This window comes from Schistocerca cancellata, chromosome 4, assembly GCF_023864275.1.
Source record: "Schistocerca cancellata isolate TAMUIC-IGC-003103 chromosome 4, iqSchCanc2.1, whole genome shotgun sequence".
Taxonomy (NCBI): domain Eukaryota; kingdom Metazoa; phylum Arthropoda; class Insecta; order Orthoptera; family Acrididae; genus Schistocerca; species Schistocerca cancellata.
Window position 1 is genome coordinate 332,077,898 of NC_064629.1, and position 72,089 is coordinate 332,149,986.

Below are 72,089 nucleotides of genomic sequence, written 5' to 3' on the forward strand. Positions count from 1 at the left end.
AATATTTTCAAAATGAATTATATTTTATTCGCAAACATACGAGCTTACAGTTAAAAATTCCGCATCCGCAACTGAGTGCCGGCCGCTGAAGCCGAGCGGTTGTAGGAGCTCCAGTCCGGAACCGAGCTGCTTCTACTGTCGCAGGTTTGAATCTTGCCTCGGGCATGGATGTGTGTGATGTACTTATGTTAGTAAAGTTTAAGTAGTTCTAAGTCTAGGAAACTGATCATCTCAGATGTCAAGTCCCATAGTGCTTAGAGCCATTTGAGCTGAGTAGTCATGCGGAGGACACGGCACGGGTTCGGCTCTCGGTTCTGCCAGAGATTTCTCCTTGGTCGGAAGACTAGAATTAGGTGCATTCAGCCTCGTGATGCCAACTGAGGAGATAAGTGACCAAGTAATAGCGGCTCTCTGTCACTAAACCTGACTACGACCAGAAGATCGGTGTGCTGACCCCACGCCCTCCATACCGCGTCGAGAGACACCATTGGCAGCTGATGACACGGCGGTTAGTCGGAACCGAAGTGCCCACCAGGGCCTGTGGGTGGAGTTTACTTTTTTTTAAAGCGAAAAGTTCTTCTGCGAAACAGGAGGAATAACTCAGAAGGATTTGCTTTAGCGTACATCCCAAATCCACTTCGCTTTTTGTCAGCCATTTAATACCATTGAACACATGGTTGAAGAATTTGGTAGCAGCAACAGTCAAACTATTCTGCAGTAAAGTAAGTTATTTTAAGGAACATACACCAACAGTTTCTGTTCAATTTTAGTAATTATGAATGTCATTATTCTCACTTAACTCTAATCGATTACAGTACTGCCAGTTAAAACTGCTGCCCCTCCTGAAGAGGGGCAGCAGCCTTTTCAGTAGTTGCAAGGGCAACAGTCTGGATGATTGACTGATCTGGCCTTGTAACAATAACCTAAACGGCCTTGCTGTGCTGGTACTGCGAACGGCTGAAAGCAAGGGGAAATTACGGCCGTAATTTTTCCCGAGGGCATGCAGCTTTACTGTATGATTAAATGATGATGGCGTCCTCTTGGGTAAAATATTCCCGAGGTAAAATAGTCCCCATTCGGATCTCCGGGCGGGGACTACTCAAGAGGATGTCGTTATCAGGAGCAAGAAAACTGGCGTTCTACGGATCGGAGCGTGGAATGTCAGATCCCTTAATCGAGCAGGTAGGTTAGAAAATTTAAAAAGGGAAATGGATAGGTTAAAGTTAGATATAGTGGGAATTAGTGAAGTTCGGTGGCAGGAGGAACAAGACTTCTGGTCAGGTGACTACAGGGTTGTAAACACAAAGTCAAATAGGGGTAATGCAGGAGTAGGTTTAATAATGAATAGGAAAATAGGAATGCGTGTAAGCTACTACAAACAGCATAGTGAACGCATTATTGTGGCCAAGATAGATACAAAGCCCACACCTACTACAGTAGTACAAGTTTATATGCCAACTAGCCCTGCAGATGACGAAGAAATTGAAGAAATGTATGATGAAATAAAAGAAATTATTCAGATAGTGAAGGGATATGAAAATTTAATAGTCATGGGTGACTGGAATTCGAGTGTAGGAAAAGGGAGAGAAGGAAACGTAGTAGGTGAATATGGATTGGGGCTAAGAAATGAAAGAGGAAGCCGCCTGATAGAATTTTGCACAGAGCACAACTTAGTCATAGCTAACACTTGGTTTAAGAATCATGATAGAAGGTTGTATACATGGAAGAACCCTGGAGATACTAAAAGGTATCAGATAGATTATATAATGGTGAGACCGAGATTCGGGAACCAGGTTTTAAATTGTAAGACATTTCCAGGGGCAGATGTGGACTCTGACCACAATCTGTTGGTTATGAGCTGTAGATTAAAACTGAAGAAACTGCAAAAAGGTGGGAATTTAAGGAGATGGGACCTGGATAAACTGAAAGAACCAGAGGTTGTACAGAGTTTCAGGGAGAGCATAAGGGAACAATTGACAGGAATGGGGGAAAGAAATACAGTAGAAGAAGAATGGGTAGCTTTGAGGGATGAAGTAGTGAAGGCAGCAGAGGATCAAGTAGGTAAGAAGACGAGGGCTAGTAGAAATCCTTGGGTAACAGAAGAAATATTGAATTTAATTGATGAAAGGAGAAAATATAAAGATGCAGTAAATGAAGCAGGCAAAAAGAAATGAGATCGACAGGAAGTGCAAAATGGCTAAGCAGGGATGGCTAGAGGACAAATGTAAGGATGTAGAGGCTTATCTCACTAGGGGTAAGATCGATACTGCCTACAGGAAAATTAAAGAGACCTTTGGAGATAAGAGAACCACTTGTATGAACATCAAGAGCTCAGATGGAAACCGAGTTCTAAGCAAAGAAGGGAAAGCAGACAGGTGGAAGGAGTATATAGAGGGTCTATACAAGGGCGATGCACTTGAGGACAATATTATGGAAATGGAAGAGGATGTAGATGAAGATGAAATGGGAGATACGATACTGCGTGAAGAGTTTGACAGAGTACTGAAAGACCTGAGTCGAAACAAGGCCCCGGAGTAGACAACATTCCATTGGAACTACTGACGGCCTTGGGAGAACCAGTCCTGACAAAACTCTACCATCTGGTGAGCAAGATGTATGAAACAGGCGAAATACCCTCAGACTTCAAGAAGAATATAATAATTCCTATCCCAAAGAAAGCAGGTGTTGACAGATGTGAAAATTACCGAACAATCAGTTTAATAAGCCACAGCTGCAAAGTACTAACACGAATTCTTTACAGACGAATGGAAAAACTAGTAGAAGCCGACCTCGGGGAAGATCAGTTTGGATTCCGTGGAAATACTGGAACACGTGAGGCAATACTGACCTTACGACTTATCTTAGAAGAAAGATTAAGGAAAGGCAAACATACGTTTCTAGCATTTGTAGACTTAGAGAAAGCTTTTGACAATCTACATCTACATCTACATTTATACTCCGCAAGCCACCCAACGGTGTGTGGCGGAGGGCACTTTACGTGCCACTGTCATTATCTCCCTTTCCTGTTCCAGTCGCGTATGGTTCGCGGGAAGAACGACTGTCTGAAAGCCTCTGTGCGCGCTCTAATCTCTCTAATTTTACATTCGTGATCTCCTCGGGAGGTATAAGTAGGGGGAAGCAATATATTCGATACCTCATCCAGAAACGCACCCTCTCGAAACCTGGCGAGCAAGCTACACCGCGATGCAGAGCGCCTCTCTTGCAGAGTCTGCCACTTGAGTTTGTTAAACATCTCCGTAACGCTATCACGGTTACCAAATAACCCTGTGACGAAACGTGCCGCTCTTCTTTGGATCTTCTCTATCTCCTCCGTCAACCCGATCTGGTACGGATCCCACACTGATGAGCAATACTCAAGTATAGGTCGAACGAGTGTTTTGTAAGCCACCTCCTTTGTTGATGGACTACATTTTCTAAGGACTCTCCCAATGAATCTCAACCTGGTACCCGCCTTACCAACAATTAATTTTATATGATCATTCCACTTCAAATCGTTCCGCACGCATACTCCCAGATATTTTACAGAAGTAACTGCTACCAGTGTTTGTTCCGCTATCATATAATCATACAATAAAGGATCCTTCTTTCTATGTATTCGCAATACATTACATTTGTCTATGTTAAGGGTCAGTTGCCACTCCCTGCACCAAGTGCCTATCCGCTGCAGATCTTCCTGCATTTCGCTACAATTTTCTAATGCTGCAACTTCTCTGTATACTACAGCATCATCCGCGAAAAGCCGCATGGAACTTCCGACACTATCTACTAGGTCATTTATATATATTGTGAAAAGCAATGGTCCCATAACACTCCCCTGTGGCACGCCAGAGGTTACTTTAACGTCTGTAGATGTCTCTCCATTGAGAACAACATGCTGTGTTCTGTTTGCTAATAACTCTTCAATCCAGTCACACAGCTGGTCTGATATTCCGTAGGCTCTTACTTTGTTTATCAGGCGACAGTGCGGAACTGTATCGAACGCCTTCCGGAAGTCAAGGAAAATGGCATCTACCTGGGAGCCTGTATCTAATATTTTCTGGGTCTCATGAACAAATAAAGCGAGTTGGGTTTCACACGATCGCTGTTTCCGGAATCCATGTTGATTCCTTCATAGTAGATTCTGAGTTTCCAAAAACGACATGATACTCGAGCAAAAGACATGTTCTAAAATTCTACAACAGATCGACGTCAGAGAGATAGGTCTATAGTTTTGCGCATCTGCTCGACGACCCTTCTTGAAGACTGGGACTACCTGTGCTCTTTTCCAATCATTTGGAACCTTCTGTTCCTCTAGAGACTTGCGGTACTCTGTGTAGAATCGAATTGGTATCCCGTCAGGTCTAGTGGACTTTCCTCTGTTGAGTGATTCCAGTTGCTTTTCTATTCCTTGGACACTTATTTCAATGTCAGCCATTTTTTCGTTGGTGCGAGGATTTAGAGAAGGAACTGCAGTGCGGTCTTCCTCTGTGAAACAGCTTTGGAAAAAGGTGTTTAGTATTTCAGCTTTACGCTTGTCATCCTCTGTTTCAATGCCATCATCATCCCGGAGTGTCTGAACATGATGTTTCGATCCACTTACTGATTTAACGTAAGACCAGAACTTCCTAGGATTTTCTGTCAAGTCGGTACCTAGTATTTTACTTTCGAATTCACTGAACGCTTCACGCATAGCCCTCCTTACGCTAACTTTGACATCGTTTAGCTTCTGTTTGTCTGAGAGGTTTTGGCTGCGTTTAAACTTGGAGTGAAGCTCTCTTTGCTTTCGCAGTAGTTTCCTAACTTTGTTGTTGTACCACGGTGGGTTTTTCCCGTCCCTCACAGTTTTGCTCGGCACGTACCTGTCTAAAACGCATTTTACGATTGCCTTGAACTTTTTCCATAAACACTCAACATTGTCAGTGTCGGAACAGAAATTTTCGTTTTGATCTGTTAGGTAGTCTGAAATCTGCCTTCTATTACTCTTGCTAAACAGATAAACCTTCCTCCCTTTTTTTATATTCCTATTAACTTCCATATTCAGGGATGCTGCAACGGCCTTATGATCACTGATTCCCTGTTCTGCACTTACAGAGTCGAAAAGTTCGGGTCTGTTTGTTATCAGTAGGTCCAAGATGTTATCTCCACGAGTCGGTTCTCTGTTTAATTGCTCGAGGTAATTTTCGGATAGTGCACTCAGTATAATGTCACTCGATGCTCTGTCCCTACCACCCGTCCTAAACATCTGAGTGTCCCAGTCTATATCTGGTAAATTGAAATCTCCACCTAAGACCATAACATGCTGAGAAAATTTATGTGAAATGTATTCCAAATTTTCTCTCAGTTGTTCTGCCACTAATGCTGCTGAGTCGGGGGGTCGGTAAAAGGAGCCAATTATTAACCTAGCTCGGTTGTTGAGTGTAACCTCCACCCATAATAATTCACAGGAACTATCCACTTCTACTTCACTACAGGATAAACTACTACTAACAGCGACGAACACTCCACCACCGGTTGCATGCAATCTATCCTTTCTAAACACCGTCTGTGCCTTTGTAAAAATTTCGGCAGAATTTATCTCTGGCTTCAGCCAGCTTTCTGTACCTATAACGATTTCAGCTTCGGTGCTTTCTATCAGCGCTTGAAGTTCCGGTACTTTACCAACGCAGCTTCGACAGTTTACAATTACAATACCGATTGCTGCTTGGTCCCCGCATGTCCTGACTTTGCCCCGCACCCGTTGAGGCTGTTGCCCTTTCTGCACTTGCCCGAGGCCATCTAACCTAAAAAACCGCCCAGCCCACGCCACACAACCCCTGCTACCCGTGTAGCCGCTTGTTGCGTGTAGTGGACTCCTGACCTATCCAGCGGAACCCGAAACCCCACCACCCTATGGCGCAAGTCGAGGAATCTGCAGCCCAATGGCTGTTGACTGGAATATTCTCTTTCAAATTCTAAAGGTGGCAGGGGTAAAATACAGGGAGCGAAAGGCTATTTACAATTTGTACAGAAACCAGGTGGCAGTTACAAGAGTAGAGGGACATGAAAGGGAAGCAGTGGTTGGGAAGGGAGTAAGACAGGGTTGTAGCCTCTCCCCAGTGTTATTCAATCTGTATATTGAGCAAGCAGTAAAGGAAACAAAAGAAAAATTCGGAGTAGGTATTAAAATCCATGGAGAAGAAATAAAAACTTTGAGGTTCGCCGATGGCATTGTAATTCTGTCAGAGACAGCAAAGGACTTGGAAGAGCAGTTGAACGGAATGGATGATGTCTTGAAGGGAGGATATAAGATGGACATCAACAAAAGCAAAACGCGGATAATGGAATGTAGTCGAATTAAGTTGGGTGATGCTGAGGGTATTAGATTAGGAAATGAGACACCTAAAGTAGTAAAGGAGTTTTGCTATTTGGGGAGCAAAATAACTGATGATGGTCGAAGTAGAGAGGATATAAAATGTAGACTGGCAATGGCAAGGAAATCGTTTCTGAAGAAGAGTAATTTGTTAACATCGAGTATAGATTTAAGTGTCAGGAAGTCATTTCTGAAAGTATTTGTATGGAGTGTAGCCATGTATGGAAGTGAAACATGGACGGTAAATAGTTTGGACAAGAAGAGAATAGAAGCTTTTGAAATGTGGTGCTACAGAAAAATGCTGAAGATTAGATGGGTAGATCACATAACTAATGAGGAAGTATTGAATAGGATTGGGGAGAAGAGAAGTTTGTGGCACAACTTGACCAGAAGAAGGGATCGGTTGGTAGGACATGTTCTGAGGCATCAAGGGATCACCAATTTAGTATTGGAGGGCAGCTTGGAGGGTAAAAATCATAGGGGGAGACCAAGAGATGATTACACTAAGAAGATTCAGAAGGATGTAGGTTGCAGTAGGTACTGGGAGATGAAGAAGTTTGCAGAGGATAGAGTAGCATGGAGAGCTGCATCAAACCAGTCTCAGGACTGAAGACCACAACAACAACAACAAATCACATTGGCACAAAGCGTGTATTTGTTTTGATATGCAAACGATTAACATTTCAGATGAACTGCGCAAAGCTGGTAGGAGTAACGCCATCTACATTCTGTATATGAGGAAAGATTATGCAGATGTCTAATTCAGAAAACGCACTTGAATACGGATTATTAGTTAGAACATCGTGTCATGCATCGTATAAGAAGAAGAAAGGACTGCCAGCAATTATAGGAATCCTATAGCTCCCAGGTCGTGGCCTATCGATACTGTGGTTCATCGATCTGTGGTATTATAGCTCACATTGCTCGGCATTATGAAAACTCTCTCGAACATGGAATCCATGAGTTCAGGATTGTAGTGGAGCAAAGTTCGTCATACCCCACTCTCCATTGTTGTCAGATGTATCCCAGATGGCAGAGATGGTTTCGTCAATGATTGCAGCCTGTAGACTTGCCAACAGTGCATGACGTCGTCCAAGATGGCAGCTGTGACGTCAGCTGATGACACGAGTACCGTTATAAAAGATGGCGTCTTTTGATGGGAAAGTGACATGTGCCCCTGCCACTCCTCGTGTCAGGAAGTCAAATTACATCAGGACAATACAACACACCATGGATACCTCCACTAACCTAAGAAAATAACAGAAAAAAGTGCACTTGGGCTACCTCTACTAACCTGAGTCACCCAACCGCCACCTCTTCCTAGAACTGGCGAGAAGATTACTTGGCCTGTGCTGGACATAGGTCTTTATTTTCAGTTTTTATTTAAACAATTATAGGTGTTACCACCCTCAAGTGTGCTCGCCACTGGGTCTAGAGTCCAACAGACCTAGTACACAGTACTGCCAGCAGGGAGTGCTGTCACCCCTCCTGTGATTTAATTCAAGATGGCGGTCTGGGATAAGGGAAATGGCAGGAAATGGAATCAGCCTGTGCTGGGTAGGATAGATGTCTTTATTTTGCAGGCTGTCTTTATTTAAACAATTCGAGGCAGTATCACCATCCAGTGTGCACACCACGAGGTCCGGAGACCAATTGACATAGTACACAGTGCTGCCACCAGAGGGCACTGTCATCCTTTGTGACATAATCCAAAATGGCGGTCTGGAGTGGGGAAAATGGTAGGAAATTGCACTGATAATTAAATCTGGAAAAGTGGCCTTCAGATCGTCAAATATGGAAAGACTCTTACTGAATTACACTGCTCTCCCACTGAGGACAGGAGCTAGAATATTAGAGCGTGAAACCGATCTCCAACCCAGCCAGATATCACCACATACCGTCTCGATCTAGTAAACATATAATTCGTATCCTGCGCCATAGAAAATCGCTCCTTTTACATCATTCATATAGAAATCGGCCGCTAGACACTCATACATTTACTCTGTACACATACAGGATAAGCATATGCGCCATAGGTATACTCCTCACTGTACTACAGATTTCCTGTGAGGTCGGGTGGTCATCCACTTCCAACACATGACCAGAGCGCCCTCAGCGGACTAAAGTCTCCGAGGACTAAAGTCTTCGAGGTCGTCTCCCCTCGGCACAAGAGTGTTACTGCTTCTGGCCCTTAGATGCTAGCTTGCTTGCTTTTCTACACCCATCTCCAGACTCTGGGATTCCTAGAACATATGTAATTTCGCATGATATGACAGAATATCGTACTATTTTTGCTATGCTTCTCGATATCAAGCGTATATCAGTGTCTCTAATGCAACATAATTCCGAAATCCTCAACATGGGCGCGTCTTGAGAAATCTTGTGCACCTGGATGGGCGAGGACTTGGCAAGCTCCATGCATTCACGAGATATGGAATGTAGAGATCTACATCTGCTGAGCTGCATAATAAATCAATAATGATGCTGTGAGGGGGTCTTTCAGTCCCTAATTTTATCCTAAAACTGCGAGAATGCTCTGTGACTACCATCCGCATAGAGACACATTGTAAATAAAGCACTTTGCTTGAGGTGCTAGAAATATGTAGAGCAGTGCCTGGTATACTTTGATGATGTATGTGTTTGACAATTACCAATCAATGGACAGTCATCTATTTACATTCGCAGTTATACTCGCTAAGTAGAGAAGGGGTGGTTTAGTTATGATACTGAAATTGGGAAACATGCTGTGACATCATTGGTCAGTGTTGAAATTACTGTAAAATTACTATAATTGTTTGCAGTATCAATCGTGATGCTTATTATTTCAGTACATCGATGATGTATTTTCCATCCTATCCATCCACTGATAGACTGTTGGTTACCACATAATCACTGACTGAAATCGCTTGTTTGAGTTGGAGGTACACTTTTGGTGCAGGGGGAACAACTCCTGGAGATGGCTAACACTGAAACAATAATCGCATAAGTGACTGCAATATGAGGAATCAGTCGAAAGGGAACACAGAGCCATCAGCTATCCCGTCACTGTGACAGATGAGTCTCAATGTAGGGGTCGTCAATCACCTTCGGATAGCAGTTGGGAAACTCTCCACAACGCCACCAAACTCTTCCAGTTTCCTTATGTTTTAACTGTCTTTTATTTAAAATTACCCAGTTTATGTGGTGTGTTACGGTAGCAGTAGTAACAACATGACTTATACCATGCGACGTCTAGTTTTCTGTGAGAAGCAATTAATCAAAACGTGATAATGTCAGTTTATAACCTGACGCAGACCTCAAAGATGTGGCGGCAAAACAAGATGTATGGCAGTGTACAAAGCGTGTTACGGCAAAAAAAGTGTTTCAAACAACGACACAGGGTCACAGGGTGCGTCTCTTGCGACTCACAGTATCGTCTGTAGGATGCAGTCATCCTTCTACAGTACAGGTGGTGCATCTTTACACTGTTCTGTGCAATGGATCAATAGCTGTATATTTAGTAGGATCATATCATGTGCTTGATACCAGCATGCAGACGTTCTTTATTTTATATATATGGGAGGAGAGAGATGCGGTGAAAATCTTATCAAGTTCTCTATCAGATGAAGTTAGTGGAGCTTTTATAGTTCGTAAATTTTCTCTGCTGGATGATACAGAATAACGATGACAGCATGTTGGGGTGACAGACGTGAACATGGCCAGAGGGTTTTGGATCTGGGGTACTTGTATGTAGTTTGTGTGCGCATAACAGTGCAGTAGCAAAATCCTCGTCCTTCTCCCAGTTCCTGTTTCCATAGAATGGTTAAAACACAGCCCTGTCGCAGTAACTCTGCTTAGCCTGTTTCTACAGGGTAGCAGAGTGTGGTTGATATAGCTTTCTCTGACTTCTACTCAGTTCCAACTTACATTGTAACGATCACATGCGAAAAGCTGCAAGGATGGTTGCGCAAAGTCTGAGGGGCAGTTGCAAGATGCATACGGACTACCTAAAACCACATTGGAATTTTACTGTAGGAGAGAGGTCCGAGAAAGATGACTCGTTTCGAGATATGAGAGTACCAGAAATATGATATACTAGCGGCTGTAATCTCTATAGGATCCAAAGCAGTTATGTGGTTGAATGGAAAGACTTGATTCAAAATCCCAGACAGCAATTCTACCAAAAACGTAGCACTAGAGATCTAAAAAGCTAATGTATATTTCTTACGACCTCAATCAGCACACCATCTACTACTGTTTGTGATCCTTGTCAATCAACTATCGCCTATATCCCAATCGATATATCACCGAACCTCTGACATGGCATCAAGGCAGAATGCATTACACATACTGGAGATATATCTAGCGGTGGCAGCTTTAGGGAGTTGCAAATATCGGTTTCATATCACACTCCTCAGCCGAATCGCTTTCAAAATTCAGTAATTCTATTACGAGGTTACACCATCAGCGACATGTAACTGCACTGTTGATCTGATACTATACACTCCAGAGATCACCGTCTATATTCAGTGTCACAGTATTTGTCTGGAAGAAACCACTTCGTTCAGAGGTAGTGCCATATGTAGATTTATAAAGCCAGTATAGCTTTTAACATGAATACTTGTATACACCTGTGGAACCAAGACCGCTTGTGATGGTAACATGTTTGTGTTTCTTAACATCTGGCGGTTTGTAAGACGATTATGCCTCTCTTTTTAAGACACAGTGGTACCACTCACAAGAAAACTTAAGAGACATGTCCACCCATCGTTGATCATCAGTCGGTATTTTTTCGTGTTGCCAAAAAAAAAAAAAATGGTTCAAATGGCTCCGAGCACTGTGGGACTTAACATCTGAGGTCATCAGTCCCCTAGAACTTAGAACTACTTAAACGTAACTAACCTAAGTACATCACACATGTCCATGCTCGAGGCAGGATTCAAACCTACGTCCGTAGCGGTCGCGCGGTTCCAGACTGAAGCGCCTAGAACTGCTCGGCCACCCCGGCCGGCTCGTATTGCCAGCAAATCAGTTATTGACAAAGTATTATACTTATTAGTAGGGGATGTGTGATAGGTTCGCCTTGATCATCAGGCTTATAAAGTATCTGTTTGTGTTCTGACATGTGCACAGGAAATGACTATGTCAAGTCTTAAGGAATGAATGGATTTGAAATGGAATACTGTGATAACAAAGGGAAGAGTACGTCAAGTCATAAGAATGGTACACATATATCTATTTTCGGAGCCACAGCCATCAGCAGGGTGTATTTCCAATACTTCACTCATTGTCAAATGTCGTTCAACTGAGACCACATTCATAAAATTTAATTGTAAGTATAGCTATAAAATATATATGTGACTGATTTCTTAGGACGAAGATTCTACCTATGCATGCTTGGCATGCAGCGCCGGTGGCTTGTGGCTGGAATGATTCACATTTCCCATTAACGGTATGAGATGTCCGAATTGAAATGCCTGTTGAGGTGCAGGAATGTAGCTGACTTAACTGTGTCATCCTCTAGATGGCCGAATAGTGAACTAATACTTAGTATGTGTTGGACAGCTGTCGTGATCGTGTGGAAATTTGAGAAGATTCAATATGGACTTGTGTTTGCGCTGGACCAGTATTCCCTTCCATGTAAATTATACAGTTGACGGCTTCTGCATATTTATCACCTTTATTTTCTTGAGGGAAGATCGATTGTGGTGTACGCATCTAGCAGGTAAAAGACTGGTGGAAGACACGTTTACTCGTTCTCTAGACATGAGAAACATCTTAGTTGATTTTTTAAATTATAGGGATGATTTGGAAATCTGTTGCATCACTGACATCAGTATTCGCGAGAGGAAGTATCAGTATCCCCTGTTTTCCTTTTTTCGTGTTTTTCACATAAAGGTCTTCGCAGATGGGATAAGTTTCTAGTTACTCAGTGGTTTACAGCACGCTCCACTTCACAAAAGTTTGGGGTTACTAGAGAGATAATTTACAGTCTGTATGTTCAGAATTATGTTGAGCAAGCGATAGTGCTATGTGCTAGATATCGAGCAGTATCGCGAAAATGGTATGATATTATGTCAAACCCTGCGAAAGTACATATGTTCTTGTAATCCCAGAGTCTGGAGATGGGTGTGGAAAGGCAAGCAAGCAAACAGTCGGGGCCAGAAGCAGTAACGTTTTTGCGCCGAGGGGAGACGACCCCGAATTTGTAGAACAGTTCAGAGAGTCGCTTCGGTCCACTGAGGGCGCTCTGGTCACGTATCAGGAGTGTATGACTTACAATGATGAAATTGTAAGTGATCAACTGTCATATAAAAGCCTTTCACACTATATTCGTAACACATAACTGATGCAAATCTATCTGCATCCTATAAAGGCTATGATATCATACATAGTCAACCACAAGGAAGTAAACCAGCAGAAGACATCACTGATTTCGATTTCTAGCCACACACTGCCCCCTCCTTCCTCCCAAATGCCACACCAGCAGCTACAGTAAAAAACAATGGACAAAGAGATCTAGGTTAATCTAGTTTAAGACTGTTTATTTTTAAGTAGCATGTCTCTATATGTATGTATTTCTGTATACACGCCTGAAGATGAACAGAACATGTTCGAAACGCGTTGTGTCCGCAGCTAGTGGTCGTGCGGTAGCGTTCTCGCTTCCCACGCCCGGGTTCCCGGGTTCGATTCCCGGCGGGGTCAGGGATTTTCTCTGCCTCGTGATGACTGGGTGTTGTGTGCTGTCCTTAGGTTAGTTAGGTTTAAGTAGTTCTAAGTTCTAGGGGACTGATGACCATAGCTGTTAAGTCCCATAGTGCTCAGAGCCATTTGAACCCATTTGAAGCGCGTTGCAGTATGTTAGATTAAGCATAAAATAAATAGTAAATGGAAGTAGAAACTTGAAGTAAGTAATGGTATGGTTTGCTTCTGGGTAGGCAACACTGTCATCTCTGATACGCCGGTCATCTCGACAGAAGGCGGTAAATGTATGACATCAAATCCGGTTGCCTTCCCTGTCTCCGATATCTCTGTGATGTTATCCTCCAACAAGTTAACTAAACGTCGACTGTGGTCGTTGCTGTGTGCTATGCTGACTTATCTCGATACAGAGAATCTTCGACTGTTAATCTCACCATCATGCTCTCCACCCACAAAAACATATCCAGCAGGGTTAAAGCCACTATTGCTGGTATAGGTTACAGCTTTGTGTTCAACATTTGGTGCCCTGTACACTCTCATATCAATTACACACTTTCTCATGTACTCTTCCTTCAATGCTGTACAAGCAGTAGCAAACCTTATTTAGTGCACTTCCTGTTTTTGCAATTTTAGTGCCCAGTGTACTTGCTAGAAGGGTCACGAGAGAACATATTCATTGTGAAGCTGTAGTTAAAATTCCTACCTGCTTTTCTTTTGTTTTAAAAAAAAGAAGACTAGCGTTTAACATCCCGTCGACAACAAGGTAATTAGAGTCGGAGCGGAAGCTCGGATTGCGGTAGTGTGGGGAAGGAAGTCGTGTACTTTCGAACGGGACCATCCCGCCATTTGCCTTAAGTGGTTTATGGAAATCAAGGTAAACTTAAATCTAGATGGTTGGACGGGAATCTGAACCGTCGTCCTCCAGAATGTGGGGTCCTTAAACAGTTGTCTACAAAGAACATAGTTGGTGAGGCCGACATATTATTACTGAATATGAGTTACTCAGAATAAAATTCTGTACGACATTACTAAAAGTAAGTAAGGATATTAACTAATTTATTTCTCTCGTAGTCTTGCGATGACGTGAAGTGCCAAACGGCTTAAAGAATTTCTAAAACGCATTTTTCCTCATTTAAATTATATACACAAGTTCTACAATCAAAATTTATGAATCTCTGACTTAATAACCGTTCAAAAAAAATCTGTGTTTACCTGTGGCGTGTGGTGTTCAGGAAGATACACGGGACGTTTATGAACATAGCTGTAGCTGTGACGCTGGCAGTACCCACGACAACATATTAAATTCCCTTTTAATTTATTTTATTGGCTGACGGTGATGTTGTTATACATCTTAACAGGTCACGGCATCAAGGGCAATAGTCACGTTATATTGTTATTACTTTTATTGTTCTTGTTTATATTTTACTGGTTAATTTTAAAGATTCTTGTACGATTATTCAGAAAACGAAGGGTTCACTTTCGAAAAGCATAAGTTCTAATTTTTTTTCACTGTAAGTAAGTTGTTGACGCGATAATTTAGTAATAATTTTTACAACCACGATCTCGTATCCGTTATGGATAAGATCAGAGTAGCTAACTCTTGCCTGTGCTGTAAATATGTTAGCGTTGTAATAACTTCAGATGTGCAGAACTGAATATGTTGACGCTTTCTCTTTACATTTAGAGGGGTCACCGCAGGAAACCGTCAATAATTATTTGAAACACATGCTTTTCATTCTTCTCTAATGCTGTATGCGTATTGGGACTGTTCGTCATGCAAAAATAGCTTGTTCGTCTTTGCTTTATGAAATGGATGGTCATTCACATACATGAAAAAAAACAGTAAACCTGATCGTTACGAGGAAAACAAAACAGACTGACAATTCCAGCTCTCTCGCTAATAGAGATGATTCTTATGTAGATATTCCACATTTTTATTTATTATTTAACGTAGGGAAATAAGGTCCATAACACCTTCTTTTGCGTTTCGTCTAGCTTTCTTCGTCCTTTGCCATTACATTTGTAATGATGTACCAGTTACAAGAAGTCCTACATTTCTTCTGGAATGGAACACTCAGATGTAGTTGTGACCGAAATACTAAGACGGAAGGCTACACACTCCATGATACGATCATGCTGACAACATATTATGTCGTACCTCATCGATTCCATCATGATTTGCCGTTGCCCACGAAGAATAGTTCACCAACCCAAATAGCCCAAAGAGACACGTTCGGTATGATATAGCCTCTCATGCCACACATTCCGATACATTTTTCTCACTGTTGGCCACATTCAATGGGCAGGTATAATCGATAGTGGCTTAATGGATCATTGGTGACTGGTTTTGCTGTACGGAGTACATGTGGATCACACTGATGTTCGACATGCATTTGTGAAAGTATGTTGTTACATCATATTGACGCGCCACTGTGTTTAACATTCCCTGCCCCAGATATAACATTAGTCAGTAGACAGTGAAACGTCTTCTTTGTGCGTCGTAATTTACATGTCAATGTGAACATTACCGTATGTTGCACCGACGCCAATAAGCGTTTCCTAATTGAAATTTTGGCCCATGGGTTTTTACTTCGCCGCCTCATCCTCTGGATTGCAGATTATAGTCACTTACTTGTCAATTTTCTTCAAGATGCCTGTCTCTAGCGGAATCTGAAGTAAGAGGATTAGTACTGTATGGTGAGGTAATACCTATACCAAAAAGTATTATAATTTAGGATCCCAGAGAAACTAGTCAATCTGACTTACAGAAAAACTAAATCCGGAATATTGGTGGATATTATCAGTCTTACTCTAGAATTATAACAAACATCATTATCTCTACTGAACCTCGCTTATGAGCTGAGTGAAACTATGATACGCTACAAAGGACTGTCACCAACCTTTGGTAAAGGTTCACTTGTGTTTGGTCCACGATAGCGCCGTCAGTTGCTTCATCAGCTTATGTATTTAATGCACCTACTATCGGACGATTGTTGTTTACATACAGCTTTTGCGCACCGTCTACCACATCGACAATTATACCTTAGTGTTAAACTCAATCAAATAATCATAATATGATTCGCACTTGAATTACAGACCTTCCTCTTGCAGCCACATCTTGGGCCTTATATGCACCTAACGCTGAAATGCGCCCTCCGCCCCCTGACACCATTAAAAGCAACAGATATGACACATGCCACATGCACGGGCTCTGTTCTATAATGTTTTCGGCAGTTATCTGCTTGTGATCTCTACAGAAAGCAAAATAATTTAAGAAAAAGGGTAGGCCATTTAATATAAGAGGGACTGTGTGTGGAATTTGGCAATAGGTCGAGGTGAGTCACATGCCTGCCGTCCAAAGTCTCATGATTCCACTCGATGAGAACTTTTTTGTCTGATTACGACAACAGTCTGCGTTACAAGACCGTTGTACAGTTAGGGAATGCCTGGTTGCACAGCTTATGCATGAGTCATGAATGTTTAACCGTACACCAGGTATTTCGACTGGCGTCACCATAACTTACTGCACAGATATGGTTGATTCAAGAAAGTTTCTTTCTTCTTTAACTACATAAGAGACGTTAATATTAGCAAGTTAACAAGTATAACTATTTAAGATGCTTGGAATCCTATGATCAAGATGAAGACCTGAGAAATAAGTTAGATAATTTATAACTGATTATATCGTTGTAAACATAACGCTTAACAACATAACAAGGCAGAACACGCAAATTAAATTTTATAAAGGGAGAGCAGTGTCTATGATACTCTATTCTTGTGAGGATTGGGATCTGAAGAGAGAAGAGAAGAAAGTAACTGAAAAAGCGGAATTGAAAATTTGAGTAGAATGACTGGATGTACCCATGGAGACGAAATAACAAACGAATACCGTACGTCACCCACGAATTTCAGCTGTTTGGAGTAACTTAATAAATAGAAAAACAAAATCGCAACTAGTACGAAAACATCTTACGAACGGAAAACAGAAGGCTCGTGAAAAAGGTTTTGTTCTACTAATCGGCTAGTAAGAGAGGCTGCAATACAACTGATATTTTCTTAATATATGCAGTTGAATTTTCAGTACTACAGTTGTTGTCAACTATGATATAAGCAGAGCTCGTGCAACAGAAACAGCAGACTTAAAAACATTACGCAAGCCTATAGGGAACCGTTATCATAGCTCGTGTGTCACAATTAGATATCTCTGCCGAGAAGTGTCACACTTTAACGTCAAGACATTACTGAAAAGGTCTACAATTTTTCGTGATTGCTAATCGAATCGTTTGTGCGTAGGATTATCCTTAAGGAGCAATCAAATTAAAACTAGACAGATGGGAAAAGATAAGTAAACGGTTCATTATTACACTACTGGCCATTAAAATTGTTACACCAAGAAGAAATGCAGATGATAAACGGGTATACATTGGACAAATATATTATACTAGAACTGACATATGATTACATTTCCACGCAGTTTGGTTGCATAGATCCTGAGAAATCAGTACTCAGAACAACCATCTCTGGCCATAATAACGGCCTTGATACTCCTGGGAATTGAGTCAAACAGAGATACGAGGCCGTTGGGATCCAGCAAGCCGTTCCGTATTACCCTCCTGAACCCACCGATTCCATATTCTGCTAACAGCCATTGGATCTCGACCAACGCGAGCAGCAATGTCACGATACGATAAACCGAAATAGTGATAGGCTAAAATCCGACCTTTATCAAAGTCGGAAACGTGATGGTACGCATTTCTCCTCCTTTCACGAGGCATCACAACAACGTTTCACCAGGCAACGCTGACCAACTGCTGTTTGTGGCCGGCCGCGGTGGCCGAGCGGTTCCAGGCGCTTAAGTCCGTAACCGCGCGACTGCTACGGTCGCAGGTTCGAATCCTGCCTTGGGCATGGATGTGTTTGATGTCCCTAGGTTAGTTAGGTTTAAGTAGTTCTAAGTTCTAGGGGACTGATGACCTCCGCTGTTAAGTTCCATAGTGCTCAGAGCCATTTGAACCATTTTGAGCTGTTTGTGTATGATAAATCGGTTGGAAAGTTTCCTCATATCAGCACGTTGTAGGTGTCGCCTCCTGCGCCAACCTTGTGTCAATGCTCTGAAAAGCTAATCATTTGCATATCACAACATCTTCTTCCTGTCGGTTAAATTCGCGTGTGTAGCACGTCCTCTTCGTGGTGTAGCAGTTTTAATGGCCAGTAGTGTACAAAAGTAATCACTACAAATAAATGTTCATAAATCTGTCCCACTGTGTGTCAAGATACTAACTGGCTTCATAGAAAAATGTTTGCTACTGCCTAAGGAACTATGATTGTACTTATGCGTGTATGTCTTCGTCCGAAGCAAATCAACGACCACATACGTCTTTCTTCATTTCTCCAAAAATATGGATATCGCATAGGGTGTGATCGGGGCTCTGTGTAGAATGTGTAAGGGCTTCCCAGCGAAACTTCACCAGCGTAGTCGAAACAAACTTGGCAACATGTGGGCCTTAGACAGAAATACTTAAACGCATTTCCAGACAAAAGAGGCTATACACTATTGAAACGCCTGCCGAATTCCTGTAACATCCTGTAATACCAACACCGGAGGTACGACAGTTAAAACTCTCGTAGACCAACACGCATAACAGAAATAAAACGTCAACGCTGGGGACAACGCAATATATCTAAGCAATGAAGTGAAAATCCTTTCGATTGAAATACCATTTCCCAGAAACAGAACTGACAACATTAACGAATCAGAACTTCTTCACTTACACATTTGTGTCACTACAGTTACTTGTCGTTCATAATGACAAACACATTAGAGTTAGAAAACCGAATAATTGTAATATATGTACTTCAACAATAATGATTACCAGTGATAGTACAATGTTTCAAATTGCTGTTCCGTGCGATGTAGTGCAAAATACTCGTAGAAGTTTTAAAATTTCTATTAATGCATTTAACATGTTTGCAGCAGTTCCCAGATTCAAAAAGGTTAATCAGATAAATGGCACGATTCGATGTAATAGATAAACTACTTTGCAACTACAGAGCTTTAATTTAATCGGTTGAGTTCATATACCTCCGTTAGTTATTCAGGATATACTAACCAGCCGGGTTAACTATGATTATCTACTCAGTGTCCTGGAAACAGTGGAGGTGGCGTATTACCAAAAAACTACAGTGCTGAGTTTTGCAGATGTCCGTACGACTGTGTTTGTTCCTCCGGTCATTTGCTTTAATTTTTGGATTCATTTTGGCATAAGCAAAGCGAATATTCGCTTCAGTACATTTTTTGCGTGTTACGGGTGATCTCGTTGTACATTTAGTTATTTACACACCTGAAATTCCACTACAGTTTTGATGGATAGGACCCTTCTCTTACTTATGTCCCCACTAAACGAAAGAGATTTACATTTTTCAACAGACAAAAGCGATTCTGACAGCTTGCACTTACTACTTAAAAAATAACAGTTATTTTTCATATTTGCAACAACAACAACTTGTTGATTCTCTGTAAGATGTTTCAACTTGCATTTTGAATCACATCCTGGTGAATTTGTAAGCCTAAGTTCTCTTTGCTGTGGCGTCACTATTTAGTCATTTTTACGATTTCCAACAACACAGTTGTGTTGATTACCGTACGATTTACGACTTCAGTTAAACTTGTTCGTGTTTTGCATTTTACGATGTAAAATGGTTGAAATAAGCCGCCACAACAACAAGTTTACAACACGAACGCACAAGAAATAAACTCAAGAAATCTACTTGTATCGACAGAAAGACCTATTGTAATAAATCCCTTCGCATACTACAGTCGACGTGTTCTCCAAAGATATTACACAAACGAGTTGCTATGGAAATAGCGGCGCCAAACTTGAATAACGAGACACTGCAGACAAGGTTTTGTGCTTGACAGTAGTGTGACAGCTTGGTATCCAAGAGCCTCATTGCTGTAGAAGGGCTTTTAATCAAGCAAATGGTGAGGTACTATATACAGAGTATGTATTATTACAATCAGAAAGAATTACAGAATTTCATTAAATAAGAAAGATCAATTTTTGGGCCCTCATGACGTGCAGGCACCTTAAAACTTTTTAAGCAGGACAAATATTATTAACATTTTCCATCTTTATTTTTCATGTCGGCTTATTTGTTTCTCAACATGATGAATACATTTCTTCGAATTAGAGAGCAGTTTGTTAATACCTGCGCTGTACAATGCCTAACTTCGTTGACGAGGCAATAACGTCACCTTTGCTTGCGCCGCCTCATCACTATCAAGGTTAAGTCCTGAAATGTTCACTTTTTGGTTTGGAAAGATATAAAAATCGAATGGGACCAAGTCGGGACGGTATGGAGGGCGATCAATGGCAGTGAACCCAAGGCTTCGGATTGCTCCAAGTGTAGCAGCGCTCGTGTGTCTCCTGGCATTGTCATACTGAAGGACTGAGTGTTCCATGTGTGGACGAACTCTTCGAATCTGTGAATTTAGTTTTCTCAGGGTGTCGCAGTTCCTTGCACATTTTATGGTGGTGTCTTACCTGAGAGCTGTGTCAGTGTTATAAGATGACTTTCTCAGATGAGTTCTTCAAGCCGATTTCGCTGAGTCTGGTCGGTTGCTGTACAGTGTTGTCTTCTTCGAGCTCTGTCACACACGTTGAGGTAAACACCACTGTTTCCTTCATTACGAGCACGAACAACCCAACGTCGTGCATTACTGATGTCGATACATCCTAGCCGTATACAGCATTCATTCTTGTATAGTTTTCAATTAGAGGCGCGTTTCCTGCGGTTAGAAACTCGATTACAGTACGTTATTTCTCACGCACCATCATAGTTGCGTTAAATATCGCCATGCTATACGCTACAATTCGGGCTACGGTTGCAACTTCCATCATCGATGCGGGAAAGCCGATCGAGTAATATGCATCACTTATAATACCTCTACCAATATTGAGAACAGAATAAAATATTCGAAGCCATTACTTTTCAGCATGCCATCATACACTGTGGAACAAGACACAAATTTGAGGTTCTCCTGACGCAATGATTTATAGTGTGCATCAGCATTTGTGAGTAACATGACGTGCTGCCGTCTTCTCATAGGACAAGAAATGGAATAGAAAGTACATCGAAACACAATGAAGGCTAAACAAGGGTTCCTATAGAGACCAATGAATGACTGATCTAGATGACGCAACAAAATGAGAGATGCTATCCATGAGTCCGCGATAACAATACAGAGGCAGTGGCTGTATGACAAAACTCAAGCCATTACAATGGGTGGAGGCACAATTAAGTATGCTTGCGGTACAAGCAGTAGCGACCAACATGGCTGCTGTAAAACTTCATGTCACGAATTACGATGACCTAAAATGGTTCAAATGTCTCTGAGCACTATGGGACTTAACTGCTGAGTTCATCAGTCCCCTAGAACTTAGAACTACTTAAACCTAACTAACCTAAGGACATCACACACATCCATGCCCGAGGCAGGATTCGAACCTGCGACCGTAGCAGGATTCGAACCTGCGACCGTAGCGGTCGCGCGGTTCCAGACTGTAGCACCTAGAACCGCTCGGCCACACTGGCCGGCCACTGACCTACCCAGATGGTTTTTGTACAACGCTGCTCTCAGGCTGCGCTTGTGTATCAAACTGGTGGTAACTGTCTTCAAAGTGAAGGCATCATGGGTCAGCAACCAAATGGAAAGGAGAGTGGGCTTTCGTACTATTTGTAAACCCTGATGATGCTCATTACTTTGCATCGGCAGTTAACAAAAAGATTCCCATAGACATCGAGACAGGAGATGAAGGCAGAACCGTTGCTGCAGCCTTGGCCCGATGGGTGGCACTGTCTCTCAGCACTCAACATGGAATAACGGTTTCGACCCAAGTTCTCTAAACGAAAGAGGAATTAGTGTACCTCCATGTCGGCGTGGCTTAACTTAAATTCAAATGTAACATTTCGCAACTTTACAGATTTTAGTCATCTATGAGCACAAGTTAATTAAACTGTGAACGGAGAAATTACTTCGCTTCTTCCAGGTGATACTTTGCCACGCAGACGACACATCGGCGGTGTCGAACGGCCGCGGAAAATTAATCTAATTACATTAAGTGATTGGTTTAATTTATTACTTTTGAAGTAATGGTCTGTTTGATCTGGGACTACTATCAATGAACCTTGCTGGCAACTCGGATTTGTGACGGAAATTAAGAAATTAACTATATTCGGCTGTCTTCCTTTGCGACAGGGACTGGCTGGGAGTCATTGAGGCCATGCCGTGCAGGTTACATGCCCACAAAATCTCTCCGCAGTACAACTGCTCCCTCCAAGGTGTTCCGATTTGGGGAACAGCGAATAACGTAGAGGTGGTCTTCCTACCCATCATACACAAGCATTATAAAATAAACACAGAAATTTAAACACGCATGATAGGAAAACAACAAAAACAAGAAATGGTTCAAATGGCTCTGAGCACTATGGGACTTAACTTCTAAGGTCATCAGTCCCCTAGAACTTAGAACTACTTAAACCTAACTAACCTAAGGACATCACACACATCCATGCCCGAGGCAGGATTCGAACCTGCGACCGTAGCGGTCGCGCGGTTCCAGACTGTAGCGCTTAGAACCGCTCGGCCACCCCGGCCGGCCAAAAAAACCAGAAATATTTACACAATAAAACAAGGATTTTTTCCTTGAGGATTACCGCTGAACATAAACACACTTTACAAAACGTCGTGTGAGGATCAGAGGAACGTAACTCCATTTTAGCTACTTTACAAGAGGTTAAAAAAAACGATATTTTAAGAAGTACATTTCGTTTTTCAGTGACTAATACAAACTTTATTGAAAAATTTCTACACTACACATAAATACATTTAAAAATCTGTCAGATGATAATATATTTATAAAAATGGTTCTTACTAGACTACCACTATTAATTTTTAATATGGTGCTAAGGAGATACGTCTTTATGATCCTAAGTGAATAAATCTACATAAAGGTTTTACACTTTGGAGATACGCATTTGGTTTGCCAAAATATAACTTACAAAGGTAATTTACTCATTAAAAACAGATAGGGTACAGTAAAAGTAAAAAAAAAAAAAAATATGAACGGAATTTGTACCTAGATCACCAATGAATGTTCACTTTCTAGCTAACTTCATCACAACTGTTGCCACCACAATATGAATCTCCAGCTATTTCTTCTTGAAGACTCTTGCAAAATGCGTGGTACTGTTCCCTGATAATGCCACTGCGGCATTGATCCAGGAGGTCTTTTACCTTCTCTTACTAAAATTTCAGTGCTCCATGGTATTTCGGTTCCAACTGGAAGATTGTATCAGAATTTCGGGATTTTAAGGAAACTGGCCAACTTCTGAATTGTTGATTATGGAAATGCTTGAAAAATATGTGATTAACATTACTTTTGCGATACTGAAGTTGCGACACTTTGAGCCATTGTACTTGATTTCCTTCACTGTCAATTTTAGTATTCTCAAACTTTTCCTTCTGCATAGCACCAAAATCCAAAAAGTCCTTCCGGTCCGTTTCAATGACTTCATACAGTCTTTGTTTGTAGCAGTTTGAACAACAGTATACCACCCCGAAGGGTCATAAATATTAAAATTTTTTGCAGCTCTCTCTATACGGGCATGGACTAAATTACACTCCATTAAAGAGTGGCCAGGCTCAAAGAAGCACTGCTGTGTCGCCGGGATGTTCAATGTTTGGACTGCATGAAGGAACATGGTACTCGTGTTGACATTTCGGTTCTGTCCACAAGTGTCGGAGAACAAAACAACTTGACGGCCATCTGCAATCTACTGGATTTCTTGAAATACACATGATGCTACTTCAGTTGAGCCGCGTTTAGCCACATCTTCATGCCACATGTAATTTCTAGCTTTCCTGGTAACAGTTTTGTATACTGTGAGGTTGTATACCGCCAGTCTTCTTTTGTAAAAAATGGCTTTAGCTACCAGCTCCTAGGTCAAACTCCAGTAAATGACATTCTCCTGCTTTGGCCTGCTCCTTCAATTCATTTTTAGTATCCTAGCAGCCTCCTTTCTCTTTAGGTGTTCTGAGTGCTGGTCTTTCTCTGCCTCTTGATTTTCTTCAGAGAGATTTTGAAAGCGATATCAGTGGTCACATACATCTTTTCTTGGAACATGAAAGCCTAAGTTAAACTCTGTATTGAATATTTCTCTGTAAAGCCAATATTTTTCAGCAGTAACCTGTTCCTCTTCGCAACGTTTCTTATATAGTTCGTGCATTATTTGTATATTCAAATCTCCTAGTAAGAACTGTCGCACAGTGCTCTGTCGGCAGTAACGCGATGGAATGGTAGGAAATGATTTTATATGGTTCCTTATTCTCTCCCTTGCCTCGTCGGATCTCCTTATACCTGGACGATGATGACCCCTCTTGTCAGCAGACGGAATCATGTTGTTGCTGTCCCTTTTCTTCTGTATATATCGCACAAATGTTTCTGATATATTAAAAATGCTAAGGAAAAACCCTAGACACTCTTGAACTTCACTGCCATTTTTCAGAACGTACTTCTTTGCGACATTTCTTCGAGACTGCGCACCTGCAGAACGTGACCTTGCTTTAGGTACCACCTTAATAAGTGGAGCTAAATACTGTCGCCGCTTTTCAAAATCTTTCATCATCCAGAATCCTTGGAACATCTGTCTCCCTTCAGTCTCACTGATGTTCTCGCTTCACTTTCTCGGGCATTTGGAACAATACTTGTACTTAAATGTTTTGGCTGGTACTTCTTTATTAGCAGTTGATTTGTACGCCTTTCCTGACTGCCTATTCATTTTTCTTATGTTCTTTTTCCGCTTGTCAGTGCTATTACTTCTTTTTCTTGTTTTATTTTCTTTACCAACTTCATTTCCTCTGTCAGATTGCCCATGTTCTTGATCATTACACTCAACGGTCACTGGATTAACTTCTTCCTTTTGGATGTGCATTAATATCACAAAACCTTTGCCCACACAAATTGAAGAATCAGGACTCAATAGCTGATTTGTCGGTGAACGTGGATTTCCGTATTGTATCTCCTTTGTCACATTGCCTGGAAAGGAGAAAATTATATTACCGACGTTAGTGCCTTATCTAGCATAATATACCACATTAATAAACTATGAATCTAACAGTCCCATTGTATTTTAAAAGTTATAACGTGCGATAATTACGACAAAATGTACCACTTCACCCAAAGACAATAAATGTGGCCCTAGCTCTATTGAAATGTACATGTGTTATTATTTTAGTAACATCGCAGTTAGGAGAAGAAATAAATCAGAATGTAATTAAGGACCACTAAGAAAATGCGTACACACAACCATATTCAAACGATAGCCCCAGTATATTTATTTTGTTTGTCAAATAATTTGTGACTAAGAAATTAGTATTTGAAATTTTAAGTAAGACCCACGGCTTATCATTTTGCTCAACGCGGTTTTCTAAAGATAGTTGCAGTTTATGTTGAACTGCAGCTCTCCTTTTCTTTGGCCTCGGAGATGGTGATGGTGGTGGTGATGATGAAGAATTCATGCTGTTTTCAGGTATGCAATCATCTGATGAACCCGAATAAGCACTTTGAAATCATTGCAATCTTCTTCAGTTAACTCTTGCAGTCGTTTCACTTCGGAACAGTTTTGTATTGCAGACGAGGTTTCACCATTCTTTTCTTCTGCTTCTGTAATTTCTAGAATATGGTATACAAACAGTGAATGGGAATGAAGTCAATCAAACTAACGATCTGTATCTCCGTGGATGATTATCTCATAGATAAAATTAATAGCAATTCATCTTACCTTCATCGGATTTAGAATTACTTTCACTGCAGTAATTTTGCATCACTAGGTCAACCATTCTCCTTCCTCGTGAAGTCATATTTTGTCCAACAGAGAGCGCACACTAACAGCAACACTAACAGCAACCTCTTCACAATGAATACCACATTAAACTAAACAAAATTTGACGTGACCATGACAGCAACGTGACTGCGTTGACAATGCCTACAAAGGGCACTCATTGTTTAGCGTTTCTCCGCTTATTGATTCTTGCAAGGGAAATACAACGGCTTGAAACCTCGTACCTAAAGTGCTTCGAGAACTGATGAACAGACGAATGATTCATCAGGGAGGCGTGATGCAAAGCTTCTACTTGGCGTCACAAGCTTCATTATTATCAGCTAGACAACATATAATACTCTTTCAGCACACAGGAAAATAGTGCACAAATGCAGCAAAATTGTATTATAGAAAACGAGCAGATAATGGTATCTGCTGAATAAAAACGTATTTCCAAATTTACTTCATAAAGTAAGCAGTGAGAATAAAGTAAGTGCCCACACGTTTTGGTGATCCGGAAATAGAGATGAACTGACTCGAGACAGAAGAACGTAAGAGCCAATACGTTTATCTGTCTCTAAATTAAGCTCACAAATTGGAGATACGCAGCAGCTTATTCTCGCAGCGAGAGGAGATAGAGATACGCCGTTTTGACACGACAAGGACCTGATTACCGTGAGGACATTCGTTAAAAAACCGAAAATCGCATTTTTGGAGATACGTTCCTCTGAATCTCACACGAAAATATCCTAACTTAATTAGTAATGTGGAATCATATCCCACTGATGGTTCCTGCCAGACAATTTTTATTTACAAATGAGTTCTGTTCAAATGAGGATAAAAGTTCTTTAGACACGTTTTACTGGTTTTATTAGAGTACTAAGATTCGTAATTTTTAATTTGGTAAGGACAATTTGTTTCAAGAGGGACTCTTGCCAATTGAATAATAGAACTAATAAACTGGAACCATCATCAATGAGCTTTGCAGGCAGCTTGAATCTGTGACCGAAATTACGAAATTAACTTCATTCGGCTGTGTTTCTTTGCGACAAAGTCTATCTGGGAGGCATTTTCATGTCGTTTACCGTCTAGTAAAGTCGCGAGAAGATCAAAACAAATTAAAAAACGATTTAGAAAATATATCTTTATGGTGTGAAAATTAGCAATTGACCCTAAAAATGAAAAGTCATCCACATGAGTGTTAAAATCAATCCGTTAAACTTCGGTTACACGATAAATCAGTCAAATCCAAAGACAGTAAATTCAGCTGAATACCTTGGAGTTACAATTACGAACATTGGAAAGAAAATACAGAAAACGTTGTGAGGAAACCAAACCAAAGACTGCGTTTTATTTGCGGAACACTTATAGAGTGTAATAGATCTACTAAAGAGACTGCGTACACTACGCTTGTCCATTGTCTTTTGAGTACTGCTGCGTGGTCTGGGATCCTTACCTGGTAAGATTAACGGAGTACATTGAGATAGTTCAAAGAAGAGCAGCACGTTCTGTATTATCGTGAAATACGGGACAGACTGTCACTGACGGGATACAGGATTTGGAGTGGACATAATTAAAACGAAGACGTTTTCCGTTGCGGCGGAATGTTCTCACGAGATTTCAGTCACCATCTTTCTCCTCCGAATACGAAAATATTTTGTTGATCCGAACCTACATAGGGAGGAATGATTATCATCATAAAATAAATGAAATCATAGCTCTCAAGGAAAGATCTAGGTGTTCGTTTTTTCCGCGCGCTTTTCGAGATCGGAATAATAGAGAAGTATTGTGAAGGTGGTTCGATAAACCATGTGTAGACACTTAAGTGTGATTTGCAGAGTATCCATGACGATGTAGATGTAGAAAGCTACACATGTTCCACCGTACTTGCACAATGCACTGAGAAAGTAATTCTCCTGGAGATTTTTTGTGCTTCAAAATCCCTGTCTATGCCACGATGGCCATACTTGCGTAGTCACTTCACAGTAGGGTTTCATTTTTACTTTCTCTATCAGAGACTGTAAGTCACGGCATACGCCGAGGTATTGTAACAGCTTGGCCATGGTGGGTGACCAGCTGTGTAGTCCCGAAAGAGGGACGAGGGGGGGGGGGGGGGAGAGATGAGGATGGGTTTGCGTTTGGGAAGCAGGTGAACCTGGCCTTTAACTGAAGCTGGACACTTGAAGTAACCTCTGTAATCTGGTAGGCCCGCGACCTTGTGGCTGGGGTTTATTGTAACAAGCGCCTTGGTAGCTCAGCGGATCGATCATTCCTTTCTTGTGATACTGACAAGCATCCGCTCACACCCAACTGTTGTCACTTTGAACTGTTCAGTCCCAGTCGAAAGCCCAAGTCACCACAGATGACTCCCTAGTTAGCACTCTCTGAAGGAGATATTGGCAACAAACAAACTGTGATGGTTACGTTGCGAGGTGACCTCCCTATTGCTGCTTCTTTTACATATACCTAAATAAAATAGTTTAGAAAAGATAATGCATACGGTAAAAAGATTTGATTTCACTAAGACATTATGTTTCCTTAAGGTCACCTCACGTACCACAGTGGAGCCACCTCAGTTCCAACTTGCCAAGCCCTCTTGGAGTTACGTCATGATTTATATTTCATTAACGTAAATAATAAGTCTGTCTTTCGATTGTTCCTTGATGATAATGTTGAAATAAAGTACTATACATTTGTATATGCTTTTCTTTTGTGTTTCTCAACCTCCTTTGAATTTCACTTTATATGATTCGTTTCCCTTCAGCTTATACTGCTGTCCTTGAGCTAGTGTTGCTTGGCAAATATTTTTTAATCATAAGGGTGCCTTTTCCTCTTCTTATAATTCTCTCCTTTCCTGCATTTTCTGAGAGATGCTAGATAAACCAGATGTCGAAACTGACATTACAGTTGTGTTGCCTCCAGTGTTTAAGTATTAAGTCTAGATGGTTACCTTTTCTCTTTATTGACATTACTTTCGAAATCCATTTGGATAGTATGATCGCCGGCCGCGGTGGTCTAGCGGTTCAGGCGCTCAGTCCGGAACCGTGCGAGTACTACGGTCGCAGGTTCGAATCCTGCCTCTGGCATGGATGTGTAATGTCCTTAGGTTAGTTAGGTTTAAGTAGTTCTTAGTTCTAGGGGACTGATGACCACAGATGTTAAGTCCGATAGTGCTAAGAGCCATTTGAACCATTTGATAGTATGATCCTCCGTGGTGCCCTTTGGTTATAACTTATTCAAAACTTTTATCTCTTCCCATTTTATCTTACGCCTTTTCAGTCTGCTTTCTTCCATAAATCCTGGATATTCGAAACATCATCATTCTTGCTGGGACGATTCACCATCCTTCTTGTGTGACGGCCTGTATACATGATTAAAAACTTAACATTTTAAATTCTTGGAGTCGCCTCGCTTTTCTCCATCTCTTCTCATTAGTATGGCAGTGTTATTCCTCAATGAATCTTATTTAGCTCTAAATAATTGGGGCCACTGAGGGCTAGAAGTTGTGTATGTGTAATCGTGTGTGTGTGTGTGTGTGTGTGTGTGTGTATGTGTGTGTGTGTGTGTGTGTGTGTGTGTGTGTGTGTGTGCGTGTGCGTGTGTGTGTGTGTCCGTTGGTTGTGTTATGAAATGTAAGTAACCTACTCTGCTGGGAGGACTGCAGTGTTGTAGGCTGATTCTCAAAGCCGATCTGCGTTTGGTAAGGATTTCTGTGTGTGTGTGTGTGTGTGTGTGCGTACGTTGTGTGTATATGTGTGTGTGTGAGTATGTGTGTGCGGTGTGCGGTGGAAGAGGCAAAGGGAAGGGGTGGGGAGGAGCACTCTGTTGTGAGCCGATTATGGCACGTAAAGCACGGCAGTCACCGGCCAGGCGCCTTCTCCTTCAAGGGGAACAGCCATCCTGCTGTTGCCACCCTCGTGTCTCAACCAACCCACATCGGGACATGCGCCCAATACTTCCGATTTCCTTCACCCACTTCTGAACCATATTTCTCTTCCTCGGCTTCGGAAGATTGCGCTTTCAGATACCTCACTATCTCTTCCTCTCGGTTCTTATTTTGAAACTACCAGCAAACGGACAGACTTAAATCGCATTAAAAATCTTAATAAAGGAAAGAAAATCCCCCTTGCATACTCAAACAAACACATTGTTATCTCTATAACATACCACTGAACTAGTAGCATAATGACACTAGTAAACAACAGTAAAATATCCAGCTCCAAATCTAAAGGTTTCTGTGTTTTAGCGGACGAACAGCTTAATGTTGGCAATATTCTGCACAAGCGTCCGCGTCGATAATAACGTATGAGTGGTGACCCAGAACCTTTACTACTCAGTAAGGGCTGTCGTAGAACAAGTAAAACTTAGCTATTTTCTCCTTGATTAGGTCAGACCGGTGAGGGTTCCTGTCCAGGACCTGACCTCTTTCCTTCATGACTGGTCTCTTGATTATACGATTGTTGCCATGATTTTCTCTGTGCTTAGTTTCGTCTAATCCTTGTTAGGCAACTGATAATTTTGATTTCAAATTCTGCACAGGGGCCGGCCGCTGTGGCTGTGCGGTTCTAGGTGCTAGTCCGGAACTGCGGGACTCCTACGGTCGCATGTTCGAATCCTGCCTCGGGCATGGATGTGTGTGATGTCCTTAGGCTAGTTAGGTTTAAGTAGTTCTAAGTTCTAGGGGACTAATGACCTAAGATGTTAAGTCCCATAGTGCTCAGAGCCATTTGAACCTTCTTTTATTTTCTGCACAGGGAAGGGGGTAAACACGTCACTGCCGTTACAGGCGTGATTTCTGGCCTATGCAGCACGAGTCTGGCTGCGAAATAGCGTGTGGATACGTGTATTAAACTGTTGATTGTATTCTCGAGCTGCAAAATACGCTCACCCACTTTATATGCTTCCTTGAGCATTAAATTCACTCCAGCCCCCCTACCTCCCAGAACAACAATCGATTGGCTTTCCCACTGCAGGCCGAGTTGTTCTAGGCGCTTCAGTCTGGAACCGCGCGATCGTCACGGTCACAGGTTCGAATCCTGCCTTGGGCATGGATGTGTGTGGTATCCTTAGGTTAGTTAGGTTTAAGTAGTTCTAATTTCGAGGGGACTGATGACCTCAGATGTTAAGTCCCATAGTGCTCAGAGCCATCTGAACCATTTTTCTCACAGCTTGGTAAATACTCGTCCTTTCGATAGTGACTCTTTGCTGCTGTATCTCAGTATTCTAAGTGTTGGAGGGAGGTGAACTGTAGGACGTTGTCAGTTTTCCTGAGTAACCTCCATAATGGAAGCTGTCGCCACCAGTGGCACATTTTCTCTATCGTTCTGAGATGCTGCCAGCCACTCATGTTCTGCTTCTCTCTTGCTGCTCAGAGCATTGGTAGAGTGCATATACATCACATTCCTACCTTATTTATTATTCTGTCAGGGCATTGTTGCTTTGATCGAGAGTGATGGGTCGTCTCTCTGGTCTATTCGTATTCTGTTTGCTAGTATTATAGATCTGAATGTATATCAGTATTTCGGAAGCCATATGATGGTGTGTGTCGGGGGGGGGGGGGGGTACTTTTACTACCACTAACGTATGCGCAATTCCCTGTTCCACTCCGGAATGGCATGTGTGAAGAATGATTGTGTGTAACCCTCTGTATTAGGTCATATTTCTGAAATTGCCTCGTCGTGTCGTCGTCATTTTGCGAGAAGTAATACGCTGCCCGACTCTTTCCCGTAAGTACTATATCGAAATTTCAACAGTGAACCTCTATATGAGCAACGCCTCTGTTGTAGCGTCTGCCACTTGAGTTTGTTGAACATTTTTCTATAGCTCTCCCGCTGACTAAATAATGCTGTGCTGTCCTCCGTTGGATCATCTCTATCTTCTCTATCAGTCCTACCTGGTAAGGATCCCAGATTGACAAACAATACTCATGAATCGGAAGGACAAGCGTCTTGTAAGCCACTCCTCTCGAGGATGAGTAACATTTCCTTCAGATTCTTCCTATGAGTCTCTGTCTGGTGTCAGCGTTTCCTACTATTTGTTTCATGTGGTCATTCCATTTAAGATCATTCTGGATAGGAACTCCTAGATATTCATACACATTTCAGACTTGCAGCCGGTCGTCGTTTATTTCATCCCACCAAATTTCGACTGGGCACATGCCAGCACTCTTCAGGTGAGCCATCGTAGACTGACAAAGACTTGTTCCGTTCCGCAATATATAGCAGGCTGCCAGTGTTCAGCACGTGCGTCTGAATCAAGTCGAATGACGGACCAAACTTACCGGCGGCAGCACCCTCGCTGGTAGAATCGCGGAATTCAGCTGTCCTCTGCATTACTGCTCGCCTCGGCCGCTGGCGCACTCTGTCGTGGTTCCACCAGCGATGGCGCTGCCGCCTTGGAGTGTGGTCTAGAGCACTGCAGCTGCGTGGCAAATGGCACGGAAAGCGTTCAACTGCATCACTAGCTATGCACGAGCAAGCGGAAACACGAGGCAGGCAGTTCACTCGCTATCACGCGGCGATCACCCACTGATTGGCCAACAACAGCCCCACGGCCTTGTCATGTGGGTAAGGAAACTGACTATACCTGTGCACCTTCCTAACAATGTAACGTCACTAAATAACCCTGGCAAGCGTTCAAATGCATTGAGCATTAGAATTTTTTATTGTCTGTCGATTTTCCATGTTTTCGTTTCAGAAGATAATTGCTATGTACCTAAGATTCACCAAGTGTTACGACAGTGTAAAAAAAAAAAAATAAGGTGATGATCGTATATTGGATGTCATTGAAGGTCATGGCTTCAGCTTTCGAATTGTATAATTTCGTGATATAATAGCTGATGAATTAACGCTCACTTTCAGTCAGCTGCTAAAATCGCAATGACATTTAGACATATTTTGATGTAGATCCCCCTCAAACTGCCTGTATCTGCTCTGAAGTGTGGGAAGTCAAGGGCACACCATCACGCCTTACAAAGTACTGCAGAGCTGACACCATTCTACAAGCTGAGCACAGCTTAATCTGATTTACAGCGTAACAAATGAAACGTAAAAGTGCTTATTATATGCGGACGGCCTCAGTAGTTTGGGCTATAACGCATTAGGCAGTCGCTGTATATAAGCGTCCAAATTCGTCAGCCATCTGACGGTCAGTCGTCACCTATCGGACGAACGTGGAATGTATAATACCATTTTTCCTCATAACAATCGTACTTTATTATAGTTACAAAAATAATATTTCCACCGTTTTACTTGCTTTACGCGCTGCAGGTTATAACTTCATTTACATAGGTCTTGGAGCATATCGAAAATGTAGTGACGCATCTATTTTTATGGAATCAATTTTGCACGAAAATCTCGTTAGTAACAATTCAAAAGTATCGGAGAAAAGCCTCATAGCAAACAAGGGAGTACCGAAGCCGTGCGTCATCGTCGGAGACTAAGCATCTATATCTGAAAATTTAATGCGTCCTTATATTGGAATGAGTTTAACAAACAATAAAAGAACCTTAAAAAATCAGCTGTCTCAGACTAGGCGGTTTTTAGAGTATACTCTGGAAAATAAATGGAGAAAGGTCAACGGATGGTGGAGATAAATTTGCAACTGCTGCAATAAATGCTGTGTTTTAAACAATAATGTGCCAGTAAGACGTGGCTACAAATTTCAAGACCCCTTTCCCCCGTGCTGGAAATTCTCGTAAGTACTACTAGCTGTCAAAAGTCATCATAAAATTTGTTTCAGGATGCAAGAAAGATCTGAGTGCTTCAACAAGTGCACGGACACTGAAGACAGCCACATAAGATCTCCACTGGAGCGTGGAGCCAGCTGGTTGTCGCCCATTACACGAGCAACAACGCACGATATTTCTTTATCGGCTTGTCGCACTGCCTAGTGTGCAACAGCCTTACTTCACTAGCGAATCGGCCACTTTCATTTGTTTCTGCACCTGCCACTATGCCACTACGTCTCCCACACCCACCGCTAACACGGCACAAGAACTATACCTAATCAGCCAACGATGAGGATGCAGCCGACAAAAACTCTCTTTCTTCAAAACCTTTGTCATATTGCTAACACTATCGCAAATGCGTATCTCCTTAGCATAATTACACAATTCGTTGTTGTTGTGCTACAAAATTAGTGGACCAAGCAAAAGCTCAGTGATTCCTACTGATTAACATCAGCATATTTTTAATCTAAAGTCTCGTAAAACACATCGGTTCTTAATTGTCCTGAGGCCAAAATCCGCATTAAAATCATAAATCAAAATCAAATCGCATTATTAATTTCCATGTGATTGGCGCTAAACATGTCCAATATGCTATCCACGGTTTTTTGCAACAAGCTGAAATCGAGAAACAGCATGTTCCACAACTGATCGAAGTGTTTCCTGGATCACGTTCACAATATGTTGCGCAATGCGTGCCTTCAATGCAGTTAACTTTGCAGTCGGAACACTGAACACAACATCTTTCAGATAGCTCCACAGCCAGAAGTCAAATGGATTAAGATCAGGTGATCGGGACGACCAGGCTGTAGGAAAACGGCGACTGATAATTGGTTCAAATGGCTCTGAGAACTATGGGACTTAACTTCTGAGGTCATCAATCCCCTAGAACTTATAACTACTTAAACCTAACTAACGTAAGGAGATCACACACATCCATAACTGAGGCAGGATTCGAACCTGCCATGGTAGCGGTCGCGCGGTTCCAGACTGTAGCGCTTAGAACCGCTCAGCCACCAAGGCCGACGACTGATAATTCTAGCATTTCCGAAATGGCGCTTCAGCAGCTGCTTAACTGGATTTGCAATGTGCGGAGGTGCGCCATCTTGCATAAAAATGATCCAATCCATACATCCACGCTGTTGGAGAGCTGGAATGACGTGGTTGCACAAAAGACACTCATAGCGCTTACCAGTAATGGTACAGTTAACAGGACCGGAAGCACCTGTCTCTTCGAAAACATATGGCCCTATGATAAATGTTGTCGTAAACACGTACCATACAGTGACCTTTTCAGGATGAAGTGGTACTGGTCGATTTGTGTGTGGATTTTCCGTTGCCCATATTCGACTATTCTGTGTATTGACATATCCCGTCAGATGGAAGTGGGCTTGCCGGCCACAGTGGCCAAGGGGCTCTAGGCGCTTCAGTCCGGAACCGCGCGACTGCTACAGTCGCAGGTTCGAATCCTGCCTCGGGCATGGATGTGTGTGATGTCCTTAGGTTCGTTAGGTTTAAGTAGTTCTAAGTTCTAGGGGACTGATGACCTCAGATGTTAATTCCCATAGAGCTCAGAGCCATTTGAACCATTTTTTGAAGTGGGCTTCGTCTGTCCACAAAATCTTCCATGGCCAATCATTGTCCACTTCCATGCGAGCAAGAAATTCTAAAGCAAAGGCTGTCAGCTCAACAGGAAGCAACTCGTTTACAAGGGTAATTTTGAATGAAATAGCAAAGAAGGATGTTTCGTAGGATTTTACGCACCGTGCTCACGGATATGTCCAACGTTCGGGTAATACTCCGTGCACTACACGTTTGCAGACCAGAACTCCTCTTCTCCTGCATTGCTGTGGTCACTGCTCCCACTGACGTCGAATCAATTCTTTTCCTCCCTCTACCATGTTGCGCAATAAAAGAACCCGTCTTTTCGAATTCCCGAATCATTTTCTCCAAACCCACGGCAGCCATCTGACCAATTCCTTTTTTCAAACCCTTCAGTTTACGGAACTTCTGCAGAGCGACGTGTGCACTGTCATCATTCTTGTAATACAGCTCTACAAGTTGAGCGCATTGATACAGTCATGGTGAACGTCGCAGACACGAGACGAGGAAAAGCCGTGTACCGGCGTGTTTATACCAAATTCAGTGAGTCGTGTGCATGACAGGTGTTTTCATTTACGTATTCTGACACTTACAGCGCCGTCTATTGATCTATTTCCACACTATTTCTTTCCTTATGCCACACTTTTTCTCCTTTCTCCGATAATATTCCGTTGCAATTTCACGTCATTATGACCAGTGGTGTTATTTCTATAGCATTCCTTTAATAAATGACGAAGAATTGGATCTGTAAATGCATTTGGATTTCAAATGTACCTATTTTCTTAAGACATTTCATTATCAGTTGAGTAATATGTGTTTTTATTAATGGAAGTGAATAATGTTTCGAATAATATCTGTTATTCTCGGATAACGAATGGCAATTTATATCTGTATTCGTTACTCACCATTCGCATAAATTTCACCCAAGTCTGGTGCTAAGCAAAGCGCACTGCGCGTAACCTGATTTTGAAGCGTGCACGGAACACTCGCAGCGCGGTTTATATTGCGAAACGGATCTAAGTCTTTATCAGTCGTCGATGGGTCACCAGAAGTTGACTGGCAGGTGCCCAGTCGAAATATCGTGGAACGAATTAAATGACAACCGGCTGCCTGCCCGACATTTGTCTGAACATAAAATTTGCCGTGAAAATTTTAAAATTCACATACTCCTAGGTATTTTATGGTTGTTACTGTTTGCGGTAATTGTCATCAATAGCGTAGTTCTACAGTAGTGGATATCTTTTCCTATGTATTTGCCGTATGTTACATTTATTGATGTTCAGGTCAGCTGCCAAAATCTGTATCATTCATTCTGCAAATCGAAACTGTCTTCCGGCGTTGCTGCTTTCTTACAGACAACCTCATCATCTGCGAAGTGTCTTAAAGAGCTTCCGACGCTATCTACGATGTCATTTGTAAACATTTTAAACAATAAAGGTCCACACATCCTTAGGGTACTCCGGACGTGTTGAGTTCCATGTATAAGGAAGTCATGAATCCAGTAGCAAGTCTCGTCCGAAACTCGGTAAGCTCGTATTTTGTCACTAAAAGGCAGCGCGGGGTGGTGTCAAATGCATTCCTGAAATAGAGGAACACAGTATAAAACTGAGCGCTATTGTCTACAGTGCTATGAATCTCATGGAGTAACAAAGAGAGCTGAATTTCGCAAGATCTCTGTTTACGGAATCCATGTGGATTATTCATTTTCGCTCTCCAAACTCTATTTTGTAGTTAGTTATTTCCACGACTTATACCCTCATTATGTGCACGACGACGATTCTTCTCCTAGTGGAAACCGTCCAAGGTGGACAAAATCTCCGGAGACGAATCTGTGCTTACGATAGACACGATCAACAGTTGTCTCGATACTTTTATTTGTATCAGGTGATAGATTCACTGGATCATCTTGCCGGGGTCTAGAAATGGCTCCGGGTGTCACACTGCTGACACTTGACATATAAACAACTCCCCAAGACTTCCGCCTATGGAACCGTACACAAAGCACGTCATTAGGGAGAGATTGACCAGTGGCGTACGTGGGGTTTGAGCCTCCGAGGCAGTTTAAAATAGAGGGCCTCTCATAAGCTGTTAGAAATCCAAGTTTTAAAACTAATTATTTTCTAAACCTACAATTATAATGATAAAATGAAATTCCTTCTCTAAATTCGTAAATGTTTACTTCGAAATAGTGGGCAGTTTTTGGATACCAGTAGGAGTACAACAAAAAATGAAACATAAAATATTAAATACGAGGGTTGGAAGTTTAATAGTGACAAATATTTATTTACAACTTACACAAAGCAGACACAAGGTTCAAAGTTATCCTGTCCTTGAGAGTAGTCACCATCATTGTATATAACCCCTTGCCAGCAATGTGGAAGTCGTAGGACACATTTAGAAGCGCCAGATGTATTGATACATCGAGTGGAGCGGTCTAATGTCTGACGAATCTCTGTAACAGTTGCGAAACGAATGCCATAAAGTGGTTCCTTCATCTCAGGAATGAAGCCCCATCGATAGAGCAAATCAGTCGCAGGATGTTGCCACACGAGACCGGGCATTGTCCTACAAAATGATGGTCGGATCCTGCAGAAAGTGTCACTGCATCTTTCTCTAGCTGTTCAGTCTTGGAACACAGCCTGCAATCCACCACAGTCCCAGGACTTAAGCCCTTGTGATTTCAACTTGATTCCTAAGATGAAGGAAGCATTTCTTGGCATTCGTTTCAGAACTGTTACAGAGATCCGGGAAACAGACAACTCCTCTCAAACTATCAACACAACTGGCGCTGATAAAGCTATCCTACGAGGTCCACATCACTGACAAATGGTTATACACAATTTTGGTGACTACTCTGAAGTACAGTAAAACTTTGAAACATTTATCTATTTTATATAAGTTGTAAATAAACATTTGCCACTATTAAAGTTCCAACCCTCGTATTAGAGATCCAGTATATAATTAGCATTTTTCTAAAAGACTGTTGATTCTATGCTTGCAAATTATTCAATTAAGTGGTTAAAATTTACATTTATTTTTCTTTCAGTTGATGAAATTGCAGGTTACTTAAACTTTTATAGCTGATTGATAGGTCTCTGTTAGCTTTAATTCAGAAAATCGTCTTTCACCAGTAGCATCTGACACAGAGATGTTAAAAAAAAATACCTTATGCCACGACAATGGCAATTAAACTCTCTTGCTATCTCCACTTAATTATCCAGTTTAATAATTCTAAAGTTGTATATAAAATAGCGTAACTGTTCACTTATTGTAGGAGAAAAAGTTGTGCGTAGAGGGTAGTATACCTAAGAACACACTATATTTTTTGTCAGTATATCAGTCTAATAACTGATTTTAGAATCACGTGAAGGAATGATGTGCACTACAGGCAACCATAAACTGTTTTTGCCATTTACAGCAGTTTTTGTGGTTGTGAGACATGAGGCTGCGTTTTGCACAGCATTTGTAAATTTTTACATTCTACACGTCTAAGTGCAGTATAATATATTGAAGCTATTTATAATATATTGATTATTCTTCATGCACATAATTTTACGATGTGTGAAATGCTATATATTTTTAGAAACACTAATGTATGTGGACAGTTAAGCCATACTTCGTTAGTCGTGCACCACCTTGTACCATGAAACAGAATAAAGTCTTCTACGATGGAATATGCGATACTTGCAAATTAACTGAGTTTCTTAATGTGGGAACAATTTTTTCTGTTTTGAAAATAGAGATTTGTGTCGGTTTCCAATAGCTTCTATTTCAAAGTATTTTTAACTTGTATCTCGTTTTTGATTATACTTCTGCTTAATTAGGTTTCACTTATTTACTATAGGTGTGTTCTAGAGTAATATTGTAATTGATTGGCTATTAAATTCAGTATTGACACGATTTTTCTATTGTACCAATTTTAAATTGTAATTGACTGTTTTTCCTAAGCATATTTCCATTTCTATCTTGGAACACACTTTCACATTTGGAAAGAACGTTAATTTATGTGATTTCATAAGAGGCAGTAGAAAATAAAAATGTGAATGCTAGAATTGAAAAATGGAATAAGAAAGTTTATTAACAATCAGTTACAAGTCTGGCTAGCGGAGAAATTCTGAAGAGGTGCAACACTCTCGCCTGCAGATATCGGTTATTAAACCTACATTCGAGGTCTTTGGCAATTTGATGTACAACAGAATTTTACTGAATGCCTGGCTTGGCACTGATCCGATTGTTTTATATTATTTGCATTGACGCGTTTCGTTGTGAGCTGTCAGTACGGCGGAACCGCTATCGTGCTGCATGAATAAATGCCATAAGAATTCAGGGCAAATATACCCCTCGTAAAATAATTAGAGACGATATAATCTCCAATGCTTTATATTGTTTATGGCTTCTAGTAACAGTTTGTGAATCGTTTCGGCCAACCTCCTTAGAAATTCGCGGCTCAGAATTTGACTAATGGTAGAAACGAATAGCCCACAGTTATTTGAAGCAGAAGAGACGAACGGAAGGTAAAAGCAGAATGAAAGAGGGAATTTGAAACTTCGAGTACTTTCTGGAAACGTAATATCCATTGCCTTAATGTGAGAGGCGCGTTACAAGCATTCTGCAAGTAGCGACAGAGTCCGCTTTGAGATGGCGCAAATAAATACAGCGTCACGGGCGTGTAAAGTCTTGCGCGCAGGGTAAAACAGACGCGTCCGTGTACGTGTCAGCCGAGGCCACACAGGTAGGCGCGCGCACGTGCGCGGACCGCACAATTTTTCTTTGCTTTCCTTTGCAGTTTAAAGCGGAAAAAGTTAAGGACGTTGGCGGCAAATTAAGGCGACACGAGGGTGGACTGCGCACTGAGCCGAGCGCTGGGCTTTGCGCGGAATTAGGACGGCCGTGGGCCGGGCCTTTGAGGGGGCGGCAAGTTGTTGATGATGCAAGCGGCGACGTGCCGGGAATGCCAGCTGCTGCGGCCGCCTGTCCCACATTGATTCACAGTCGCCGCACACTCCAGACCGGCTCCACGCAGCCTACGCGACAGGTGACACAAACGCTCACAACCTTTGTGCCCTCCACACATACATGCGTTTATTTCCTTCAGTTAGGGACATACCGCAAAAATGTTAACAGGTTTGGTAATGTGATCTCGTGGTAACTCTGCTGCTTCGAATGAGTATATACATATAATATTTCAGGCAAAGCCCATTTCACAAGATACAATTGTGTCAGAAAATGAAAGATACAAGGTATTTACCTGACTTCGCTACAAAATACAATATCAAATGTATTACATAACCAGTAACAATTTTATGAAGACAAATGAACAATTGTGCGAGATGATAAGTCCACATTGTAAATTAATTTGACTGCACCAAACACAAGAAAAGCTTAAGAAATTTTAGAGTTTCCCTTTTTGCAAAGAAGGATGTACTAACACATACCTTGGGTAATGAACCTATACGTAGACCTGAGAGCTACTACAGGGGAAAAATAATCCTTAATTTTTAAATACTAGACAGTGTAACTGTTATTGAATGATTGTATTCATCACATTCTGTTATACACTGAAGAGCCAAAGAAACGGGTACACCTGCCCAATATCGTGTAGGGCACCCGCGAGCACGTAGAAGTGCTGCAACACGACGTGGCATGGATTCGACTAAAGTCTGAAGTAGTGCTGGAGGGAATTGACACCACGAATCCTGCAGAGCTGTCCATAAATCCGTAAGGGTAGGTGTGGCTGGAGATCTCTTCTGAACTACACGTTGCAACACATCCAAGATATGCTCAGTAACGTTCATGTCTGGGGAGTTTGGTGGCCAGTGGAAGTATTTTATCTCAGAATAGTGTTCATGGAGCCACTCTGTAGCAATTATGGACGTGGGGGGTGTCGCATTGTCCTGCTGGAATTGGCCAAGTCCGTCGGAACGCACAATGGACATGAATGGAAGCAGCTGATCAGACAGGATGCTTACGTAAGTGTCACATAACAGAGTCGTATCTAGAGATATCAGGGGCCCCATACCACTCCAAATGTACACGCGCCACACCTCTGACGTGTAAGGTCCTTGGATTCATGGTGTTGTTTCCATGGCCGTACACGTCCATCCGTTCGGCACAATTTGAAACGAGACCCGTCCGACCGACAAGGAAATATGTTTCCTGGTATCAACATACCAATGTCGGTGTTGACGGGTTGCGGCGAGGCGTAAAGCTTTGTGTCATGCAGTCATCAAGGGTACACGAGTGGGCCTTCGGCTCCGAAAGCCCATATACATGATGTATCGTAGAATGATTCGCACGCTGATACTTGATGATGGCCCAGCATTGATATCTGCAGCAATTTGTGGAAGAGCTTCACCTCTGCTGAACGATTCTCTTCATTCGTCGTTGGTCCCATTCTTTCCGGCCTCAGCGATGTCGGAGATCTGATGTTTTGCCGAATTGCTGATATTCACCGTACACTCGTGAACAAATCGTAAGAGAAAATCCCCACTTCATCGCTACCTCGGAAACGCTGTGTCCGAGCGCTCGTGCGGCGACTATAACATCACGTTCAGACTCACTTAAATCTTGGTAACCTGCCATTGTAGCAGCAGTAACCATTCTAACAACTGCAGCAGACACGTGTTGTCTTGTACAGGTGTTGTCGACTGCAATGCTGTATTATGCCTGTTTACATATCTCTGTATTTGAATACGCACGCTTACAACAGTTTCTTTGGCGCTTCAGTGTAATATGCATAGTATCTTCTTCAATGAGACGGGATTCACATCTTGGACAGTGCATTAATTTTTAGAAATGAACAAATATCTCGTTTTATTAGTATTCATGTGTCTTTCTCTTAATCGGTTGACAACAATAATTTCCTTTCTCGTCAACGCCGAATTAACGAATCAAGGAAGGCGTCAATTTTGCTGTTTAATCTCCCAATATTATATATCTTTGACGTTCAGATCCATGCGCACTAACCTTCTAAATTCATTTTTTGCATTGTTGGCAAGTGTACTACGAAACTCACTGCATGGTAGGGACAAGTCGGTACGAAGTGGATGCTGCACCTTTTTCACCAGTTCATCAGTACGCTCGTGGCCCCTAATAACAATATGCCTGGTATCCACTGTAGATGAATCAGTTGAGGCAAATCATTTTCTCTGTTGTGACTTGTGAGTATATTGTGTTCTATGGGATTTACAGTTTTTCCTTCGACTACCCTCGTAAGACCTGCAATAAGTCCCAGACACGACGGAGAAGAGCACTGTCTAAATAGTACTGTAAGACCTTTCTGTTCCAAAGTCGGACACTGGCCAACATACTGATTTTAGACTTTGTCTCCGATGTCGAACGACAGTGTTTTTGTTTCCTTTTGTATAGCCTACTGTTCCAAGATTACGACTATCCGGGTGTGTGTTACCCGGTTTGTGGATAGTCCTTCCATAGTTCGGCATGTTTTAAAGCAAATAATCTAAAATTATCTGTTCTAATCACAGCGATTATTTTGGTTCAGAATACACTTTTATTCATGAGAATTATGTTTTACCGCCCAAAGACGATGGGGGCCCAATCTCTCTGTTGGGCATCGCTGAGATATTTTCCGCTGTTTCCCATTTCATCTTCAGGTAAATGCATGAATTATATCCTTGTAGTATGTCCACAGACTATTTCCTGAGTATAAGTTTGCCCACCACTCTCCCTACGAGCCAAAAGTTGCTAATTTTTAACTTTCTTAAAGCTGGTAGTAAGGGAATATGATTTCGGTTTTACTCTAGGACTGTTCCATTAAGAATTCTTGCTCAGTGTCCACACGAAATGAAATCCGACTTCCCTAAATGGGATTCGTTGTTGCTCATTCATTTATAGCCGCTAGCAGATATCAGTATCAGCTTCTGAAACGGATCATTGTCAATGAGTGTTTAGATATACCACTATGTATTTATTTTGACGCTATGCACGATAAACATGTGCAAGCAAGAGACACATAATTGAAAACGTATTTTTGTAACGACGTAGACAAATGAAAATTTATTATTAAATCAAAAATGGACATTAGACGCAAGTAATGCAGTGTGCTTTCAAATAAGACATGTAGCTTGCTTTGTGACTACTATAAAGTTTCATATAAACGCATGTAGTTTGGATTATCTTTGGTTTCAGCGTATCCATGCAGTTTCGGGTCCGCATTAACCTGGATAATGGGAAACCTGCAGTAGCACCGAATTGTACCATCGTAGAAAGCAAGCTGTTTGCCCTACACAGTACAACTGTAGTATACGAGCTTATACGCTTGCACGGAATCAGGTTCTTATCACACGGTTTCTGTCTCAGTGTAGTTTGCAGACAGCAAAGAGTCTGAATCTAGCGACAAATAAGAAAATTACGACAGTCCACACTCCATCGCATCCAAAGTTAAGATTATCGTGATTTAAAGGGTGATCTTATCAAGTTCCCGTCGTCTTTCCGACAACAATTATTCACGCTTGCTCATAGTGCTTCGTCATTTATGAATCCTGAATATTTTCAGCTCTTTTCTTTCTGTCGATCTATCTCATGAAATCGACCCCACAAAAAAGTGTAATCAGATGGGAATGCAGAAGGTGTCGGTGCTAAGGAAACATTCAATTTTGCGTAATACTAAACATGGCTCTGAAGTCAGAAGTGGAATTAGGTGATAGACTAGACAAGATTCCCATTTCAAGGATGGTTCCTCTCATCTCTAATTGTTCCTGATGTCTGCTAATAATAGCTGGTGAGAACACTGCCGGGAAGGAAAGGAATCGGTAAGTAAGCAAACCGGAAAAAAGCAGTTGTCCCCAAGAGAAATCACGCTAATACCGTGTAGTACCGTCTCCCTTGTTGATAATTGGGTCAATTCGGTGAGGACGAGAGTCGAAATGTTTGTTCAGGTGTACCATACCCGATTGTAGCCACACATTCATTGTTAGATCCCGAGAACTATGAAGTTGTGGGATAAAGGCTGCTACTTTCCTACTGTTCCAAACAGTACCACACAATTTCTTTGAGTGTGAGATCTGGTGACGTAGTGGATAATTATAGGTTGGAAAGAGAGGCCGGATCTTCGTAAAATCACGAACGTGAGCGCGCACACCCATGAACAATGCTGTTATCTGGGAAGTAGTGTGTGTTCACAGTATACTCATCATGAAGATGAAGAATAAAGTCCAGCAATTAGTCACCAAGAATATGGAATAAAGATCCTTGTTCATTTACAGGCTTCACATTGCTCGGTGGGGGATAGCTGTGTGGGCACTCGACACCTTGTGTACGGCAACTACTTGGACCATACTGCACGCATCCAGTCAGTCATACGACTGACATGTCATGGTACTTTGTCGTACCTTGTGCAGACCATCGATGTTACAGTAGAGTGTAGGATGGCAAGGCTTTTTGGTGTCAGATCAATGCGTCCAAATATGGTGGATGGAACATTCCATTTCGAAAGCCATGCAGGCACACACCATCCGTTTAAAAAGTTCCGAAATTGATTTTATTCCTTGCGTGTAAGCGACGCTAGAACAGTAACTATGGAGGCATCTTGAACTAACGACTGCAAGGAATAGATGTGAATTCCACCAGTCAGATATGAAGAGTGGTGCATGTACGGCTGTTGTGTGTCATAATTATTGTGTTAAAAGTCGTAATAGAGCAAAGTGTTCAAGAATTTTTCCAGAATGTTTTGAAGGAGAAAAAAATGTCCAAGAAATTCTCCAGAACGTATTGAAGGAGAAAAAGTGTGTGCAAAGTTTTCCCCGCCCATCGAGACTCCCGAAAAAAGAAACAACTACTCATGGAGACCTGCTACTAGTTGACTGAAATGCAAAACGTGGACGATTCTTCTCTGTAAAAAATCATCGCAGATGAATAGAGCAGGTTTTATCTATATGAAACTATCACAAAAGGAACAAGTGCACAATTTCACGTGAGTGGCCAACGCTTTCATGACATAACCGACACGCAAGCCAATATGACACGCAGGTCGAACAACATCCCAAAGAAGGACTGTTATAGAATATTCACATGTTATTAACCTTCGACATCTTTATTCTTCGTGTCTACTATTTGCAGCCCTTTGCCACTAGAATTGTAGCGTATAATATGGCGGTGTATAAAGTAAATATTCGGTGAGTCGAGAACAGCGTGCTGTAATCGAGTTTCGAATCCGAAGAATTAACCCACACATGTAGCACGCTCTCCTTCAGCATTAAAATGCCAGATCACACACAAGCGCTGTGACAGCTGCAACAGTCCAACGCTCTGACTTCACTATCATCGATTATCCTCCATAGAAACCAGACATGGCCTCAATCCGATTTTCATTTCTTTCCAAAAGATGAAGAACACGTTTCAGCACTTAACTTTGATTGTATTGAAATAGTGGAAAGAGAGGTGAAGTTACGGCTCCAACAAAATCAGTGATCGTTCCAACAAACTGGCCTCTCGACGGAAGAAATGTGTTCGTCACCAGAGTGATTATGATGAGAAATAAATATGTATACATAAAAAAAGATGCTGAGTCTTAATAATGTTTGGTATACTTAAAAATGTTTAAGGATATTCACATAAGGAATTCGGAAGCGTTACATTTCAGCAGGGCCTCGTAGAGCACCGGAAGCATTAAAACCACCATGTTAACTTTTCTTCACTTTTTATCAACTCAACTGCGAAACGATTACGACTGAGAGGGGAAATTCGTCATCTGTGATTGTCGAGATGTAGGGGAAACTGCCACCGCCAAAGGGCAGTCTTGGGTAACTATATGACAATGACAGGAATCGCCGATAACTCTTGTAACAGGGGATGGCTGCATCAAATCCCTCGCCTATCTAGTGCCAGCTTACAACCACAGCAGGTGAGCACCCTAGCTATAAGTAACTACCTCCAGCCTGTGGGTTACAGAATCCACTACCACAAACACGTACCTCCGCTTACCACATGTGAGAGGGCACATTTATAAAGACAGAAGCAGGAGCACAGGTGTACGTGGGAGATGGCCGTTAGAATGATGATTTTTCGTACTCAGTGCAACCTGATGGCATGGTAGGAGTACATCGAAAATTACATGATACAGTGCTTGCTCCTTGACGGCAGGGCACTTTCATGCTAGTGGAGGACGTATTTTCGTGTGGAGATGTTGACACAGGATCACGAGGGGTCTCTCGTACATTCCATTGAATAATTTATGAATATACTCGTAAGATAGTAAAATGCGTGATAATGTGGCTCTGCCTATGTCTCTCTCTCTCTCTCTCTCTCTCTCTCTCTCTCTCTCTCTGTGTGTGTGTGTGTGTGTGTGTGTGTGTGTGTGTGTGTGAGAGAGAGAGAGAGAGAGAGAGAGAGAGAGAGACAGACAGAGAGGCACGGGGGTGGGGGCAAGGTGATGGAGAGAGACAGAGACTGTGCATGGAGTTATTTAAGCGTACCACCAAAAAATTAATGTACAGTAATGCAATTCCGGGAATACATTTGTCTAGGCATCATATTTCAGTGACTAACATTGCAAGACCACACGTTAATGTAAGCAAGGGAGAAGCCATTGCCAATGTGAAATTATGGTTCAATAATAAACAGTGTAACCACCAGAATGTTGAATGCAAACGTGATGCTTTAGGTTGTTCAGGTGCCGGATGTCAGTTTGTGAGATGGAATTCCATGTCTGTAGCACTTGGTCGGTCAATACAGGGACGATTGCCACTGTTTGTTGATGACACTGGAGTTGTTATCCGATGATGTCCCATATGTCTTCGATTTGAGACAGATAGAGCTTGTTCAGTTACAACAATGCTATGTGGGCGAGCGATATGATGTTGGAAAACACCCCCTGGAATACTGTTCGTGAATGGAAGCACAACAGGTCGGAACACGTACAAATTCACAGTCAGGTTGCGTTGGATAACCACGAGAGCGCTCCTGCTGTCATACAAAATTGCACCTAAGACCACGATGTTAACATCACGACATCGGCAACAACTACTGAAATGAGCACGTGATCATCGGCACTGCACGTTTGTGCAGTGGCAGAGCGTTGCATGGTCTGATGAATCTCGATACTTCCTACAAAATTCCGATGGGAGAATGCGAATCCGTCGTCTTCTAGGGGAACAGCTCGTTGACACCTACACTGTGTGACGTAAATAAGCTGGCAGCGGTTCCATTATGCTCTGGGGAAGGGAACATTCACATGGGTATCCATGGGTCCAGTGGAACCCGTGGAAGTCACCGTGACGATCAAGGGGAATAGTACACTGGCTGCAGAACATGCAACGACGCGTCGCCGCTGTTATCCGTGCCACAGGTGGTCATACAGGCTATTAGGTTGTGCTCATAATGCTCTGACTGATCAGTGTATACAAGGTGTTCCTTTTAACTGATGACATGGAAGTATCTCGAAAACTACACATAGTATCAGAAACAGTTATGATTCCAATTCATTTTCTCGGAGGCGGACATAAAACGAAACCACACTCGCCCTGTTAACCAACCCCGTGTTTCAGTGTCGGGGGACAGCTGGACAGCTTTGTAATCTTGAATTTGATCTCCCACCGTACCTTTTTTCTTTTTGGAGTGACGATTGTATGGCAAAACCTACAAAGTTTGGTCTGAAGCATTTACTTCGTTTCGTCACGGATGGTGCTGTAATAAGAGATATAGGAGCGGGTAGACAATCGTAATTTACGAATAGATGTCGCTGTTATGGGAGAAATAGAAGTGCGTAGACAATCGAAATTTACGACATGCTACTCAGTGGCTCCTGAATATCAAATGGCAGGTGGGACCATGCTTCCTTGTTGCCAAGGTACGATGGCAAGATTTCATGACTTCTAATTGGACACCCCATTGACAGTGTTGTATTCTTCCGACAAGCCGAACAGGGGACTACTCCACATCCCACCTTGGCCGTATAGCCCGGTGCAACGTATCATAACAAGCTGCGGCCGGAACTCACGTATCGTGCAGATGTAGAACAGATAAAAAAACTAAACTAAACTAAACTCCGCCCGAACAGGCCATGAAGGCCCAACGGTACCGACCGGCTACCGTGTCATCCTCAGCCCACAAGCGTCACCGGATACGGATATGTTGGGGAGGGGGGGGGGGCATATGGTCAGCTCACCGTTCTCCCAGTCGTATATCAGTTTACGAGACCAGAGCCGCTACCTCTCAGACAATTAGCTCTTCAGTTAGACTCACAGGAGTTGAGTGCACCCCACTTGCCAACAGCGCTTGGCAGACCTGATGGTCACCCATCCAAGGGCTAGCTCAGCCCGACAGCGCATAACTTCGGTGATCTGACGGGAACCTCTGTTACCACTGCCGCAAGGCCGCTGGCTACGTAGAACAGATAGCGGCTCTAAGCATTACAGTACTTTCGCAGTAAGTATTGCCTGCACACACAGTTGTCATTTGGAGAAAAGACGCGCATGTGGACAATGAATGTAGTAACCACAGAAGAAAATAATGAAATGATACTGATTTACGGAGAATTTTGCAGAAATGTTTAGGCTGCTGTTTCCTTGTATGCCAAGCGTATTCCAGAGAAAGCTCGCTCTACTTGGTTGTTTAGCTAGGTTGTGGACGTCTTTATGCCCGATGACAGCGTGCCGGCCGGCAAACGGAAACGAAGCGACCGTTATACAGGAGAAGCTAATGAAATAGCTGTACTAGCAACAGTGCACCACAAACCACGGATAAGTGCCAGGCAATTACATCATGATTTCGGTATGTCCGTAGGTATTGTTGTCACAATGCTGCATCGTCATAGGTATCATCCATGCCACATGTCACTCCATCAAGAATTTCATGGCGCCAATTTCCATAAACGGGTAGGGGTCTGTGAATGGGCACGTCAACAAATGAAAACAACTCCCACGTTCTTTGTCAAGGTACTGTTTTCCGATGAGTCTAAATTCACAAACTATAGTAGCGTTAACGGGCATAACATGCTTTACTGTTGTAAGGTTTTGAGGTCAGAAGAACAACTGTGTAAGCTGTAAATATTTTTGGATTAATGTTGCAATCTTATCGCCAAAATACACGCATTTACACAGTTTACAACGTGACAATGTTACGACAGTTGTCAAACGAACGCACCTCGTCCTCAGAAAAGGAAATAATCCTAAACACAACAATGGTAAATTATAACTAGAAGTTTCTTTACGAAATTATTCTTATGACTACGTCATGATGTTGGCCAGTACTACAATACACTACCTGATTCCGGTTCAAAGTTCGGTACTATTTAGGATGATAATCAAGTCTACGGAGGATGGTTAGTTTTGTGACAAGTAGAGCAAAATATTAACTAAGGTCACTCGGGTTTGCAGTGGACGCAAGCTGGTGAACCAACAAATTTAGGGCCCTGCTTGTGGTATTTACCTTAGCTGCGGTGAGCTGTCGTCTGCATGGCTGCTCTCGTCCTCTGAAATTCCTATAAAAACTAATCAAAACCTTTGCTGACTTTTTCAGCTGAAACTCTCCCTATGTTTCTTGTTATGCTAGAAAACATGTACTCATCCCTAATCCTGGAATATGACGATATGCACGCGCATAGCTGGAGCAGTGTGCATATAATGCTGTTTCAGTCCTCGCAAGAACAATTGACTAACTGGCTGGTTCGTTTCTCCCCAGTTGGAGCTCAACGACGCTTCAGCTAATATCTAGCTGAATGTCAGCTGCAGTGAATGCAGTCTGCACTCAAATTTCTCCTCTCCATCGTACAGAGCGTTATGCGCCCCGTTCTGCACTTGACACCAGTTCAGAGAAGAGCCCATGAAAATTTCACTCTCGTCTTTCTCATAGCCAAACTGTCTCCCCACCTGTCCCCACCTGGGTTCTTTCGTCCTCCACTTCACGGCTTTTTTTCGACCAACACGATCGTTCCTATTATTTTGTGTAAACTCTCTCTGCCAATCGCATGGGCACTACCATAGAACTGCGTCGAAATCTCGGCACTTGACTCCTTCCTAGTTCGTTTTCGCCAATTGGACGTTTTGGTGAACGCTCCAGATGCCAAAAAGTTACATGCATACATCACCTGTGTACCATTCGCTGTTCACATTATCAACTGCGTCACTGGTTTTGTTCATATCTATTCTAATTCCAGAATTATAATTCCGAAAAGCAGTTTTCTAAAGCTCCTTTCTGTCCCACTTCTGGTGGCCCATTCCTTGCTATCCAGCATGCGTCACCTATCCGGTCGCTGACTCCCGCCGCGGGACACCCACTAAGAGCTTTTCGTGGTGCCTCCCATAGTGCGACCTCTGCTTCTGCCCTCACTTGCTTCCAAGCAAAACATTTCCTCTCGCTGCTTGTTTCACCTTCCGCTCATTGAGATGCATTGTATAGAAGCAGTGTGTTAATACCGTCGATTGAGTGTCATCCCTTTTGCATTACATACTTGTAGGCAAATCCGCTCATTACTGCTGAAGTAAGTTACGTGTTCTATTAACCTTTCTGGTACAATGTATAAGGTGCGAAATTGACCTTCATTTATTCTGCCACCGTACACTGGAGTGTAGACAATCCTCACTGGTTGCGCCAAGTTAACCATCAACATTCTTGGTTAATTAACATATGGTGTTTAATCATGGGGAACAAACTCATTGGGAGGCCATGGAGCAGTGTTACCCGTCGTTCTTCGAAGAATCGTTGCATATTTTCTCCACTTGCGACGGGGCATAGTCCTGCTAAAATACGGCATACAGAACGGTTTGCAGGAGGGACAGTGCCTCGGGCTGTAAGACCTCCAAGATATAGCAGTAGAATTTCCCTCAAGATACAGGAGGCGAGATCGCTTGTTATACGCAGTGGCGCCGCAAACCCATCGCACTTGGCGTTTGTCCAGTATGCCACTCAACAATACAGTCTGCCCGATTGTGTTCACCACGGCGGCATCGAACGCGTATGTGGCCATAACTATAGGACAGTTTCAAGCGGAATTCATCCATAAATACTACGTTTTGCCACTCAACATGCCAGTGTCTGCGTTAACGTGCCATTGCAGTCTGTCGCATTGATGTGTTCTGGTCAATGGAAGCCAATTCAATGGCATTCGTGTCACCAGTCCAGCCCTCAGAAGACGGCATTGAACCGTTGACGCCGACATGTGGACACTCGTTACAGTGTTTCAACACCGCACCAACATTGTGGACGAATCTGTTCTGTCCATTATGGCCAAGCAGACAAGTGGTGGTCATCTAACGCTGTAGTTTCATTGTGTCGTCCAGTACCCTATCGGCGCTAAGTATGACCATGTTCTCTCCCAGACATCACACTTGCTAGGTGGTAGCCTTTAAATCGGCCGCGGTCCGTTAGTATACGTCGGACCCGCGTGTCGCCACTATCAGTGATTGCAGACCGAGCGCCGCCACACGGCAGGTCTAGAGAGACTTCCTAGCACTCGCCCCAGTTGTACAACCTACTTTGCTAGCGATGGTTCACTGACAAAATACGCTCTCATTTGCCGAGACGATAGTTAGCATAGCCTTCAGCTACGTCATTTGCTACGACCTAGCAAGGCGCCAGTACCAGTTACAATTGATACTGTAATCATGTACCGTCAAGAGCGACGCTCATAATTAATGGATTAAAGTTAAGTATTCCACCAGCTACGTCCTTTTTTCTAAAGTCTAATTTCCTTGTCCTGTTCCAGACCTCACGCCAGCCTGCGTGAGCTAAAACGCGTGCCTTTCGGCTTCCTCTAATATCACGGTGTTGGCTCTCCTGCCAACCCACAACAGGTTTCACATACGCCCCACCGTTGAAGCAGTGTGCCCTGTACGAGCCGCAGTGTCACGGAACATCGCAGACAGATCTCTACGAGACCAATCATTCTGTCCCGTTGGAACCCACTCACATGCTAATACTCCGCCTATGATGTTGGCGACGCATAGTAGAACCTGGTTACCGTTTCCTCTTCGTATGACGTTTCTGCACCTACTGAGAGTTGCGTAAAACTGATCTGTCCTGTCAAACAAAAGAGGACGCTGTTGGGCCTACGTGCACGCCACATCTCTGCCATTTGAATCCCTTATTATGGTTTTGCAGTTCTACTGCTCCCTCTTATCGTGGCGTGTTGCACACCTTTTAATCAGAAAATGGCTCTGAGCACTATGGGACTTAACATCTATGGTCATCAGTCCCCTAGAACTTAGAACTACCTAAACCTAACTAACCTAAGGACATCACACAACACCCAGTAATCACGAGGCAGAGAAAATCCCTGATCCCGCCGGGAATCGAACCCGGGAACCCGGGCGCGGGAAGCGACAACGCTACCGCACGACCACGAGCTGCGGACATACCTTTTAATCTTTTCTCACTTTATTATACGGGTCCGTCTTGATCACATAAATTTTACATTTCACTATGACCGCTTTCGGCTACTGCCATCTTCAGATATGTTAGAAAAACAAAAACAGTGTGTAACCAACTAAGCTAATTTTCTGACGCTAAATGTATAGGAATCATGGTGCTACATAATAAAGATGAAATGTTTACATGATTAACTGCCATGTATACCAGCCATACATACCATAAAATATTCTGATGAAGTATCAAATGGCTCTTAGCACTATGGGACTTAACATCTATGGTCATCAGTCCCCTAGAACTTAGAACTACTTAAACCTAACTAACCTAAGGACAGCACACAACACCCAGTCATCACGAGGCAGAGAAAATCCCTGACCCCGCCGGGAATCGAACCCGGGAACCCAGGCGCGGGAAGCGAGAACGCTACCACACGACCACGAGCTGCGGGCGATGATGTATCAACGTCAAAAAACATGTAGGTACATAGTACGTGCTGGTGATGATCAGAATGCATCTTGTATTTACGCAAGGGAATTGAGACCAACAGAGGGCACTATAGCTAGGCTACATGGTTAACAAGTATGGCAATTTTAGTAGTTAAAATGTGGTATGCGTAGTCATTAATTAAAATTACTTGACATGGCAAAACGAGCGTCTGATCAAACATGTACTGACATACTCCACGTGGAATTGGATCCATAGTTAAAATCCACATACAAACTTAGTATATTAATACTGTGAAGCTTCTAGCCTGGCAAGGTAAAACATACAGTAGTATAAAAGTCAGTATAAAAAGTATAACATTAAAAACACCTATAAAATAAGATCTTCCAGCCTGACAGATCAATTACCGTAAACATAACTGTAATTAACAAAGCAGTGACTACTAATTAAAAATTTAAAAAATTAAAAAAATCAGTTGTCGATAATACATCCTGAGTGTGGTCTCAATGGCAGCACGTCGTGGCTTCTCTGTGTGACGTTATTGTTTTCCTGTGGCGGAACCCGGGGAGCCGGCCGTGGTGGCCGTGCGGTTCTGGGCGCTGCAGTTCGGAACCGCGGGACTGCCGCGGTCGCAGGTTCGAATCCCGCCTCGGGCATGGATGTGTGTCATGTCCTTGGGTTGGTTAGGTTTAAGTAGTTCTAAGTTCTAGGGGACTGATGACCTAAGATGTTAAGTCCCATAGTGCTCAGAGCCATTTGAACCCGGGGAGGAAGGCCCAGTCTCCTCCTTACCGGCGGCCGGCGCAGACGACCGCACGCCAATTCGCTGAGGCGCTCGACGCTGCTCAAACCAGTAGGTTCCTGAATACATCAAAATAAGCATTTAGGCACATACAAGACATTTGCTCAAAGAAATTAGGGGCTCATCAGTTAACATGACCATCCACAGTTCCGAGGCAATGAATGCCCATCAGGTCAATGACGACGACACTGTGCTCCTGAGCCCTTCAGTTCCTGACAAGTCGTTCCCAGTTCAAACCTACTTCAGCATTTTCACCATGCAATAATCTTCCAGGATTGTCAGTTGCCTGCTGCGTCCCTCTCTGCTTGTAGATGAGCCAAAAGAACTTTTCATTCAGTTGTGTATCCAGAACCAGGATGTCCAATTCCAGCTAGATACTTGACCCTCAAGTGTGTTGATCAACAGATGAACATTCGAAAATCTCGGCTCCCACCGCTGGAAGCTCTGACACAGGCACTAACGACATAATACGGGGAGTTTATTGCTATCCTCCGCACTTGTCTTGTGCAGATGCTGTACAGATCTACATGTAAGAGTTCAGTAATCATGCCTCACTCTTACGATAGTCCTAACATTTTTTGCCTCAATGCCTTTGACATCTTCGCGCTCTAACTATCGGATAAAGTGGCAATGATTAACTCCCATGTCCCACACGACAGTCTCAAAAAGCTCTGTGAGAAACACATGTCAGCTACTGAGGGACTCTCTGAGTATGGCGAAATGTAATTCCTTCCGCACTACCTTGAAAGATTCCGCCCAGCCGCAATTTGTCAAAGCACAGGAGTCCTGCATGCTATTCAGAAGGACGTTGTGGTAGAGTTGAGACGTATACTGGACCTGAGGGTTATCATTCCCATCTCTACAAGCTAATGGACGCTCGTCTTTGTCAGAAAACCCAGTGGACTACTCTGCCTTTCTGCCGTTTTAAGTCCACTGTCAGTACACGGTCTGTGTTGGACACTTACCTTTTCTTCACCCCAAAGAGAGAAATTACAAGGGGGTATGATCGTCTCGAAGATAGATCTCAAGGACGCTTATTTTTAACTCCATTTGGATTACTTGATGAAATCGTTCCTTGTCATTAACACTCACATCGGGAGTTTTTTTTTTTTTCAATTTTCCAATATCAGTCTTTACCCTTAGGCATTGCTTCAACACTGACCATTTCCCAACTCTTATTAGAGCAGCAGGTCGAAGATGCCTTCCTACTCCGATTATCTGGACAAAATCGTCACTTTGCGCAGTACTCCAAAGGAGCACCTACTGAACCAGGAATGTCTCATCCAAACCATCGCTGACGCATGACTGCAACTGGGATAAATGCGATTTTTATGTGCATAGCTCGAAATCTCCAACACGACGTCTACTCTCATGGGGTTGACACTTCCGTCAAACACTAGGAGGCTATTTGGAAGCTACCTTTCCTGAAGAATCTCGCTGAATTCATGGCCGTTCTTGGCTAGATCTCGTATTATCTCTGCTTCATACGAAACGACGAACATTGCTCATATTGCGCCACCCTCACATGCTCTCAAGTGGAAAAATGTTCCCCTAGTCTGGTCGTCTAAGAAAGAAATAGAAGAAACAGCGATACCGATTTGAAAAAGGGTCCTTGCTTCGTGACAGATATCTAGTTAACTTTTATCCTGCGAAATCTGTCGTTTTTACGGTGAAGGCCTTCTCCTACAGCATCTGTCCAAAAAGATGGGTGACATGGACTGCCGGAACTGATTAAGGAAGCTCTCGTAAATTACAGTCAATTCGAGAAGGATGCCTTCGCAATCGTCTACAGCAGTTCACTGTTTAATCAGTAACTTTAGGGACGAAAATTTTTCCTGCTGACAGACAACAATCCTCTCACTTTTTATTCCATCCAACTCTTGCCATTGCGATTGACATGGCAAATTGTACCTATGTCACGCCACAGCAACATGGATACTTTATCTCGTCTCCCTGTAGGATCAGACGTGGAATTAGATTCTTCTGAGGACGCTTGCATCAACATTGACCAAATCGATGGGGCCAAAGCGCTTACTTTCCGACTGATTACCATCAAATAGCCATTGCTATGGGGCATGATGGTTCCCTTTGGCTTCTTTGCCAGTTTATTCAGTAATGCTGGCCTTCGGATTGGAAGTAGCTTTCCAGTAAGTCTCTTCAGCATTTTTTTTTCCTGGATACATTTTCAGTCCAAAAAGGAGCACACACCAAATACATAGACCTGGCTGGTGATCCTGGTATCTCGGAAGCAACAGATGTTAGAATTACTTCATAAAGGATATCAAGGCGTCATCTGTGTGAAACAAGAGGCCAGCCAGCACTACTCGTGCATGGGTATGGACAAATACATAGAACACATGTTCATGCATTGCAAGGAATGTGGTGAGAACCTGGTTGCTCCTTATCAGAAGTTTCGACTGATCCTAGCTGGATACTCCCAGCGGCCAGATCACATCGATTTTGCAGAGCCGTTTTGGGTTTCACGATGACTTATAGTAATAGACCCTTTCCTAATTTCCTTTTGTGATTCCTCAGAATTTCACAATGCTGACCAGCACAATTTGTGCTTTAGCAACTATGTTCTATCACGAAACGTTACCAACCATCATTTTATTGGGATAATGGCTTCAACAGAGTTTACATGTTTCTGTAAATGACATCACCCGCGTCAGATCAACACATTTTTCACCACAATCTAACAGTAAAGCAGAATGACACATGCATATCTTCAAAGCCCAAACGTAAAAAATAAGGCAGTACCACTCGAAGTAAAATCTTCTGCTCCCGTTAGATATACTAAGCGACGCATCACGGAATTAAGTCACCAGCTGAACTTCTACATGGGAGGTCTGACTGGACCCTGGAACTCTTCCATCCTCAATATTCCCCGGACGCCCCTCTACCCCCCTCGAAATTCCAAGCAAATACCATGGTTTGTTTTATGGATTTTAACACTGGCCTTTTGTGGGAATCTGGGATAGAGCAAACTATGTTACTTGGGGCAGGTCGGAATGCCATCATCACAGACAACACTAGGATCATCTGCGCTCTCGTGCTATTGGTGAACTTGCTGTGATCGTTTCGCTTCCGGAGTGTGTCAGGCAGACGGTGTCTCCTCAAGTAGTTATCCACAGCGGTCTTTATTATAGGTGCCCGGCACTACCAGTATGATTCGTTTGACTGCTTCACCGTATCCTTTGAAATCTGTGTAACCTTCGCCATGGGCACCGCTCCCTCCACAGTTGCAGCCCCACCATTCACAGCCACTAACGTCGCAGCTTCCATCATTGCAGCCCACAGTGCCGTCGTGGCTATAGGCCCTGCCACAGATGCTACGCTTCCTGGTGTCCCAGTTGCAGCTGCCGTCCTCCTCGTCGCCATCTGTAGAGACTGTCATGGCATGAACTCGACTATGCCATCATAGGATTGTTCACATGAAGATGGGCAGGAGGAACAGTATTTCGGTTTCTCAGGGGCCCATACAGCAAATCCTGAAATGCATCTCAGCCATATGTGGACCAAGCTCCTGGTCTGACATCATCACCACTCCTACAGCTTAGAACTCCCCATAGTTTCTGTGGCCCCTCACAGTACATCACCATAGTGAGCTATTCTGGGGGACGGAACAGTGTAGTATCAATAATGTCTACACCATGGTGCTTGCTGCCATGCAGCCACAGTCACATGTCGCACTGCCCAAAGCAAGCCATTTTTGCCGCATGTACAGCGCCACACAGCTGGACAGTGCAGGCATAGCGCATGGACATAGCTGCCTCCAAGACAACATAACAACGACTGGTCGACATACCCACGTCAAACAGGTGCAAAGTGGTAGCACACCAAACACGCTGTGCCACACAATCATTCACTCATCAACAGTGGGCATATTCCTACGCTGCCAGCGCTTTGTAGCTGTATGCAACGCCTTACTCCAGCAGTCTCGTTTTGGACTTCACTACTGCTGATACCACGACACCACATCATTCGATTTGCACTCATCTGTACTACAACTATAGTTGGAACTGTGCTGTTCAAGAATTTCTGCTACTAGACACTCCAGCAAACATACTTTGCTGATGGTCTGAAACCGGCATCACTCAATACCTAAAATGATTTCAAAGCCATCAAAAGGTGACTTTCTGTCGCACATACATACTCACAATCCAAGTTGTCAAGCTTGACTGCCAAACGAATGTAAACCAGTGAGCAAAAAGCCCTATGCAAAGTTTGCCACGCCTATTTCAGTAAAGTGAAGTCACTTCAGACTTTCTCAAAATATTAAAATCTATATATTTAATGTTATATTTAACGTTAAATGCATGCGTCATATATGGATTTCCACGTAAATTTCCTCAGTTGTCTAGTGCTGATCTTAGTTTTCTCTAACTTAAAATAGTTTTTTCTTCATAATTAATGATTTCGTCCAGGGAAACAATAATTGGAATTTAATTTCATCCATATTTTGCAGCTTAAAACGTTACTGTACTCAATACACTCAAGTTATAAATTAAAAAACGTCTTCAGTCTCAATTTTTCGTGTTTTGTTCGGTACACGATGCATTTCGGACCCTCTGGGTCCATCTTCAGGTGTAACTCGTCTTAATACATGCTTTATTTGTTCTCTTGAATGAGATGAAATGCATATTTCTGTCACGAAAAGGTTTGATGTTACGTTACGAATTTCGTAAGTCAGATGTGGAAAATAAGTGCGAAATAGTGGAAAAGGTGAATAGTGTAAACTTATCAAATAATCCAAGAAAAGCGTTTTTAACGTTTTAGCAACAGCATAAGTTTTTTCCTCCATCGTTTTCAGACATGTCACTTCATTCAAGAGTCACATTCGCAAACACATGTTTGTAAGCACTTCACAGATGGTTTTGTACATGGTGTGGTCAAAGATGAATTTTTCATTGTGCTAAAGATATAATTAGTAAACAATTGACATATGCAGCACACAATTGACATATACGGGAAATATCTTCAGAACAGATCTTTAAATATACTGAAATAGCTATGGCTTGCGAAATCTGTTTGTTCATTTAATATCGATTCTGGTTTTTTGATTTTGTGGAGGTATATCTCCAGTTCTTGTAACAGATTTAGGGTCTTACCATTGGCTTCATTATGTAATACTACCAAATTGTTTTCTAAATTGTTGATGACATGTCTCGTTTCCAACATATGTTGTACAATTACTGATTTTCCAAAGTGGTTGAGCTTGAAAACATTTACATGTTCTCGGAAACGGGTTTTGAAGTTTCTGCCTGTTTTCCCTACATAGTAGGCAGGACAACTGGGGCATGATACTTTGTACACTCCACTGTTGTTGTATGTTTGCATCTTTCATTTTATGTTATGGGTGATTAAGTTACCTAATTTATTATTAGTTGAGAATAAGACTTTACATTATTTTTAGAGGTTAGCTATTTTTTGTGATATGGGCCCCAGGCATGGGATACTGGCGAATATTTTCTCTTCTTTCGTAGTGTTGCCATTCGTTGTCTTACTTTTGTGTATTTGTCTGTCTAAATTGTCAATTGTTTTGGCTGTCTAGCCATTGCTTATGGCAATGCTCTTTATTTTATCGATCTCATTCTTGAGGGCGTTTCCTTCGAGATCAAGAGAATGTACTCTGTGTAGCATGGACCTAAATGCAGCATTTTCTGTGTGGTGGGATGGCATGATGAGTTGTCCAGTGCTACGTCTGTGTATGTGTGTTTTCTGTGTATGCTGAACCTATATTTTTGTTGATGGTTGGTGATTTTAAGATCCAGGAAATTTATGCCTTTGGTGTCCTCATGTTCTATTGAGAATTTTATGTTTTTGTGGAACGAATTAAATACTGCTAGTAGTTCTTCGATCTCTTCTTTTGTTCCATTAAATAGAAGCAAGGTATCATCAAAATATCTCCAGTATTATATTATTTTACTCTTGAATCTGTTGTTTTCATCAAAGAACTTACTTTATAGATGATTGAGAAATATGTCCGCCAGAAAACTTGATATGCTACTGCCCATGGCGAGACCCTCATTCTGTTGGTAAACTTTCCCACTGAACGTAAAGTAATTGTGAAGCAATACTAGCTACAACATGTCCTTGACTTCTGATATTTTTGCAGCTGACAATTTTTTATGTTTTATTAAGTTTTCGAAAATTATGTCTATTGTTTCTTCAGTGGCGTAGCGTGGTTGTAAAGGGTGGGGAGACTCTACAGTTACTATAGGGAGACAAAATAGTTCAATAAACAATAATTTAACAAATGAAACAAAATGCATCAAATAAAACAACAACAACAACTACTACTACTACTACTACTACTACTACTACCACTACCACTACTACCACTACCACCGTCACTAATAATAATAATAATAGTAATAATAATTAACTTGTTCAAGAAACTATGACAAATTTGTAGAGCTCCAGCAGCAAGAGAAGAATCACTTATATTTTCTTGTGCACAAGTACAATGCGCCTGTCTTTTCTTTCCATGAATAATTCTGTGACTCGGTCTACAAAGATCTGATCACTGGATAGCTCTCCACGTAATGTCTTTTCTATTGCTAATATGCTCAAACACGACAGTTGGATGTTGGACATTGAATTCCTTAATTAATTCTTCACTCGTTTAAGAGTACTCATGCTTTGTTCACTGCTTGCTGTAGTTGCGAGTAGGGTCAAAACCAAACGCAGAAAATTCGTTGTTTCTTCATAAATAGAGTCTAAATCATTGTTGACAATGTACTTTATGAGGATTCTTAGAGATAAGTGTTTTTTCTCATCAGCGTATATATTAACCAGTTGATTTTCAAGTTGTTCTTGTTTGAAACAAAGAGTCCTGTTCTAATACCTGAAGCAGTTTCTACTTTGCGAATTCTTTTCCATAGTTCGGGAAACACTTTTCGTTCAAAAGTTCCACAAACTGAATTTCGGGAAAGTCTTGAAATCTTCTTCCCATCTGAACAACTCCAGTATCTCGTAAGTCAGTGCCCTGAGAGAGGTCTTTTGACTGCCACAGAATGATAAGTTGCCATTCAAACACAAGCTCCATTTAATGCATTCACTAACGAATGTTTCTGTACTTAGCTGTCTTGAGTTTCTCAAAAGAGTTCTTATTTCGTCGTGGCAAGCAGTTATACTGACATTTTGACTGAAGAACTTTAAAGAGATAATCATCATAAAAAAAGCACTCTCGGTTGAAGCAAAACCAGTAGACAACGCAGGATCATCCATCCGTCGTTTCATTACCACAGCACAGCTCAAAGATTCTGGGTCCCACTGAGAGTCTGTATCATCAATCATATAATTTAAAACACTATATAGCTCTGATAAATGACTAGATATTGTTGAAACTTCCCTGGAACGAAAGTTTTAGCGAGTGTTTGCTTGCATGTGGCAGTTTAAATCCTTTCTCAGTTAGCAACACAGTTCGTTTTGATGATTTGCTGAAAAACGAATGGAATGCAGTAAGATGACTTACAAACATGCATGCCTGTCATATGATTTTGGAGGCATGTAAGAATACCAAATTCAGTTGGTGTGCGTAACAATGAATAAACAGCGCATAGGGACAGAACTGCTTCACTAATTGTTGTTGTCGTCTTTCTCTGCCCGCCATTACTGAAGCGCCAACATATGTTTGACTAATCACTTTTCCTTCCACATTCCATTCTCTCAATACTGCATGAATAATGTTGACAAACCTTCAGCAGTTTTATGTCCAGAAACGTCGTAAAATCCAACGAACCCTTCCTCAATTTTGTCTGCAATTCAGTACTTGAATATTATACTCATTCGACTCTTGCATGACACGTCTAATGTTTCATCAGCCTAAATCGAAATGAAATTGCAGTTCTGAATTTCAGATTTTATTTTATCATTAAGTGGCAGGGTTATCATTTCTATTACATCATTCTGTATATCTGGAGAAGTTCCTTTAAAGGTTGAAGATGATAACAGACGGTCTCAGATTAACTGCTCTCCTTGAGCTAGTAAATCCAACAGTTCCTGATTTACCTTTGTTTCTGGAGGATTCGTCTTCTCGATGGCCGTGAAAGGCTAGTTCTTGTTTACAAAGAAATACAATTACCTGAATAAGACGAGCCAATACTCTCCTGTTGGATGCAATTTGTTCACTGTATTTCATTGCTGTCAGACGAGCAGCATCAGAAAGGGCGTGCTCAACTCTACTTTTGCCCAATAACTGAAATGATTTTTTGTTCTGCAGGTGACGTTTTGATATCTGATGCTTTTGTGCTTTCCTGTCGAAGTTCTTTATTGTAGAACTGTCCTCATTGCACCATTCCTTTTCACCACCAAACAGAAGACGTACATAACAATATAATCTGTTATTAACTGCATTCGCAGTTAGCCAAGTATACTTTTCGTACCAGGCTGTCTGAAAAGTGCGTTTTTGTTTGGCTTCACTTAAAACTACACTGAGTGTAGGAGTAGGTCGTTTGTCCTTCAATTCACACTTCTTTTCGTACGTTGATGTAGAAAAAGGCGTTTTTAATAAAAATTCTATAAGGTGTTCAATTGCTGGCTCACTCTTGTTGGCGACACAACGAAAATATGCTCTAAATTCACACAAGAATGACAATGAGCACAACACTTCCGTGTTTTAGCCAGCATAGAAGTGCAGAGACTAGTCTCGATACCTGCTAGCAAGTGCAGCGCACCGGACTTCGTGGAAGAGTGGAAGTGGAGGGGAGCCGAGAATGCCACTAGCGCGGAGGCGCACAGCGCCAGGTAAGGGAAGGGAGGAAGAAACTGAGAGCAGTCGAGTCTCAAGCAGGCATATACACCAATACTCAAGGTGTCTTCGCACATTTAGAGCTCTTAGTAGAAAGTTGTTTATATTTTTGTTATGAATTACTGCTGGGTCTTTTTTAAGCACGAGACTAAGTCTCAAAGTCTCCCCTCACGCTACGCCACTGTGTTTCTTCAGTTGGTACATTTGTAAATAGGTTAGTTATATCAAAAGATGCAAAACCTGGCACCTGCAGGAATATTTATGTTTTTAATTTTAGTTGCTGAATCCTTTGTGTTCGTAACTGAGTGTGATTTATCAAATGTATAGTATTGTTTCAGAGTTTTGTTCAGTAATTGGGACATATTGGAAACAAGTGCATTCCTAGAATTAACAATAGGCCTCAGTGGAACTTGGGGTTTATAGGTCTTAGGTTGAGCTCTCAGTCTTTGACTGTGGGATTCATTAAAATGCATGTTTTTGCTTGGTTTTCTGTGAAGAGGAAATTGCATTTATTAAAAATTTTTCTGATTTTGTTTTGTAATTTTATAGTTGGATCTTGCTTGAGCTCTGTTATGTTGTTTTTGCAAAAGAAGTTTAGTGTTTTAGTGATGTATTCATCTTTGTTCTTAATTAATACAAAATATATAATAATATATAACAGACTATGTTTATAAAAATCATGTAATAATAGCTTGACAGTGCTCAATGAGACCTATCCGTAGACAGTTCGTTTGTAAAATTCACTTAAGGCGTTTTTCCGATACTAATTTTTAAATTTAATTTTATATATAAAACATTTAACATAAAATAACTTAAGAACTATACCTGGTTTCGTAGGCGCGTTCTCACCCATGCACTCCTCTTAACTTAACCTTCGTAACTATGTTACTGGCTTCTCTGCCTTAAGTTGGATTCAGGTTTTATTACATTTAGTATTATTAGGTGTATTATTCTGGACCCGCAATCCAGCCTTGGCGGTTACTTCTCCATGTTTCACTCCAACCACTAGAAACCTAGTTTTTCCTGACTACGCGGATAGAGCATGCTATTACCTGATCAGAGATCTAAAATTCTCATACTCATATCGTCTGCCAGTTACTCCGGCTCAAAGGGTGTCGCCTTCTAATGATGGCAGCATGCGTCTCCTGCGACCCAACTCTACCTGCACGGCTTTCTGGCTGTCAAGCATCCGTGGAAGGACAGCCGCGCCTGCTGTTCATGTCACAAAAAGATGCACACACACTGCTATGTCTGTGCTTAGAAGTTTATCGTCACAACCAAAGAATAAATTTTAGAGCGAAACCTGACTTAAGCTAACAGACAGTAGTGTTCACAAGGAATGCATCCTAAGTACAGACTTTTCGTACCGTTAGCAACAATTCTTTCCATTCAAGGTCAGAACGTGCCAAGCCATTGCAACTGTACTACACTGAGATACTTTCTCCAACCAAAATTAAATCAAGATTTGGCGTAAACAATATTCTGAATGTTATACAACAGACTGAGGTTACGAACAGGCAGAAGTGAACATACTAAATCTCCTTTCAAATAAACCCAAAGAAGATGACTGCTTTATCTCATTACTCCAACACAAGATTAACGCCACGAATGCAAGTAATCGTACCGCAACGCATAAACAACCCCACAAATCGAAATGATTGCTTACGCATAAATAAAATCCCTTTTCATACCTATTATTGCAAGAGGCGTCCAGTGACCATGTGGTAATGTGCTACAGTGTACTATAAATGTCGCGATAAATTATGCGATTTATCTTCGATTGCGATCCGGAAATCGTACTAAAATTACGAAATTTCTACTAATAAAATTACGGTCAGTCCTGTTCCATGTTTGTTATTTGAAAACAGTGATACATGGAGTACAGGTGGAGTGAAAGATCTATGACACATTAATTTAAAAAAAAAAGATAGTGGAAATCCAATAAAGACCAGAAAAGTAAAAAGGCAACCTGCACCTTGGCTGACTGATGAACTAAAAGAGCTCATGAATCTCAGAGACGCTGCACATCTAGCATACAAGATACACCCTACACCTGAAAATCATACTGTTTACAAGCAGAAACGAAACAAAGTCAGTCAAGCGGTGAGAAACGCTAAGCTCAGGGATGCCCATACATTAGCTGACAATAGTTGTAGACCAGCTATCCTGTGGAAAAATCTCCGTAGTCTCGGTTTAGGCAAAATAAAAGTTGCAGAAAATCCCATGGTCCCAGCTGAAGAACTAAACAGTTTCTTCACATTACCTACAACCACAATTGAACCGCAAAAAAACAGAGAATCATTGATTACTTCATGGGAATGAATGACTGTAGCACAGAAAAATTCTATCTACAGCACGTCACTTGCAGTACTGTCAAGAAAGCCATAATGCGGATTAGATCAGCATCTACTGGAAATGATGGCATCATTATTAAGATGATAAAACTTATTATTGACCAACTACTGCCCTCTATAACAGACAATTTCAACGATTCATTAATCACAAGTGTTTTCCCTGAGGCCTGGAAACTGTGACAAATTAAGCCACTGCCTAAAAAGGACATCGCCACAGCACCCTCTGACTACCGCCCCATCTGCCTTCTTCCTGCACTATCAAAGGCCTTAGAATATATAGTTCATGACCAGCTCACCAACTACCAAACTACTAACAACCTACTAGACGAATACCAATCTGGTTTCAGTAAACATCGAAGCACAACATCCGCACTGATAAAGGTGACAGATGGCCTGAAACTTGCCATGGACAGACAAGAAGCGACTATCATTTGCTTCTTGGATTTCAGCAAAGCATTTGATACTGTCGACTTCGACATCTTACTAGCCAAACTTAGCGGTCTAAATTTCTCACCAAGTGCAGTGCAATGGTTTCGCTCATACATGACGTCTCGTCAGCAACACGTCCTGTCTGGGAATATAAAATCACAATGGCGGCAGGTAGTGTCAGGCGTTCCCCAAGGCTCAGTATTAGGTCCTATACTCTTCTCTCTATATATCACTAGATATTAGGTCCTACACTCTTCTCTCTATATATCAATGATGTGTCATCGATTCTGACCTATTGCAAATTTCATATGTATGCTAATGACCTTCAGTTGTATCTAAGTGCGAAACCAAGCAATCTCAAGAAAGCTATTGAAAATTTCAATACTGACCTCGATGCACTGTCAAAATGGGCACAGGACATAGGTCTAAAACTAAACCCATCAAAAACCCAAGCGGTACTTGTTGGTCACTCTAAGCTCATTAGCCCAAAACATCGGGCATCCGTACCATCTCTTATCCTAAATGGAACAAATATTAACTTCTCTCCCTCAGCAAAGAGTTTGGGAGTAATAGTAGATGAAAATCTAAATTGGACAGAGTACGTAACTGCAGTGTGCAAAAAAGCATCAGCATCCCTTCATGTCCTACAAAAATATAAAAAACTCTTCCCTTTCGATCTGAAAAAGAAATTAGTACAAACTCTTATACTCCCAATCATTGAGTACAGTGATATTATCCTACAAGGCCTCTCTCAGGAAAATTCGCGACTTCTAGAAATGGTCATGAATGCCTGCGTCCGATATATCTGTGACGTTCGACTTTTGGATCACATTTCACCAGCATATGCAAAATTAGTCCTGGCAGCGTGCAGACAAACGCAGAGATTTCCATACAATCTGTGTCATCTACTGCCTTATAAATGTACTCTGTCCCTCATATCTCTCCTCGTCCGTAACGCTCATGTCGGAACAACATGACAGAAACACACGTTCGCATTATAATAAATTCCTCTCTGTTCCACTGCATCGCTAGGTCACCTTCTCCAAGTCCTTTACAGTAGCAGGAACCCGACTATGGAACATCCTCCTTCGTTATGTTAGAGAACTTAAAAACATGTCCGGCTTCAAAAAACAGTTAATGGCGTATCTACTTAAGCAACAGTAATGCCTTCCTCTGTACGTGAATGCACTTCACCTCATTACTTCCTCTTTCCCCCTCCTCAAATCTCCCTTCCCCAAAATTCGCTATACTAGTAAACATCTACTTTACACACCAAGATATTAATGTACAACTGCACAATTCTTCATTACTATTGCCAATTTTTCTCATGTTTATCATTATTATTTGATTTTTTACTGTTATTATTATTGCTTTTATCATAATCTGTATGTATAGCACCTGTTGTAAAGTACTGCCAGCATTTACTTTATTAGGTCTTAGTCATGTTTATCATTATTATTTGATTTCTTTTACTGTTATTATTATTGCTTTTATCATAATCTGTATGTATAAACACTGGACTCGCATTCGGGAGGACGACGGTTGAATCCAGTCTCCAACCATCCTGATTTAGGTTTTCCGTGATTTCCCGAAATCGTTTCAGGCAAATGCCGGGATGGTTTCTTTGAAAGGGCACGGCCGATTTCCTTCCCGATCCTTCCCTAACACGAGCTTGCGCTCCGTCTCTCATGACCTCGTTGTCGACGGGACGTTCAACACTAACCACCACCTACCACCTGTATGTATAGCACCTGTTGTAAAAATACTGCCACATTTACTTCATTAGGTGTTAGTCAGTACTCTTTATTCATATAGTCACTAGAGTAATCTAATTTTCTCATTTAAACTATGGTCATGATGTAACTCTGATGTGTGAAATGCTCCATGTGTGGAACACTGGTTCGATGTAAGAGAGGGCCTGATGGCCCTAATCTGATAAGGTTAAATAAATAAATAAAATTAAAAGAAATAAAAGTGTAAACAACGTATTTCTTGTTTATGCATTAGGTAAAGCGAAAATCGCAAAAATATTAAGTCGCACCTATGATGATGACATAGTTACCGAAGTGTAATGTCTCAGAAGGTGGAAAAACCGTGTGAGAAGATAATTCTTTCATTGTGTATTCTTATTTCAATGGTCACATGTAGTACCTACTCTGAGGTGCTGGTTTCGATTCTTGATAGCTACCTCTGATGTTTCCTTGACGGAATGTAACACTTGTATCGATTAGAAGTAGGTTTATATTATGTAACTGTGTATCTGTAATTACGAAGTGTGTATTCTTTGTTGATTAAGGTCATCGATTTGTGATAGGATATTTAAAGTATTGTCACGTATATATGGGAAAAGCTAAATGATGTTTAAAATAATGAAATTTTGTATACTATGTGTATGTTTAGAAGAAAAACATTGCATATTGGGAGCTGGTTCATGCTTAGGGCACTTGTATTGTAAAATGTAAAAGATGTCGGAAAGTCCCTCCGCAACAGAAGTGGCTCGGTGCGATGTAAAAGGTGGTTTTGCGGTCGAAATAGGCGGCTCCTTGGTGTGAACGATAAGCAGACAGTGGCTAGCCGTCGGACGGTACACATCGACGGTCGATGGGAGGCAATTGGAAGGCGATTTTCAAGGACTTTTGTCTCGGATGTGGGTTTGGCTGTTGCATGGTACTCTCGGCAATATAAAAAGATCTAAGGTATTAAAAATCCGCCGCCATGAAGAAATTGTATAGAGCATTCAAACATCAAAAGCCGTGAGTACAGTTAGCCGACACGTCGCTTGCCACCACTACTTCGCCACTGTACCGCCAACTTCATGCATACAGATATGTATCAGAGCATGGACCAGTTAATTTGTGTGAGTGATTTTAATAATAATCCAAGTGTTATAAACCTGTGTTTAGAACGATAACATTTATTCTGATCATTAACCTATGCAGGATCGGCTCCTATGTGTTTATAAAACCGAATATCCTGTTTCAAACGCAGTATTATTGTTTATTTACGCTTGTCGCATGTACAAGAATGATTAAAAGTGAAGCTAGTTAGAATTTTACTAATACTCTCAACTTATTGCAAAGTATCGTTTTGCAAAAAATTCAGTGCAAGACTGTGTAAGTGTTACTGTCTGAAATATCTGCTTCACAGATGAGGAAAAAGGCACATATGTTAAACTTATTTGAAACATAATTTAGCCTTAATTACTATCATGAACGATTTTTTTAAGTTAATTGAGCTCAGTGTTGAATAATCTGACTTGAAATGTAAAAATATAAGCTATTCAAAGTGAAGTTAAGAGTTAATTTTGTTTGAATTAGTCTTTGCTACTAAAGTAGTCTTAGAGCTTGACTAGTGACACCATACTAGTTTATGGACCTCCATCATATTCTTCACATATTAAAAATATAAATCGACTGTTATTACTACTAAGTAAATCTGATATATGTTTGTAAAGGGGAGTATAAACAGTGTATTTATGATATTATTTATCTTTATTTGTGATATTTATATGTCAGTTAAGTCAGAAGCCCCTTCTGGCCAGTTTTAGCTCTGCACTTCTTGCAGGAACATTTCAATACTGATCCAAGCAACATTCTTGAGTGTAGCTCTTATTAGTGTGAGTTTAGTACAATTTTGCTTTCTATGATTACTAGTATGTGCATGACTGGTGAAGGCTGCTAAATAAAGCTCTGAGAGCCATGTGTCATTTTGTATCCTACGCGTCATTCAAAGGGAAATCTTAATGAAAGTCACTTCAATAACTAATATTCAGTTTTCTTAAACTTATGTTTCCAAATCTATCTGCCTAATTCGGCTGGCGACCGTTCATTTTTTATTCGTATATGAATTTTACTTCTGTCATTAACTCCCCCAAACTTAAAGCCTGTTTAGTTTTTTCTATTAATGGCAATACATTCAACATTACGGTACCAATGCCCTTATCCGTTAGACAAACATGCCGTTAAAATTGCAAAATCCTCTCAGGGACTAACATTAGCTTATGTCACGGTAGGCTAGTGTTATAGGAATAATTTCGAACTATGCTACGGAAACTCATGAAGTTAAATTAAAAGTTCCATGATTAAGCAGCTACATCGGCACTGTGATACAATCAAGCCAAAAAAAAAAACATTTTGAACATTCTGAATCTCGTGATTATCTAAAATTATTTGGAACACCGTATCTATGTGTACATAAATTTCACATATTTTATAGTACTGCTTGCAATTCGTGTAAACAGGAAGTTAACTGTAAATTTTATGAACTACTCACAAGATTTCAAGAAATATTGTGAATGTTTATGTAGTGACTATGTCAACGATGAAAATAATTAGATTTTTGGCATACAATTTGCAATCGCTGATCTCTCTCACTTGTGGGAAAGATGAGTTGTAAAAGGGAGTTCCGTGAAACCGTCTGTAAAGAGTAGACATGTGTTGTATTTAGATGGAATCTGTTGCTGGTCTAAGGGGATGTCCATTAATTACGTGAGGGGTTTTCTTTAAAATTTGGACCTACTCCTTTGATGAGATTTGGTGAGATGTGGTACGAATCCATCCCCTCCCCCACATGAGGTGAAAATGACGCAAATATGACTTTTATAAAATTTGTTTTAAATATCGATTAAAACACTTAAATATAACCATGTTTTATTTATAGAGTGTATTAAACAGTGCTTCCACGATCAAAAATAATTTATTTTAAACACGCCAAATTTGAGTAGTATTTTGACGGACAGAACAGGGACAGACGGACAAAAAGGAAAAAAAACGGTCTACAGTAATAGTAGACCCTCCCAACTGTTCTAACGGGTTCCTAAAACCCGATCTTTTCTTGGCACATAACATATATTAAACGTCAGTGAACCTTTACTTACTTTGCAGAAGAAAGACAACATTAATAGCACCTTTCTTTGAACGATTTTACATCTCTTGACTAACATGATCACTAAGAGAAGTTTTGTTGGTAAACTTCAGCCTAACTTCCTTCCACGAACGTTTGGCTTCTTGACCACATGCGTGTTTCGAATTGTTGACATTCCGCTTCACACAAGCATTGCTAAAGTTTTGAGACAAATTCATGTCGAACACAACAGCATCAGGTTTATATGCGTTACGGAATACCATGACTGACTCACTCACACGAAATTCTTTCGACCTTCACCGCAAAGAATTCCGTAAATGAAAAGTAACACTTATGCAGCAGTTGTTTAAAATTAGGATATCTTGGGAATGCACACGTGTAAAGCATTCAGTTCAGTTCAGAGGGGCCATAAAAATTAGTTAGAACTTTAATATCGTCTGTGCTCGGGACTAATTATATAAAACAAGATTTTGTCTCTTATAATAGTGTATATTCGCTGAATTAAGGAGTCGTTGTGAGATTTTAATTGCCATCCACTCCAAATTGGATTTGGTGAGAGTTTGCTGGACCCCTTCCCCCGACGACACCATTTTGAGCTTACGTTATTAATGGACGTCTACTAAGCAGATCAACGTTACCTTTGTGAATCTGTTGTTTCATTTGTTTAACAATAGAGAAGTTAAGACTGTGAACAATTTCGCAGCTGTTGATCCATAGAACTTTTACAACTACGAAAAAGTTTTATTTTCATTCGTACAGGAAAGTCCTGAGACGACAATCATACTTGATGACAACGAAATTTATGTATAAAACCAGCTAAGTACCTGGAACAAAGACTAATGAGAACGTGTCCGCTTGCGCAAACTGGTGGTTTCACATTTTATTCAAAATGACGTGTTACAACATCTAACCAACAGAAATGGTGTAAAATAGAAAAGCTTGTTCTAAGATGGAATCACACGAAATTTAAACTTTTGGTGTATACTACACTCCTGGAAATTGAAATAAGAACACCGTGAATTCATTGTCCCAGGAAGGGGAAACTTTATTGACACATTCCTGGGGTCAGATACATCACATGATCACACTGACAGAACCACAGGCACATAGACACAGGCAACAGAGCATGCACAATGTCGGCACTAGTACAGTGTATATCCACCTTTCGCAGCAATGCAGGCTGCTATTCTCCCATGGAGACGATCGTAGAGATGCTGGATGTAGTCCTGTGGAACGGCTTGCCATGCCATTTCCACCTGGCGCCTCAGTTGGACCAGCGTTCGTGCTGGACGTGCAGACCGCGTGAGACGACGCTTCATCCAGTCCCAAACATGCTCAATGGGGGACAGATCCGGAGATCTTGCTGGCTAGGGTAGTTGACTTACACCTTCTAGAGCACATTGGGTGGCACGGGATACATGCGGACGTGCATTGTCCTGTTGCAACAGCAAGTTCCCTTGCCGGTCTAGGAATGGTAGAACGATGGGTTCGATGACGGTTTGGATGTACCGTGCACTATTCAGTGTCCCCTCGACGATCACCAGTGATGTACGGCCAGTGTAGGAGATCGCTCCCCACACCATGATGCCGGGTGTTGGCCCTGTGTGCCTCGGTCGTATGCAGTCCTGATTGTGGCGCTCACCTGCACGGCGCCAAACACGCATACGACCATCATTGGCACCAAGGCAGAAGCGACTCTCATCGCTGAAGACGACACGTCTCCATTCGTCCCTCCATTCACGCCTGTCGCGACACCACTGGAGGCGGGCTGCACGATGTTGGGGCGTGAGGGGAAGACAGCCTAACGGTGTGCGGGACCGTAGCCCAGCTTCATGGAGACGGTTGCGAATGGTCCTCGCCGATACCCCAGGAGCAACAGT